This window comes from Cajanus cajan, chromosome 1, assembly GCF_000230855.2.
Source record: "Cajanus cajan strain Asha chromosome 1, NIPB_CcT2T_4, whole genome shotgun sequence".
Classification (NCBI taxonomy): Eukaryota; Viridiplantae; Streptophyta; class Magnoliopsida; order Fabales; family Fabaceae; genus Cajanus; species Cajanus cajan.
Genome location: NC_138517.1, coordinates 37518062 through 37590150, shown reverse-complemented (window position 1 = coordinate 37590150; position 72089 = coordinate 37518062). Strand labels below are relative to the sequence as shown.

General features: G+C 31.5%; 2 protein-coding genes, 1 long non-coding RNA gene and 1 pseudogene across 4 annotated transcripts; 3 read left to right on the top strand and 1 right to left on the bottom strand.

The window, feature by feature from the left end:
- Positions 1-18112: 18112 nt before the first annotated feature.
- On the bottom strand, positions 18113-20989 carry LOC109819230 (pectinesterase/pectinesterase inhibitor PPE8B). The gene is made up of 3 exons (XM_020384874.3): positions 20348-20989; positions 19120-19647; positions 18113-19043 (listed from the first exon to the last, which is right to left on the bottom strand). Exons 1-3 carry the CDS (start codon positions 20703-20705, stop codon positions 18346-18348), a joined length of 1584 nt encoding a protein of 527 aa, XP_020240463.1. The 5' UTR covers positions 20706-20989; the 3' UTR covers positions 18113-18345.
- Positions 20990-23052: 2063 nt separating this feature from the next.
- Positions 23053-39076, top strand: LOC109819234 (uncharacterized). Of its 2 annotated transcripts, XR_002241507.3 has the most exons (4): positions 23053-23730; positions 23894-24024; positions 24638-24691; positions 36310-39076. It is a non-coding gene; the product is annotated as an uncharacterized LOC109819234 (long non-coding RNA). The 2 variants fall into 2 exon arrangements; XR_002241508.3 differs by lacking the exon at positions 24638-24691 and having other exon boundaries at positions 23066-23730.
- A 440-nt stretch (positions 39077-39516) lies between these two features.
- Positions 39517-40841, top strand: LOC145954459 (protein FAR1-RELATED SEQUENCE 6 pseudogene; annotated as a pseudogene).
- Positions 40842-43785: 2944 nt separating this feature from the next.
- On the top strand, positions 43786-44722 carry LOC145954458 (pectinesterase/pectinesterase inhibitor PPE8B-like). The gene is made up of 2 exons (XM_083068676.1): positions 43786-44041; positions 44529-44722. The coding sequence occupies exons 1-2, from the start codon at positions 43786-43788 to the stop codon at positions 44720-44722; spliced, it is 450 nt and encodes a 149-aa protein (XP_082924802.1).
- Positions 44723-72089: the final 27367 nt, after the last annotated feature.

Below are 72089 nucleotides of genomic sequence, written 5' to 3'. Positions count from 1 at the left end.
GTTATGAGTTGTCTTGGCTACGATCACTATTGAAGGATTTGGAGATATTGCACTCAAAGGCAACATTGTTGTATTGTGACAATAAAGCAGTTATTCACATTGTGTCTAATCCAATATTTCATGAAAGAACTCGACACATAGAGATAGATTGCCATTTTATTCGTGACAAAATTCAAGATGGTTCAATTGCAACGGAGTATGTTCCTTCAACAGAACAAATTGCCGACGTGTTCACTAAACCATTAGGAAAAGAAACTTTTCTTACAATGAAGAGCAAGTTGGGAGTTCATGACATTCTGATGTGTGGAAAACTGCAAGTGTACGGTTGTCGTCAAGTAATAAATATCGAATCACAGGGACTACGTGTTTGACCTAGAATTACTAGTATTTTAATTTGAATTTTAAAACAGATTGAATTTTTGTTTTGAGATGATAAGATCAGATTTGATGGTAAAAGAGATAGTAATGCAATTAATGAATAAGATAAAACTTTAAGATAAGATAAGGAGATTTCCGGGAATCTAGGGTTCGCACAAAGAGTTCCAACAATATTGAATTATTATTTTCATTAATTAATTCTATTCCATCTTGAAGGTAATCTTAACCTAATTTAATCCTTGCACCTTCTCAGGCTACGAGGACGTGTTTAATTAAAATTAATCTCTACTCTCGTAGTAATTACGTTCAATTAAACCCATTAAGATCTTTGTTAATCTATTGCTCCTCGAAAGCTTAAATCAACTCTCGTGATTTAACACTCAAGTTTGTTCCTTTAGGTTCCGATAATTAGGTTCTCCTCTCAGTTCATCCCTAATTATCTATGATTATGAAAATTAAGATTAATTGTTTATCATAATTATAATCAAGTTCTCCTCTCAGTTCATCCTTAATTAATGTTATTATGAAAACAATAATATTAAAGTTCATATATAAAATATAAAAGAACAGATCAAGAATTGGAATAAAATTAAGAAACTGAATAATGCATTAATAAAGAGGTTCTCAGAGGCTAAGCCCTGATCCCAGAAAAAGGGAAACTACTCACAGGAGTTCATAGTAGTTCTCCAAGAAAAGAAGAATAAAAGAAAAGCAAACCTTAGAGTCGATGGCACAGGCGCCCAACCTTCTCCAAGTGTCAAAAACTAAATAAAACTGTCTCCGAAACAAAAGTCCGCGTTCTAGGCTAACCTCATCTAATTTATAACCTAAAAGGGTAAAAAGGTAAAACTACCAAGATAAAAATTACAAAGATAAAATAAAAATAAAACATAAAACTTAAAAAGCTGGGACGCGAAGTGAATCACGGCTGTGACTGAGAATCACGACCGTGATCTTCTCTGGAGCACATCTATGAAGGGTCAGTGGCGTTCACGGGTGTGATTGGGAGTCACGGCCGTGATTTTCTCTGGTGAATCACGGGCGTGATTTAGAATCACGGCCATGATTTTCCCTGTAGCTCAGCATTTCCTCTTTAATTCTTAAATCTTGATCCTGCTCAGAGAAAACACAACACATACCAAGAAAAGCATAAAATAGGAAAATGATATAAAAATTTATTAAAAACATGAAAGATATGCATGATTATGCTATGAATTCTTGTGAATTAAAGTGCTAAAATACGAGTAAAATACACAACATCAAATAACCCCAAACTTGAACTTTTGTTTGTCCTCAAACAATAATTTTATTCCAAAAAAAAATCATCAAGAATTAACTGAGCATTTAAAATCTTCACTCTTAGTCTCACAAGGTCCAATTAGAATCTTAATCTTTCATTACTAGCGCCAACTCTTAGTTTCTAAGAGTTTCATGATGTCAAATCTTGTAAAGCTCATTAGTCAAACGAAGATAATTTAACAGAAATAATTTTTCAATGCTTGTGACACAAATAGGGGTAATATTTTTATTTTTGTTTTTGTCTCACCTAAAACATTTCCCCAGTAGCCAATCAGTGTAGAGAGGATGATAATTTCAAGAACACGTAGCCTCAAAGGGGGTCTAGCTATTTTACTAAACAATTCCCCAGTAGCTAATTAGTTCCCTTAGTTTTCTAAGGTTAAGAATATTCTCCCTCTAACCTATGACCTCAAAGGGGTGCTAGGTGAATTTTTTTTTTTTTTTTTTTTTTATTACCCCCCAAAAGCTTTTAAGCACGAATTAAAAAGAATTTATCTTCAAGAGACTATTTTTATAATTCTCGATCATTTCAAGCCTCAGTACTAAGAACCAAGTGCTAGCCACAAAACCAGCTAATTTTTCAACCTTTTGTTCTGAGACTTCAAGATTCAATTCATCACATTCAGTGTTTTCAAAGACGAACAATTTCATTAAAAATATTTACTTTTCAAACACAAATTCAAGCTGGGATTAGCTGAATATGTATATATGCATGATTTTTTTTTTTTTTTTTTTTTACTTTGCATGAATGAATGAAATGCGTACATCCTCCTAACCCCAAACTTAAAGATTTGCTTGTCCCGAAGCAAAGTGCTAATGAATGCATGATAGATTATTTTGACAAAATTATAAAATGCATGAATATGCAACCAACCCACAACAGAAAGGAATGCTTGTCCCTAAGCATCAGAGTAAAATAAGGAATAAGAAAGATCTCACTGTGGTGGAAAATCATCTGGATACCGTTGAATGTGCCATTGATACATTTGATCAACCATGTAATTATAATGCTGCTGGCATTCATCCATTTGTTTCAGCCGGTTATCCATTGATTGAATAGCTGCCAGGATAGCAGCATTGTCCACCTCAGGTCCAGGATGTAGAGGGGGTTGTTCAGGAGCTGCTTCCTCATCTGCAGGAGCCGCTTCCTCAGCTGCTGGAGGTAGGTCCTCTAATGGCTCCAGTGGAAACTGCCGTGTAGCCCGGTTCTTCACGGTGTATGTTGGATTTGGTAACTGGTGGTACACTCCCGACTGGGTTACTACAAAGTAGTATTTATCATCTTCATCTTTCGCAATGCAGTTCATAGAAGAGCAGGTAGCAAAATTAATAGTACGGCTTCCAGGGAGTGGTTCTAACTGGTCCAGCCAAGCGTGATAGCCAAGGTGTTTGGCTATAGTGGTAATGAGGCCGCCGTTCACAATCGCACCGTGGCTGGTATTGGAAATACTCTGGAACTGTCGTGCCAAATGACTGCCAGAATCAATAGGCTCCTCTCTGTTTTCCATCATAGCCCATAAAAGTAAAAGGTCGCTCAAACGAACCTTTCCTTCAGAATCACCTCGGGCCAAAACAGTAGAGGCAATAAAGCGGTGCATAATACGGATGGCGGGATGGCGGAAAGCAGAGGAATTACATTTTCCAGCGACCCAATTACTTGTACCTGTCAAACTATACCAAAAAGAACCAGGGTTGAAAGAACTTGGGGTTCTCGTGCTCCCTCCAGTGGGAAATCCAAAAATATTATTGAACTGAGCCAGGGTTAATTCGTGTTCTTGGTTAAACATACGGAAAGAAATCAAACCTTCAGAACAATTTGGCCCAGATAATATTTCCGTGTGGAGAGAGCTCAAGAACTCAAGAACTAGTCGAGGATAAACAACATCATTATGCATGGTAGCAAAGGTTGTCCACCCAATGTTAGTTAACATGAAATTGATATCAGCACGTAAACCCAACTTACGAATAAATGGGAAGTCGAGATACCTGGTAGGATGGATAGTGCGGACGCGTAATACCTCGTTCCGCTCACGCTGTTCATCGTTCCGATAGAACCTCGGAGGAAGGTGCGGAATTTCACTTGCTTCTTCCTCGTAACTGTGGGTATCGGAAGCGGTGGAGGACGAACCAACGGTACGGGTGCGCTTGGGAGCCATGGATGAACGGAAGGAGTGAATGTGGGAGGAAGAGGGAAGAAGAGGAAGAAGAAGTGAGAAGCTAGGGTTTGGGAGAGAAGAAAAGAGAGAATGGGCAGAGTTCGTAAGTTTGAGAGAAGTGAGAATGTAAAAGGAGGGGGAAAAATATATAAGGGAAAGGGGAATTTCAAAAATCACGGGTTGTATCTGTTGAGCATCAGCAGGGAATCACGGGCGTGATTGGAAATCACGGCCGTGATTCTCTTTGTGAGTTTTCAAAAATTCAAACAGAGGAGATCACGCCCGTGATTTATAATCACGGTCGTGATTCTCTCTGGGGTTTTCCAAAAATTTTCCAGAGAAGATCACGCCCGTGATTTATAATCACGGTCGTGATTCTCTCTGGGGTTTTCCAAAAAATTTTCCAGAGAAGATCACGCCCGTGATTTAGAATCACGGTCGTGATTCTCTCTGGAACTCTGAAATTTTATTTTATTATATTTTTTTTTTTTTCATTTTTTTTTTTTTAAGAAACTTGAGTAGGTTCCTGAAGAACCATAGAGTATAATTTTTCTAAGTGTTCCCCATGGAAATATAACTTCAATCTCTGTGCATTGACCTTGAATATGTCGCCTTTATCGTTTCTGATTTCTACAGCTCCATAGGGATATACTTTTTGAACTGTAAAAGGCCCTGACCATCTTGACTTCAATTTTCCAGGAAACAATCTGAGTCTGGAATTAAATAATAGCACCGAGTCCCCTTGCTTGAATTCTCTTCTATGTATATGCTTGTCATGCCACCTCTTTGTTCTTTCTTTGTAAATCTTAGCATTTTCATATGAGTCTAATCTGATTTCATCAAGCTCATTGAGTTCCAATTTCCTTTTTTCTCCAGCATCCTTTAGGTCATAGTTGAAGTATTTTATTGCCCACAAAGCCTTGTGTTCTAGCTCTACAGGAAGATGGCAAGATTTGCCATAAATCAGCCTAAATGGAGACATGCCAATAGGTGTTTTGTAAGCAGTCCTGTAGGCCCAAAGAGCTTCATCTAATCTTAAAGACCAGTCCTTTCTTGTTGTAGATACAGTCTTCTCAAGGATCTTTTTGATTTCTCTGTTGGATATTTCTACCTGTCCACTTGTTTGAGGGTGATAAGGTGTACCAACCTTGTGAGTGACTCCATACTTTTTTAAGAGAGATTCAAACTTTCTTTCAATAAAATGTGAGCCTCCATCACTGATCACAGCTCTTGGGACCCCAAATCTTGGAAATATAATTCTTTTGAAGAGTTTAATGACAGTATTTGAATCACTCGTTTGAGCGGGAATCGCTTCTACCCACTTGGACACATAATCAACTGCAACTAATATGAACTTGTAACCTTTAGAACTTGGGAATGGTCCCATGTAATCTACTCCCCATACATCAAAAATTTCTACTTCTAAAATCCCATTTAATGGCATTTCATGTTTCCTGGATATATTCCCTGATCTTTGGCATTGGTCACAAGAATTTACCATCTTCCAGGTATCCTTAAATAAGTTTGGCCAGTAAAAACCAGATTGTAGAATTTTAGCTGCAGTTTTTGACGTACTAGCATGCCCTCCATATGCGGAAGAATGACATGAGTGAATGATGTGAGGAGCTGCTTCTTCTGAGATACACCTTCTGTAGATACCATCTCTACACCTCTTATATAGGTAAGGTTCATCCCAAATAAAGCTGTTAAGGTCACTAAAGAATTTCTTCTTTTGTTGATAATTAAAGTCTTCAGGAAGGACTCCACATGCTAAGTAATTCGCATAATCTGCATACCAGGGACTGTTTTTCACAACAACTGCTAAAAGCTTTTCGTCTGGGAAGCTGTCATTAATAGGGAGTTCCTCCTTTGTTGCTTGGTCTTGTGGAAGTCGAGAGAGATGATCAGCTACTACATTTTCTACTCCCTTTCTGTCCACAATCTCTAAATCAAATTCTTGTAAAAGGAGAATCCATCTGAGGAGCCTAGGTTTAGCATCCTTTTTATTAAAAAGATACTTTAGGGCAGAGTGATCTGTGTAAACAATAACCTTAGACCCCACAAGATAAGATCTGAACTTTTCAAAAGCATAGACGACTGCTAACAATTCTTTTTCTGTTGTTGCATAATTGGCTTGGGCTTCATCAAGAGTCTTGCTGGCATAGTATATAGCATGAACCTTCTTGTCCTTTCTTTGTCCCAATACAGCTCCTATAGCATAGTCACTTGCATCACACATGATTTCAAAAGGAAGGCTCCAGTCAGGAGTTTGCAGAATAGGAGCTGTAGTGAGAGCTTCTTTCAACCTGTAGAATGCATTCTTACAAAAAACATCAAAGTTAAAAGGTACCTCTTTCACAAGTAGATTAGATAATGGTTTAGAGATTTTTGAAAAATCTTTAATAAACCTTCGGTAGAAACCGGCATGCCCTAAGAAACTTCTAACACCTTTAACATCAATTGGAAGAGGCAATTTATCAATTACTTCTATTTTTGCTCTATCTACCTCAATTCCTCTCCCAGATATTAGGTGTCCTAAGACAATTCCTTCTTGTACCATAAAATGACATTTTTCCCAATTTAAGACTAAATTCACTTCAGAGCAACGCTGCAATACTTTAGTTAGATTTAATAGACAGTCATCAAAGGAAATACCATAAACTGAAAAGTCATCCATGAAAACTTCCATCTCTTTTTCTAATAAATCACTAAAGATTGCAGTCATACATCTTTGAAAGGTAGCAGGTGCATTACATAGGCCAAAAGGCATTCTCCTATAAGCAAAAGTACCATAGGGACATGTAAAAGTAGTTTTCTCTTGGTCTAATGGATGAATAGGGATTTGATGAAAACCGGAGTATCCGTCCAAATAACAAAAGTATGAATGCATTGCTAACCTTTCAAGCATTTGATCAATAAAAGGTAAGGGAAAGTGATCCTTTCTAGTGGCATTATTTAATTTTCTATAATCAACACACATACGCCACCCAGTCACAGTTCTTGTGGGAATTAATTCATTATTATCATTTTTAACTACTGTCATCCCACCTTTCTTAGGAACCACATGAACTGGACTTACCCAAGGACTATCAGATATAGCATAAATTACCTTAGCATCCAGTAATTTCAAAATTTCTTTCTTTACCTCTTCTTTCATCTTGGGATTTAGTCTTCTTTGAGCTTCAACAGAAGGTTTGGATCCTTCCTCCAAGAAGATGCGATGCATACAAAATGAAGAACTAATTCCCTTTATATCAGCCATAGTATATCCAATAACTTTTCTAAATTTTCTCAACTCATTGAGAAGTTTTTCAGTTTCTTTTTCATTTAAAGCTGAATTTACTATGACTGGATAAGTGGAATTAGCCCCCAAAAACTCATACCTTAAAGATGAAGGAAGTGGTTTAAGTTCTAACTTTGGAGAGTTTTCTTCTTGCCAATCTGTTGAAGACTCAAGAAGACTTTCTACTAGAGGATCTTTTTCTTTACACGGGGGACTTGAATCGATCAAGCAAGCATAATTAGGTTGAATCCCCTCAAGATCTATGTGCTTTCCTCCAACTAGAAAATTCTCCAAGGGATCCCTCAAAATAGATCTCATGACTTCTTCCTCCATGTCTTTAGGCAATATATCAACCCTGCAGCAAATATTTTCAAGAGAAGGTTGTCTAACAGATTTAGCAATATTAAATTCCATTGTTTCATCATTAATGGATAAGGACAATTTTCCATGTTTGACATCTACTATCACGCCTGCTGTAGCCAAAAATGGTCTACCTAGTATGATTGGTATTTGTTTGTCCTCTTCCATTTCTAAAACAACAAAATCTCCCGGAATTAAAAATTTACCTATCTTAACTGGAACATCTTCTAAAATTCCTATGGGATATTTTATAGATCTATCTGCTAACTGGATTGACATTGCTGTAGGCTTTAATTCTCCCATATCTAATTTCTTGCAAATTGATAAAGGCATTAAACTGATACTTGCCCCAAGGTCACATAAGGCTTTTTCAAACCTTAGATTTCCAATGAGACAAGGTATAGAGAAACTACCAGGATCCTTAAGTTTTTTGGGCAAATTATGATGGATCAATGTAACAGTCTCTCTATCATCCAATTTCCTTCGGTTAGCTAAAAGATCCTTAAGAAATTTAGCATATGTAGGCATCTGTTGTAGAGCTTCTACAAATGGAATGTTTACATACACTTGTTTGATCATATTTAAAAATTTTTCAAATTGTCTATCAAGTTTAGTCCTTGCTAACCTTTGAGGAAAAGGAATTGGAGGGTGATAAACAGTTTGAGGCTTTGATGAAGATACTTTTTCTTTTTCTAATCTCTCTTTTTCAGGTTTTTCAACAATAGGAGAAGCGTCTTCATCAATCTCAATATTATCATTTTGATTAGACACAGGTCTGTCTAATTTCTTCCCACTCCTTAAAGTAACAGCATTAACATTTTCAGCTGGGTTTGCAACTGTTTTACCTGGGAACTTACCTGGAGAATTGTTTGAACTAGGCATCAACTGTGCAATTTGATTTTCCAGCATCTTGTTGTGGAGAGTAATATTCTCAACCTTGACAGCAAGGTTTTGAATAGAATTTGCCATTGAATCATTGGTCTGTTTTTGATTAGTGACAAAATTCTCCATAAGGTTTTCTAATCTTGAAACACTTTGTTGAATTGAGGGTGTCTGTACTGGATTTCCTTCCCCATTAATGAAGTGATTGGACGGACGGAAATTAGGTTGCTGATTGCTAGTTCCTTGAACTAGGTTATTCTTCCAAGAAAAGTTAGGATGATTCTTCCAACCAGGGTTGTACGGTTGTCGTCAAGTAATAAATATCGAATCACAGGGACTACGTGTTTGACCTAGAATTACTAGTATTTTAATTTGAATTTTAAAACAGATTGAATTTTTGTTTTGAGATGATAAGATCAGATTTGATGGTAAAAGAGATAGTAATGCAATTAATGAATAAGATAAAACTTTAAGATAAGATAAGGAGATTTCCGGGAATCTAGGGTTCGCACAAAGAGTTCCAACAATATTGAATTATTATTTTCATTAATTAATTCTATTCCATCTTGAAGGTAGTCTTAACCTAATTTAATCCTTGCACCTTCTCAGGCTACGAGGACGTGTTTAATTAAAATTAATCTCTACTCTCGTAGTAATTACGTTCAATTAAACCCATTAAGATCTTTGTTAATCTATTGCTCCTCGAAAGCTTAAATCAACTCTCGTGATTTAACACTCAAGTTTGTTCCTTTAGGTTCCGATAATTAGGTTCTCCTCTCAGTTCATCCCTAATTATCTATGATTATGAAAATTAAGATTAATTGTTTATCATAATTATAATCAAGTTCTCCTCTCAGTTCATCCTTAATTAATGTTATTATGAAAACAATAATATTAAAGTTCATATATAAAATATAAAAGAACAGATCAAGAATTGGAATAAAATTAAGAAACTGAATAATGCATTAATAAAGAGGTTCTCAGAGGCTAAGCCCTGATCCTAGAAAAAGGGAAACTACTCACAGGAGTTCATAGTAGTTCTCCAAGAAAAGAAGAATAAAAGAAAAGCAAACCTTAGAGTCGATGGCACAGGCGCCCAACCTTCTCCAAGTGTCAAAAACTAAATAAAACTGTCTCCGAAACAAAAGTCCGCGTTCTAGGCTAACCTCATCTAATTTATAACCTAAAAGGGTAAAAAGGTAAAACTACCAAGATAAAAATTACAAAGATAAAATAAAAATAAAACATAAAACTTAAAAAGCTGGGACGCGAAGTGAATCACGGCCGTGACTGAGAATCACGACCGTGATCTTCTCTGGAGCACATCTATGAAGGGTCAGTGGCGTTCACGGGTGTGATTGGGAGTCACGGCCGTGATTTTCTCTGGTGAATCACGGGCGTGATTTAGAATCACGGCCGTGATTTTCCCTGTAGCTCAGCATTTCCTCTTTAATTCTTAAATCTTGATCCTGCTCAGAGAAAACACAACACATACCAAGAAAAGCATAAAATAGGAAAATGATATAAAAATTTATTAAAAACATGAAAGATATGCATGATTATGCTATGAATTCTTGTGAATTAAAGTGCTAAAATACGAGTAAAATACACAACATCACATTCACTCTCCATCTTGAGGGGGAGTGTTAGGAAAGATAATTGTATCCCATGATTCTTGCTGTAAATATGGAAACTCTTATATCAGAATAACTTAATTATAGGAGCAGAATCATCAAATTAGAGATACATATTTGTGTATATATTGTCTTTGTTTCTGAATAAAACTATAACACAATTATTCCCAATTTCTCTTTTATTTTACAATACTCTACCCCCAATTGAGATTTTCCTATGCCTCTACGAAGTAAACTTATTGCACAATTTCTTAGAACAGGCTCCCACATAGACACATTTTATGTTGACTCCCATAGGCACACCAAGATAGGATAAAGGGATTGATAATAGCCAACAATTTAATATTTTTACATACCTTCTCAATTCCATATCCAAAATATTTAGGAGACATTTGTTTTTTTTTTTTTGAAATAGCAAAATATATTACAGTGGCACTATGGATGCCACAACCCAAGTTTACAAATAGATGGTTACTTATAATTTAGAACATTTGATCCAAATTACCACGTAACCAAAAAAAATGGATGATTACAACCCAAATCATACTGCACCCTTTTTTAACAATGCCTACAAACTTGTTGAAACAAATAGCCCAATCTTAATGCTTTTTTCCTATTTGTTATCCTCCATTTATTCTGACTGCATGTGTTGGTATTCTTGTCCTTCTACCATTGCGAAGTCACTGTTCGATCAATCTTCTAGTGTCACCAAACATTGGCCTGGATTATTAGACTATTGAGCAAAAGGAATTGTGAACTGCTTGTTAAGCAACTTCATCCACTACCACAAAGTACACATAATCTCTCTGACTGTGTTTTCTCGGTTAAAAATCACACCTTCAAACCTACACTTATTCCTATGCATCCACATCGTTTGAATAGTTTCCAACCATAAAGTTCTTTATGATTGTATTTGGTGATTAGATGATAAAGGTGTTGGTATAAAGTTGAAATGTTGTATCACGTCTTATGGGAGCGGAGATGGACATTTTATCCCTTTCAACCATCCTTTCCAAATACTATTTACCTCTTGGCATGTGAAGAATAAATGTGAAATTGTTTCCACCACCTTGTTACATAACACGCAAAGCGATTGTTGTTCATCAAAGTTTAAATTCATTCTTTTTAGGATGTCAACTGAAGGAATGCCTCTATTAACTACCCTCCAAAGGAAGATAAGTTCCTTCGGTGGAGTTTTTATCGACCATAGTTGTTTAAAAAACACCACTTCTTCCTTGAGTCTTGTCTCTATTTCAATCACCTTGTATGCTTCTTTCATCGAAAACACACCATCTACCTTGGACTTCCAAAACCACCAATCTGATTGGTTGCTTGCGGGTCGCCATCCTCGTGTCAACTGATCAAGTTTCTGTTCCATCTCTATATGCCTTACACTTCTTTAATTGCTCCAACTGAACCTCCAGGTCCATTCACCCTCCACCCACCCCCCATTTTGCTAATCAAATGGTGTTTCTACTTAGAGCTTACAAAAAGTGCTAGGAATTTTACTATGCTAAGGTAACATTATCAGCCTAATTATCCAACAAGAATCTTACCGCACTACCTCCCTTAACTTTCCACTCCAACTGTCTATCGAACCACCCCTCTGATTCCAACCCTCAACACAACTTTATCAAGTCCTTCCACCAAATTGAATCATTTTGTAACAAATTCTATGCACATAAATTTTGAAAATCTGCCATATTTAGAGCATAATAGTTTTATCCACAGAGATTCCGGATTGTGAAATAAACACCACCTCCATTTGGCAAGGAATGCCCTGTTAAACGAATTAATGTCTTTTATACCCAGGCCCCCTCTTTTCTTTTGAATTCGTAACTTTCTCCCATTTGATCCATGCCATCTTTTTGGTCCCCTGATTAGACCCCCATAAGAATTGTCTTTGCAATCTTGAAATCTCGGAACTCACGACTTTTGGTATCTTATAAAAAGATAGATAATATAAAGGTAGCGAAGTAAGTACCGAATTAATCAATTGCGCTCTGCCAGCTATAGACAACACTTTCCCTTTCCAACTAGATAGTCTCTTTTTGACTTTATCCACTATTAGATTCCAGGTTTCCTTCCTTCTTGGGTTTGCCCCAATTGGAAACCCTAAATAAATAAAAGGTATTTTCAATAATTTACAATTCAACAATTGTGCATATCTTTCCAGCACCTGATCATCCAACCCAATCGTCCCGAACTTGCTTTTTCTTGAAGTTAACCTTTAGGCCTGAAATCATCTCAAAATATCTCATAATTGCTTTAATAACCACCACATTCTAAATGGAACCCTCCCCAAAAATCATTTGGTAGGAGATAAGTTTTTTTATACCTAAGAATCATTATTCCTTGAAATGACTAAAATCCATTTGATTATTCAAAAAAGAATCATGAGACTATTAATATAAGTTTCCTAGGAAATAATGATTCTCATGTTTGGTTACGATATTACTTTCTTAACTATATAAATATTTTTTTACAAAAATATTCTTTACAAAAAATTGAGATTCTTTTTCTTTACAGGATGTAACTATGTCATAATCTAACACAAAATTAGCATACATAGCTTAAAATAACAAATAAAAAATATGATTAAACTATACAAAAAAAATCATAGTATATCAAAGTGTAAAATACAATTTTCATGGTTTACCATAATAAGAAAAAAAAAGTTAAATTAAAAATCAAAATAACAATTAAAATAAGTAAACTAGAAAACAATAAAATAAACACACATATATATAGCGTTATTTTGCTTAAATAATTTGTTAAATTTAGAGTCTAAAAATTATGATAAGAAATTAGCAATGTAATTTTATAATTTATAAATTTTAAATAATTATAAATATCATATTTAATGAAAATTATATAATTATATAAATTTTAATGTTAAATTAATGAGTAAAGTGATAAAAAAATAATTCCTACCTCATAATAAAAAAATATTTTGTAATTAAAATACAATAAAATAATTTATTAAAAGTTCATATATGAAACATTACACTGATTTTATTTTTCTCTTAAAAAACTAATTAAAAGTGATAAAAAAAATATGTCTAATGAATTATCTAATTTATATTTATATTTTAATTAATTAATAAAATTAATGTGTTTTGGTGTTTGTTGTTCAAGTGAAAATAGATAAAAAAAAAATATTAATTATGTTTTATATTTTAAAAAGGGATATTATGAACTTTTTATATACTTAAAAATTTTCTCCTGACTCGATAAAGTTGGATTCCTGAGAATGCTTTTGTAGAAAAGTGAGATAATAAATGATTTTTAAAAAAATATATTTTCTAAGAATCTTTTATTTTTAAATAGTTATCAAACATGAAAAATCAAGCTTCATGGTATTCTCATAAAAGTAAAAAGATTTTACGTACCAAATACCTTTTTTAGAACACCAATTCAGCTTTTGTAAAAATTCACTCTAAGGTTAGAAGAGATCACAAAGCATCTCCCCAGTGACAACATATTCCTCCTTAAGTTCTAAGAATAATAAGGTGTCTTCCACAAATTACTGAATTTTTATATCTGATAAAAATTAGTATATTCTAAATAATTGACTCATATTTTAACAACTAAAATAGTTATGATAACAATTTATAAACTAAAAAATACTTATTGTACACTCATGTACAAACTCGTAAATGTATCCTTCTTTGCAAATAATTCTTAGTATGTCATTTTAGATGACTAGTGCTAGCCCCTATCCGACCAGTTGCAAATCTATCTTAGGAGCATTTGCAAACAACTTTTTTTACACCTTTACTAATTTCAAAATCATTCCAAACAAATTTTTTTTGTCTTTTCCTTTTAATCACAACAATATCACTTTCTCAATCTTTCTCACTTTGTTATGCATTGTTTTCTAGTTGACTTGAATTTGTTAACCAATTTTTTCTTCCTTTATTTCTTTTTAGAAATGCTTTCTCATAAATTCAAATTCTTAGACAAATTGTATGTAATTAATGATGCAAATTAAACTACTCAAAACACAAGTAAGTAACAAGTAATTAAAAGTGTAGGGAAAGAAGAAATGCAAACTCAATTTATATTGGTTCGGCCAATCCTGCCTACATCCTGTCCTCAAGTCTCCAACTTGAGATTTCCACTATTCTTGTAACTCTTACAAGACTTGAATCCTCCAACACCTTGGAACTCCCTTTCCTTATGTTGAGATTCAAAAACCAAATAGGAGAAAAATCTTTTCTCCTTTACAGATCAACTGATCAAGTGGGTATTACAGAATGACTCTCTTTGAAGAGTAGATATTACACTTTTTAAGATCTTGATGAACTCTTTAGAGATTTTTGCAAATGACTTTGGCCAAGTAGTTTTTGTAAATTGATTTTCAAATAGAGTTCGTAACCTTCTTCTGAAAAATTATAGGTATTTATAGACAATTATTTCTTAGGTTGTGTCTTTTCATGAAGAGTTGCAACTCTTTATAATTTTTCAGAAAATATACTCTGATAATCGATTACAAGACTTGGTAATCGATTACAACGGTTTTAAGTTCAAAAAATTTGAAACGTTGTATCTTTTAAATTCAAATTTTTGAAGTTTTCTCTTCTGGTAATCGATTACAAGGTCTGGTAATCGATTACCAAAACACATTTTGTATTCAAAATTTGAACTTTGAAGTTTTCTTGCTCTGGTAATCGATTACATAAGCTGGTAATTGATTACCAGAAAAAATATTCTTATATTTGTTACACAAACTTTTAATTATAGGAAACTTCTAATTTTCAGTCAAAAATATTTTTGTAAAATCTTTTTGACACTCTTTTTACCTTATTTTTCAAAAAACTTATTCTTAAAAAAAATACTAAATTTAGATTTTCTTGAAATCCTTATTTTAAAAGCCAAGTGAAATTTTTAATTTCTAAAAGTTCATTTTACATATCGAGCTAAGTAGTCAAGACTTATCTAGTTATTTCTTGAGATCTTGCTTCTTGATCAACTTGCTTTAACTTGACCTTTTATTTTCTTCAAAGCTTTGACATCATCAAAACTTTATGCATATGTTCTTCCACAATTGGTATTGATTTATGTGCACTTAACCCATTGACAGTTGGAAGGATAGATGCAACCCTTTCGTTGTTCTCAAATAGTGAAGTCATTCCTTGACACTAAAAAATAATATAATCATGACTATGAACATGATTTAATTAAAGTCTTTAATATAAAAAAGAAACATTCAATCTTTCTCAATCCAAAATTGTGAAACTTAAGAAAATTATATCAATGGAAAACATCTAATTACAAAAAATATAGAAAACATACAAAAAGAAAAAGATGGACAAAATTACCTATGAGAGAAAGAATGCAAAGTTGTAGACTTGTAGTTGATTGCTTTTGTATGAGTTGAGTGATGACTATCAAATATAAAGGTCGAACATGGAAGATGATGTCGATGAAGGATTGGAGGTAAATTACGAAGCCACAAAATGAATAAAGGATTAAAGGTTAAAGTTGAAGTCACAATTCACAAATAAAAGATAGAGGCACTTAATCAACTAATAACCATGAAGATGAAGGAAGAAAGCATATAAAAATGCAATTAGGGCTCCTATTTACGATTTTTTGATTTTCTATGAATAGGGTACGTAAAATATTTAAGTAGAGTGATAAAAAATATTGATAATTTATTTTTTATTTTATAAATTTATTTGTTTATTTATAAAATCATATTGTTAATAATATATGTATATTAATTTTTTATCAATTATATAGATAAATAGGCTAGTCTATAAAGTCTTGCAAATATTTTTATAAGTCTATGCCCAACCTTTTCAAATAAATCAATTTTCTTAAAAGTTTAAACCTGACACTTTTATTAAATAAGTCAGATCAGATCAAACTTTAAAGAAATCAGGTCATAGATCTCTACTTAAGACCTCATCTATCACATCCTTAAATATCAATAACAAACAACTCTTTGAAATGAACTCTTTATATTAATAGGCTTACATTAAGTGTATCTTGCGACAAACACTTTCATTATTAAGAGCTTGAGTAACAATACTCGGTATCTACACCAAACTTATTTTATTTTCAATTTTATACAGAAACTACTCAATTTTCATGTTAATTCTAAGTTACAAATCACCTACACTTTTTAAATAACTACTTCACTTCACTATTATTTTTTTACTTTTTAAATGAGAGAAACTTACATTTCAAATAATTACTCATGCACTACAACAAAAATTATTTTTAACAACAATTGTTTAATGACAATAATTTAATTGCCGCTATTTAATTATATAATAAAAATATTAATGGCTAATATATAATAGCCACTAAAAGTGTATTTATATTACATTAAAGTTTACTATTAGCGACAATTATTTATTGAAAAAAACTAGTCCCACATCGATTAGAGATAAGATAATTAAATAGTATATAAGTGAGTAATAACTATCACCTTGTAAGTTGATTTATAGGGTTGAGTTAGACTCTTAATTCACTATAATAAATTAATATCAAATCACCCACTATTACCAAGTTCAATAGTGCTATAAAACAATTAGAGAGCAACTTTCACCTTATAAATCTCACATCTCTTAAGAGATAAGACAATTAAAAAAATATATATATAGAAGACAACCCTCATCTTACAAATCTCACATCGACTAGAGATAAAAAAAATATATAAGTTATGAATTTAGAAAAGAAAATTATAGGAATAAATTATTTAAAGTTTTACTAGCAAAAGATAAAAGTCACTAAATGGATGGAAAGGAGACAATTGAAAAAATAACTTTTAATAGCCTTTAAAATGGCTACTATAATTGCCACTAAAAAAAATAAGTTTTCCCGACAATTTAGTAGGTCTTTACCAGCATTTTATATAAATGCCGGTAATAGTATTAGCGACACTGGATACACCAGCCATTATCTAAATGCTGGTAAAAAAAATAATGACCATTTATATGATCGCTAAAGAATAAATTAATTGCCACAAAAACCTAATTTTAGTGTAGTGATGTCTTTATTTTATTTATGTTTTTAAAATGAGTGGGATTGGAATGTCTTTTTCCATTTCTACAAACATAATAACAACTTCCACATAAAAAAGACAACTGATTATGAAATATCCAAAACCAAGCTCTATGATTGTGATTGTTTCTGGGATTAAATATTTATTTCCAAAAATTTGAACTTAAGAATGTTATTATGTTTAGAGTTTTGAAAAAATATTTCAAAGTATTATTTTATTCAAAAAGTGGTGATGACATCATTTCTTTCATTTCTATTCTCGAGGTAATAAAGGATGTAAAAGTTGTACTGTCACGAGAATGCGAGAAGTTATATCTTAATTTACTCATTCAACTCAATTTTTTATTTTTAAATTTTAATTAATTTAAATTTTAAAATTATTCAAAAAAATATTAAAATCCTACAAAACACATTTATAAATACCTCTAAAAGTAACATTTAAAAAAAATGATATTCTTAAAAATATAATTCTTAAAAATATGATATCATACCTTAAAACAAATTTATCATGTATCATATATAACAAAATGCTTATCAACGCTTTATAAACTTAATAATACTCAAACCTTACACGTAGCTTATAAACGAAGTAACAAAATACTCAATTTTTAAAACAAAAATGGATTATAAAGTGACTTACATTGACTTGGAGCCCGTGGGTCCTCTGTGCCTAATAGGTCCATCAATGTAAGATTTCCTCCAAGTATTGCAACGTATAAAAGTTTTTTCCACTCATGATTCCCATGCACAAAAGCTTTTTCGTTAAGCTCTTTGTGGAAAGATTTGAAAACCCCAACACCTCTGAAGTCTAATTGAAAGACTCCTTAACCTAGCTTCATTAACATAGTCAAAGAACCCTATTATCTTTCTCCAAACCCACTAACACAATTTTGCTTCATAAAAATGTTCACATCCTTTCATATTTCAATTAAATTTTAAAATCTACTAAAAATAATTTTTTTATTATTATTATTATTATTATTTTCTTACGTGGATCAATTAGTGTCAGCTCTTCTAAATCATAGACATTCTGTTAGATTTTGAATGATAGAATAATAGTAAATCAACATTCCTGAATTTAAAATTGTAGAACCAAATATAATAACAACAATTTGTTTTAGTTAGTAGATATCATCACACAGTATTCTAAAACTGATAATCAAATATTAATTTAAATTAACATGACACAGTTTTTTTGCTGATTAAACAATACTTAAACACCTAAATTATATCATGTCTAAAACTATAGACTAAAAATAGGTTTAAGTGTAATTATTATTCTCTGCTTTGATCTAAATGATCAGTTGCAGAGTATAAGCACAATGGTGGCATTGGGTCAATCCTCAAATCCTGGAGCGAAAGTTATACCTGTTGAAGGTAACCATAAATGCCCCAAAATGAGATGTGCCACGGTGAAATTATAAGCCTGGGTAGAATCATTAATGACATGGTACCCTGGCCATTTGACTCTGTTATCAAGTTTAGCCCCTGGTCCATAATTATTGTACTCAGCATAGTACAATGTATCCAAATACAATGATCCATTCCACTCTAGCCACCCTTCTGGCCTTAACACCTCACTAATGTAGGACTGCATCACAATTGTTCTAGAATATGCCTTCCAGGGTCTTCCAAGGTATGTTGAGGTTGTGTTAAGTAAGGGTACAAGGTCATAATCTGCTGAAATGTTGCAGAATTGGATGGAGAAACCAGATGATTGAGTTGGGTCTGTTTCCGATTGAGCCGTGATTGTGTTTTTCTGCAGTGGTAAGCCTTTCTTGACCAATAGTGTGCAGTTTTGGAACACTACATTGGCATGCCCACATATGAAATCAACGGTGCCACTAATTTTGCACTCTCTGTAGAATTGGCGCAAGGAGTGGGCGTAGAGGGTGTCTTGGTAGCCAGAAACCCCACATCGGTAGAACACAGAAAGGTCTGAATCTGATCTTAGTGCCACTGCTTGGTGCTTCTCTGGGCCTGCAGTGTTCCTAAAGGAAATGTCTCGTGCTATGAATCCTCTTCCATTCACAGCTTCACAATAAGAGTATAAAGAATAAGAATTGAGTCACATATATTTACTAATTATGTTAAAGTTAAGTTTTCTTACCAAAGGTAGCTGTCCTGAACGTGGTGACATTTTGACTATAACTCACGTTACCAGTGATAACAGTTGAATCCATACCATCTCCAATCATGAAGAGGTTCCACTTTTTCTTACTAATCTCAACCCTCTCGTCGTAAACACCCTTCTTAATGTGTATCACAAAGCGCTTGATGCTATACTCTGGTGCTGCATTCACAGCATCCATCACCTTAGTAAAATTTTCACTCCCATCAGCAGCAACTACAGCATCCGCACGCACCCCATTACTTTGCATCATCATCTTGTCCTCTACTTCAACCCATGAGGGAAATTTGGCACTACTAATTGCACTGAAATCATCCCAAACAGGCTTCACCTGGGTCACCAGCTTTTGGAGCAAAACCTTTGCTTGGTCGATTTGAGAGGATATTAAACCCTTCATATTCCCACTCGTACCTTCAAAACCATCCATGCATGTGTCTGTATTCGCAAGTGCAGCGCTCAACCATGTCCTCAAATCGGAGCTCAGATTCCCAGTACTGTTATGCTTCCCTGCCATAAATATTAATATATATTCGTATGTACTTTATCATTATAATAAATCGGATAGTTTAAGATTATGTTTTAATAATGTTGCATTTTGTGTTTGTGATTAGTTTTTGGACAATCACTCGGTGCCTCTCAATTTGGAGGATTTTGATGTCTTTAATTATTTTAGATTTGTTTAAATAAATTTCTCTAAAAGTATTTTTATAAAATAAAAAATAAATTAAAATAAATTTTTCTATATCTTAAGAAATATTTCATGCATTATTTAAAAATAAAATTTTGAAAAGTCTAATAAAAAAACTTTTATCAATTAGTTCATACATTAACTAATTTTATGTAATAAAAAAATTTATTTTATTTTTCTCACGCAAAAGTGTTTCTGAAATATTTTTATGCAAATCGACCTTAATCAAGATGAGATTTAATTAAAGTGCTTCCTCTTTATGTTTTTTGTGAAGTCATATTCTTAAAATATCATAGGACAACAACTTTAATTAATTAAAGTGTATGACATAGGAATTTTACACTATAATTGTATTTGAACACTAAGAGACACAAAAATCATAATTTCATTAGTTAAGCAAAAAGGGTTAAAAATTATGCGAAAGTACGAGGAAACACATGAAAAAAAAAAAATAATAAATGATTTTATAAAATGGGAATGAACTTAAGATATAAATTAAGATGATACATACATACATACCTTGGGGACTTTGAACTGCGGAAATGGACCAGCTGAGTTCATCAGCTGACAAATCAAACAACTCGAGACACGCGGCAATTGCGTCAGAAAGACGAAAGTGACTATCGACATTAATGCTGAACACAGATTTGAGAGTGGAAGTCATGTTTTGAAAAACATCACCAACTATTCTCACGGATCCTATGAATTCATGAGGAGCCACATTCAGGCTCCCAAGTCCCGCAAAATCAGAGCGAACAAAAGGGACACGTGGAGACACCACCAACAACACGAACAAGATGAATGTGGTGGTGGGAGTTGGAGTCATTGGGGGAATGAATGAATCAAGTCTTTGAAGGAAAAGGGAAGGAAAGTTCATGAGTCTAGGGGAAGAGAATGATGAAACAATTGTTTCATGAAGATATATATTATGTGAAGGGAAATTGAAACAATTTCATGGTAAAGAGAGTGGTAAGAAAGAAAGAAAGAAAAAATAAAAATAAAAAAACTCTACAGTGTCATCATTGAAGAAGAATATGAATTTTGAAGTCATGTACGAAAAGTTGTTTAAGGGAACTGATTGAGAAGGTAGAGAGACAGAGACTGAGGTCATTTGAGGAATGGAATGAACTGGTGAGCACTAGAATTGGCGGATAGCGGAATTGAAATAAGAGGGTTCTTTTTCTTTTGAAGTAGGCTGTGTGATCAACGGCTGTGATACACTCCGAGTCCGAATATAGTTCATAAAAGAAAACGGGTTAAAATCAAACACAGTTAGGCACATGGAGAAGCAATTTGTATCATTAAGTATGTTATGTTATCTACGGTTCAAACTAATATTGAATATTAAGTAATATTGAATATAGAATAGGCTATATTGAATAAAAGATAGATTATATATTGTGAGTTTATAAGATTAATCATTATTTTTAACGATGATAATTTATCAATAAAATATAATTCATGGAGACGCTTACAAAAGTAAAGTTATTCAAGTGTTGAAAAAAATTAAAAGAAACGTTATTGTCATTTAATTTTTACCAGTAATATACCATGTGTTGTATAAGGATATATTGACTTTACAATATATTTGTATTTGTATATAATTTATATGTATACATAATTTTAATAAGAAATAATAATAGTTTATATTATATTTAATAATTATTAATTTTTCCTTTTAAAATATGTTTTCCCAATAAAAGAAACGATAATCAACATTACTTATATACATACATATATATATATATATATATATATATATATATATATATATATATAAAAGACATATTTACGAGTATTTGAATTTATAGATTATAATAAAAAAAAGTTAATGAATACATTGAAAAGATAATGCTTATATAACAATATTTTTTAATCTATTTGTGCGACATTATTTCAGTTTTATTAAATTCTGAATATGTAATTTCATGGGGATTAAAAATAATATTATTGATCGATCTTATTCTTTTTGTCTAATAACTAAGAGATTTGTCAAAATCGATAATTATTAACTCAATTCGGTAATTTACATGCAATTTATTTGTTGTTTTCAATTTATTACTTTATTTGTGTCAACTTTATAATTTAATCGTGATATGTAAGGCAAAAACCATTCTAATTAGAATTTGATTTGATGTTAGTTAAAATAAAGTTTATTTAGAGCTGATATTTAATATTAAAATTTTAATTAAGGGAGAAAGACATTAATTTAAAAGTATATTTTGGGTTAAGAATAAAAATAAAATCGTATCAATATATGACATGATTCATACTAAAGAATAACCCCAGTATCTAAGAAAATTACATCTAACTTTGTCAATAATAATAATAATAATAATAATAATAATAATAATATAACTTAATGATTATGTTCTCCAGTAAGTATTTTTTATATATTATCATTCAGTCACTTAATTTAATTTTTATTTGATTTATTTAAATAATAGTAACATATAAAACTGTTCAGAAATTGATATTCGACTTCATATTGATTTCATATATTTATTGAAATACATAAAATTAAATTTGTTAAAAATATATATGGGGTGAAAATATTTTAAAGAGAAATGGATGAATTGGTGTTTGTCACATTGTTGATTGAATAATTTTGTAACTTTGTAGTACTGGATTTCATAGATACGTTTGTAACCAATTATTGATTGAATAAGAAAAGATACAATCCCTCTACTATTGAAGACGTAGACACATCGTCGAACTTTGTTAACTTCCTATGTTTCTCTGTTTAATTTTCATAAATTGCTGTTTTCTTCTCAACTACTCTACTAGACAGGATACCACCTATATATTGAATATGACAAAGTTTATGCAAAAGAAAGAACAAAAATATATGGATATGGTTGTGAGGAATTTAACATTTATTCATTAAGCACTAACTCTTTTAAATTGGCGTTCAAAAACCACTACTTTAGAAATGGTAATCGATAGAAACATACAATTTTATTCAATATATTCTAATTTCTAAGATATATATCTAGATTCTGGTTGGCTTGGACATGCATTTATCACTTTCTAGCTTTTAATTAGTAACTAATAATTAATCTGTGTATGTACAAATGTTTTCCTTTTCTGATTACTTGCAAATATACGTTTTATTTGAATAATTATATATTAAAATAAAATAAAATAATAAGATAAAAATATGTATAATAAAAAAATATGATGCAAATTTTATATTAAACACAAATGAAATTCATTTAATCATATGATTAATATTTCCATCGATCGTGGTTATAATTCCATTTAAAAATACATCCACCAACCAACTAACCGTAGACGTGGACATTACTCAAATTTAACTACAGTAGTGTTTAATTTGAAAATCAACATATGATTAGTTCTCTCCTGATAATCATACAATATTATCTTTTTATCTACCATTTTGAACAATAATAAATGAATAAAAAGTGTTTGCAAGTTAGAGTATTCACTACAATAAAAAAATATTATTAACGATAATTATTTAGTGACAATAAGATAATTGCTTACATATTATTATTAGCTAAAGTTTTTAGTGGTCAATAAAAATTAACCGGTAAAACTTTATTTATAGTGATAATTTTTAAAAATTAATGTTAATATTAAATTTTATTTAGGTCTTTTGTTTACAAAATTCCTCACACTCTCCGTGCATAACAGTTTTCATTTTTTCTTTGCCTCACTGATCTCACTGTCTCATCTCACTCTCGCTTCTCACTGTCTCATCCCACTCTCACTCTCACTCTCGCGTTATCACTATTATCACCGTCTCATCTCACTCTCTCTTCTCATTGTCTCATCCCACTCTCAGTCTCACTCTTGCGCTATTTCAAGCTATAGTCATGGCTTCTCCTATCTCTCGCACATAGCTTCAATGGTTGCGTCTCTTCAATTTCAATTTTAAGGTTTGTTTTTTTCATTCATACTTCACAGATTCATATTGGTATTGGTTAGACTTTGGGGGCATTGGTTGGATTTGTGTTCCTTTACAACTTGATGTTTGCTTTGCTCTCGAATTAGTTGGCTGTAAGTATTTTTCACATCATTTGTACTTTAAAATTGTTTCAGAAATGATCCGGAAGGTTTTATTAATAAGTATGCATTTAAGTGTACAACATTTGATAAGTCACAAGCAACAATAACTAAAGAAGAACCTGAAGCAAATACACAAAATGAAGGAATTGAATTACCACGCATAGGTGAGCTATGTTGCTTATGATGTGAAATTATTTTTGTAATTTTCAGTGTCAGGGGAGAGCATGAGGTTCATTTATTTCTTCATTTCTTAAGCATATGGTAAAGTCATTTTTATGTCAATTGAGACTGAAGTACTTCTTGAACGATCTTGAATTCAATTAGTTATACAAACTTTGGAATTCATTTTGGCCATGCTTCCATGCATGGATTGTGAAGATCGATTTTATTCATACATCCAATAATTCTTTGTGTGCTATATTCATGTGATTGTGATTTGTAAAGGAAATCAACATGAACTTAAACAATTATTTTTGTCATAATTCAATTAACATTTAACAGAATTAATCTAGGAAGTAGAGATGACTTCCATAGTGTACATATTGAAATTTCCATTGAATCTGAATATCTGATAATCCCTCATAAGTTTTTAGTACTATAAATATGCTTAAGCCAAAATTGAATCTTTTCGCACCATTCTATAGGACAAAACTATATTGCAAGGAATAACTTTCTTACATCTTAAAGATTTTAATGCTAACAGAACTCACCATCGTTCATTATCTTTGTAATTCCTTTTTCCTTGACTTGGACAATGTCTGATTTGCTTATGATCAGACTCTGATATTAGAGGTATGCGATGAGACTCAAATTGCTGAACTGAGATTAAAGGTGACCTTCTAGTCTCTAATTTTCTGCTTTTGTAAAATTTTGAATACACTTCAATTCAAAGGATGAAAAGAACCTTTAGCATATGTTTTAAGCTATATGGTTTCCCATTTCCTTGTTATTTGTAAATTACTATATTTGGTTAGTTCAATGGAACATGTAATCTAATGATTAAAAAATATCGTTAGCCAGATGTCAGTAGTGAATACAATAAATATGATTTTCTCATGTGCCATAGCAAATGTTCATTAATGACTTAATGTTAATGGTGCTTTTGTCTGTTTTAGCACATTGTAATTCAAGCTTGAGAGAGTGGTTCTTTTCGGCTTCATACCATATCTGAATATCATATTTTCCATTACTATATTTGGTTAGTTCAATTAACATTTAACAGAATTAATCTAGGAAGTAGAGATGACTTCCATAGTGTACATATTGAAATTTCCAACCTTTACTCAATTGTGTCTGTTCCCATACTCCATCAGAATCATTGCTATGCGGGTTGCTTGGTTTCTTGTGTTTTAATATTCACTGTTTGCTCCTTGCATGTGCCTGTTAGGAAACCAGAAAATTACACCTACAATTATCTGAACACTATTGATATATGATAGGTAGTAAAAACTGCATACAATGCCAAATGCCTATGGCTCCTCAGAGAAATTGTCCACCACCAGAAAATAATAACAACCAAAGAACCCAACTATTAATAAGTTGGTTACTGTAGCAATTTATAAAATAAACATATAATCTACGAATTGACTATATATGATTTATAAAAGACATGTAGTTGTCATGTCAAAACAGGGGTGTACGTAGAGTTTATTCAAAACATGCCTTTTACATTTTATGAAATAATAAAAGTAGGTCATATTAGATTAGTATTATAATTTGATAAGTCCATTCACGTTTTCTTTATTATTTGTGTGAGGAAATTACTATCTTTTTCCCCGACCCTTACGTGCTATAAACAAATTATTTAGACATTTTTGTTGTCCTATTTTTCTGGCAATAGCCTTCAAACTTGGAAACTAATTAGATATCGGGTATTATTCTTAAAAATAAATAAATAAATAAGCTACTTATATATAAACATACAAACATTGAAAAAAAGGTAACAAAAAAATTGCTACTTATTTTCAATGTTTTTATTTATACTTTAGCACATGCCTTGCCTTTTCTTTTTACATACAAAGCTTCAATTATCACAATACTCATATAAATGCATAATTTTTGAATAGTCATGGATAACCCTCATAACAAAGTATATATTAGGCCTGTTTAAAAAAAGTTATCCAATAACTTATTTAAATTTATCTTGTATTAGAAGTATTTATGGAAGTGTTGAGTTTATGAAAATATTTTATGATTATTAATCAAATGTTTTTAATTTCTTTATATAATTTCTCCAACATAGCTTATATAAATCTTATAAAAAGATCCATATCCAAATACTGCCAAGATATAGAATAAATATGTTTTATTTTTACTTTTTTTTTCTTTTTCTAGTTTTTAATTTTTTTTTACTACAATTGATATAAATATTAACTTCTATGAAAAAAGTTAAAATTATTCATTTTTAGTATTCTTTTTAATATTTTTGTCTTTTTTTTACTAAAAGAACTTTTTTTTTTCAAAGTACCTCATACATTAATTATTTTTACTATTCTTAATCTTTTTTTAAAAGACCCAAATTAAAAGTATTGTATGGTACATTTTGTAAGATTCAATCTAAAATATTTCGTTAGAGTGATTATGGGTGAGGTCATATCAAGTTGTTTCGTTTGAGATGGGTTTAAGGTCATTTCAATTTGTTTGAGTTGGGCAATACAAAACCCCCTCGACCTCCAAGTCCTTCAAGGTGAAAGAGCTAGGACTACTTGTCTTGCCTTTTCTATTTACTATGTTGGTGGTTTATGGGTAATTAATGTTTTCTTATTGATGGTTTCCCTCACACTTTAATGGGTAACAAATGTTTTATTATGCTAGAAAATTTGGGACGTTGACTAGGAATTGGTTATGAGTGTCAACCATTGATTTGTAGGAGGCAAGTGATGGTTATTTGTTTTCCTATTAATAAGGATGATTGTTATTCTTCCTCTTTTGCTACTTCTTCCAGTATTTGATTTCTTCTTGTCTTGCCTACTATGTTGCCTTCAAGACGGGGAAGATTTCAGGTATTTCTCTTCTGCTTTGTTGCTCTTATTGAAAATAAAATAAGGTAGAATGCCTTATCATTTTTCGTTTTGACTTTGTCTATGTAGAGTGACCATGTCAAGAATGTTTTGAACTTTTTGTAGAGGGTGCTTTCAAGGGTATGGTGGTCGTGTGTATTTATATCTTTATATCTTGATAATATAATTCATAGTTTGTGTAGTTTAGTTGGGGAAACAAGATGTGGAAATAGAGAGTCTCAACCCAAGGTTGATGATGACGAGAAGGGACCAATTGTCTTGTCGCATACAACAAAGTTGAGTGATGGCAGTTTAGCTTAAGGGGAGGAAAATGTGTTGATGGGGAAAATTAGGATGTTGCAGGCTGGCTTGGATGTTAGCCAGTTAGAAAGGGTGGCATTAACAGTTATGTGCGTTCATCTTAATGATGAAAATGAGAGGTTGGTTAGTGAGAGGTGGTCCTTAAGGAGAAGGGCATACACCCTTAATGCTAAGGTGTCTAAGCTTACCACCCAGAAGGATGCGATGCTACAAAATTGTGACAAGTTTGTTAATGAGATGGGTAATCTATCTTTGAGCAAGCTTTGCTTCTAGCACTACGGAGGGACTATGAGGCAAACTTAATGGCATGAGAAAAGGTTGTGTCTACGGAGCATTGTCAATAGAATTGATAGATTATTTGATATTATTTTCGTTGATTTATTGACCTTTTAAAACAACATATCTTACATGATTGTATAGTTGTAATTATGTAATTATATTCTTAATTAGCCCAACTGTAGGTTAGCATTTTTTAACAAACTTCAAGGCTAGAAATCAGTTTGGAATCTTATTATTTAATAGAGAATTATCCAGAGGAGAACACATAATTTTCACCTCAATTTCTCTGAGTTTTACATGGTATTAGTCTTGGTTCTGATTCAAACCTAGTTGTTTTCTGTTGTGCTCCTAGTCTCTATGTTCTTAGTTCCAATCTCTTGCATGGTACTATTCACAATGTACATTGTTCACATCGTGACATAATGTCTACTGACAAGTATGATGTCCTTTTTGTTCACCTTAATGGAAAGAACTACTCAACCTGGGCATTCCAGTTCTAGATTTTTGTCAAAGGAAAGGAGCTTTGGGGTCATGTTGATGGAACTAATTCTACTCCTAACAAATCAACGCACATAGAGGCACATGCCAAATGGGAGGTTAGAGACGCACTAATTATGACCTAGATCATTGGCTTAGTTGAGCCAAATATCGACCTCAATCTCAAACCCTTTAACACGACAGCAAAGATGTGGAAATATTTAAAAAAAAAATTATAACCAGAACAACATTGCTCCCAGGTTCTAGCTTGAACATGAAATTGCCATTTTTCATCAGGATAGTCTCTCAATTTCTAAATTTTATTCACATTTCATGAATCTTTGGGCTCAATATATTGACATTTCTTTTATAAATATTTGTCAATTGAAGGACAAATTGCAATCCAAAATGTTTATGACACCACCAAACGAGATCAATTTCTTATGAAATCGAGATATGATTTTGAGGGAATTTGTACCAACCTAATGAACAAGGCTACTATCCTTTCCTTAGATGACTGCCTAAATGAAATGCTTCATGAATAACAACGTCTCCTCACTCAGATGAATCTGGAACAACAAAAATCTGCCTCTCTTCTTGTGGCATATGCAATACAAAGCAAACCTCGAGGACGAGACATGAGTATTGTCCAATGTTTTTGCTACAAAGGCTTTGGCCATTTTTCTTCTCATTGTCCTAAAATTTTTTGTAATTATTGCAAAAAAAAAGTCACATCATCAAAGAATGTCAAATACGACCACCACGGAGAAATGCAACAACCTTTACTGCTTCTATTGGTTCTTCTACTACTCTTGTTTCTATGGATTTGAATACACCTACTTTTGTGCCTACTTTAACTCCTGAAATGGTTCAATAAATGATTGTTTCAGCATTTTCTACTTTAGGTCTTTCATGTAATGCTTCTTTACCCAACTTTCCTTGGTATTTTGACTCTGGGGCATGCAATCATATAACCAACAATGTTGTTGCCCTTTCCAATGTTACCAATTAATTTGGTAATTTGCAAATACACACCGCTGATGGAAATAATTTACCTATCACAACAATTTGGTGATATCTCCTCATCTCTTACCAATGTTTATGTTTCCCCTGATCTCACCACTAACCTTATTTCAGTTTGCCAATTAGTTGACAATAATTGTAAAGTTGAATTCTCAAAATCTAGTTGTCTTGTGAAGGATCAACACTTAGGGACAATGATCACGAAGGGGCCTAAATTTGGATGTCTTTTTTCCTCTTTATTCATTGTTGTCTCAATGTTCTTTTTTGTCTTCTATTTCTTGTAATTCTACAATTGTTAATTTCTAAACATGGCATAAGCGTCTTGGTCATGCAAACTCCAATGTACTTCATGACTTGATGAAATCTGGCGTTCTTGGCAATAAAAATTTCCCATCTCTTAGTACTATTCAATTTGATTGTCCTTCTTGTAAAGTTGGTAAAAGTAAAATTCTACCATGTCTAATTCATCAATCAAATATCAATCATCTTTTTGAAATGATTCATAGTGATTTATGGGGAATAACACTTGTTATATCTCATGCACATTACAATTACTTAATTACTTTTATTGATGACTATATCGCTTCACATGAGTCTAATTTTTGCGCTCTATATATAGATGATGCATTCTCTGCATTCAATTTTTTTCATGCCTATGTTAACGCTCAATTTTTTATTATCAAAAATTAAAATTCTGCATTCTGATAATGGGGGGGATACACATCTCATATATTTCAAGAGTTCTTCCAAGCAAATGGCATATTATCCCAATGGTCATGTCTTTCCATACCCTAATAAAATGGGGGTAGTTGAACGAAAAAATCGTCATCTTCTTGATGTCGTTGTTCGTACCTTAATGTTGGACTCATTTGTGCCCTCCCATTTTTGGTGTGAAGCTTTTTCAACTACTGTCAATCTTATTAATCAATTGTCTTCTCCAATCTTAAACAATGATTCATTTTTCTTAAGATTGTTTAGTCAGCCACCCACTTATTCCACTCTTCGCACCTTTGGTTGTGTCTGTTATGTTCATCTTCAGCCACAAGAATGCACCAAGCTCATAACTTAATCTGTTAAATGTTCTTTTCTTGGTTACTCAGCCGATCAAAAAGGTTTTATATGCTATGATCCTCATACACATAGGATTCAGGTTTCTAGAAATATCATCTTTCAAGAAGATACATATTTTTTTTTTTCTACCAACCAAGACACTCACTCTTCTACATCCAAATCTTTTTTGCCATTGTTTTCTAACAGTTTTGCGAGAGAACGACCTTTCTTGGTCTACCAAAGATGTCCAACTGTTCCACAAATTCAACCTTCCATCACTCCAAGGCCCCTTCTCAATCATACTCTGACTGCTAATCCAATGAATCAACTAGACTCAATCCCTTTACGTCGTAGTACTCGCATTCATAAACCACCATAAATGTATGATTTTTTTGAACCTTTATCTTTGACAATGACTTTATCATATATTCTTATTCCTTCTTCATATAACTAGGCTATGAAGTATAAATGTTAGTAGATGCTATAGAACCTGAACTTTTGACACTAGAGGAAAATCCGACATGGGACATTGTTCCATGTCTTCCACCTGTTAAACCTCTTGGCAGTAAATTTGTATTCACTATAAAATTGCATTCAGATGGATCAATAGATCGATATAAGGCTATATTGGTTGTTTTTGGAAATAAGCAAAAATTTGGCCTAGACTATGAAGAGACCTTTGCACCTATGGCCAAAATGACTAATGTTAGAATTATTCTTGCCATTACTACCTCTGAATCTTGGAAAATTCACCAGCTAGATGTCAAAAATGTCTTCCTTCATGGTGACCTCAAAGAAGAAGTTTACATCAAACTTCTTAATGGTATGTCTTCACCATTACATGATACTATTTGCAAACTAAAACGTTCTTTATATGGATTAAAACAAGTACCCAGAGTGTGGTTTGAAAAGTTTAGAACAACCCTACTTGGCTTTTCCTTCCTCCAAAGTAGCTATGATCCATCTCTTTTTTTCCAAAGGAATTCAAAAGGAATTGTGATGCTCCTTGTTTATGTCGACGACATTGTCATCACTGGTTCAAATAAAAAAGGCTATCATTATAATCAAAGAATTGTTACATAAAAATTTTCATATGAAAGATCTTGGACATCTCACTTATTTCTTGGGATTAAAAGTACATTTCCAACAAAAAGACATCTTTGTCAGTCAAAATAAATATACTCAGGATCTAATTCAACTAGCTTGTCTCACCAATGCAACTGTAGTTGACACTCCCGTAGAAGTTAATGTCAAGTTAAGATGGGATGAAGGTGAACTCCTACCAGACCCAACATTATACAAGAATTTGGTTGGAAGTCTTACCTATCTCACCATCACAAGACTTGATATCTTCTTTGATGTCCACACAGTTAGCAAATTCATGCAAAACCTTAGACACTTGCATTTTTCAACTATACAATGTATCATTAAATATTTACTGGCCACTCCCAGGCGTGGTCTTTTCTTTCCTACTACAAGTTTAGGAATAAAACTTAAAGCATACAATGATGGTGATTGGACTGGATGTTCTGACACAAGGAAGTCTACTACTTGCTAGTGTATGTTTTTAGGGGATGCCCTTATCTCATAAAAATGCAAGAAACGAGATCTAGTTTCTAAATCCTTCACTGAAGCTGAATATTGGTCCATGTCTACAACATGCTCTGAGATTATTTGGTTACGGGACCTTCTTTCTAAACTTAGTTATTCACAAAAACAACCTACTCCATTACATGTTGATAATACCAATGCCATACAGATTACAACAAATCCTGTATACCATGAAAGAACGAAGCACATAGAGGCTAATTGTCATTCAATTAGGGAACCCTGTGACCTAAGAATTATCACTCTACCTCATGTCTCAACATCTGTTCAAATAGTTGACGTTCTCACCAAATCCTTGACACGCTAGTGGCATAATTTCCTAATCAACAAATTGATGCTTCTAGATTTACCCACATCAATTTGAGGGGGGTTGTCAATAGAATTGATGACAAATTATTTGACATTATTTTTGCTGATTTGTTGACCCTTTAAAACAACATATTGTACATGATTGTACGTATTAATGTAATTATGTAATTATATTCTTAATTAGCCTAATCGCAGGTTACCATTTTTTTAACAAACTTCAAGGCTAGAAATCAGTTTAGAATCTTGTTATTTCATAGAGAATTCTCCACAGGAGAACACATAATTTTCACATCAATTTCTCTGAGTTTTACAAGCATGTGAGTAATATTTAGAGGGTTGTTAGTCAGGTGACGTTTCTTGCCCTAGATTTCCCCTATATGGGAAGCTTGTGAATGAAGTTGACCTCCCTTATAAGGGCAATACATAAGATTCATCTGATGCATGGGAAAACGTGTTTATGGCTTCTGAGGATGATGGAGTTGTTGAGGGGTCAATTGGAAAGGCTTTTGGGGTTTTTTTGTTATTGTTGTTGTTGTTGAGGAAGGTGCTACTACCATCAGGGTTGCTTCCAAAGTGATAATAGACTTTGGTAATGTTGTCACTAAGGGTACCTAGGGAGTTTAAGGGTAGATGACAAGCTCTTTGCTTTAAGGATGTCATTTCATATTTTTTTTTTGTTTTTTTAGTTGGATAAATATGTCATCTTTTTAAATGCTTTGAAGATAGTTTGTTTTCTTGATATCCATTGTTGTGTGATGTTTTAACAACGTCGTGTAGTTTGTATGTTCGTTATGTTGCATGCATACAAGATGGGGGACTTGTAGTTGTGAGGTGTAAGAGATTGTGTTGCAAAATCATCACTCGAGATAAGAGAAGAGTGAGATTGTGGCATCCTTGGATATATATGAGAGAAGGTTAAAGAGACAATACTTAAGCCTCTTTAAGATTTTTAAAGGAATGTGTTTGATGAAATTAATTAAGATTGTGTGATTCATGCAGTCATATGATTATTAATTAAATTTTATTAAAATGTTGAATATCTTAGAGCTAGGACTATGTGAAAATTGGGGAGGTTTGTATATATGAATTGGGAGTTTTGTATGAATTGGATGATTTAACGTTAATTGATGTTAAGTAAACATACATTAGTAATTTCACTACAAGAAAAACTGTTATTATCTATGAAATATTACATACGAAATTTTTTTCTGTAGATAATTTTTAGTTATTTACAGAATATTACTTACGGAATTTTTTCTATAGATAATGTTTACTTATCTATGGAATATTACCTACAGATTTTTTTCTGTAGACAATGCTTAGTTAACTACGGAATATTACCTATGAAATTTTTTCTGTAGATAATTTTTAGTTATCTACGAAAATTTTCAATAAATAACATCTGGTGGGTGGGTAATGAAAAAGTTCAGATTACCTACGGAATTTTTTTTGTAGATAATTTTTAGTTATTTACAAAATATTACTTACGAAACTTTTTCTGTAGATAATGTTTAGTTATTTACGGAATATTATTTACGAAATTTTTTCTGTAGACAATTTTTAGTTATCTAAGGAATATTACCTATGAAATTTTTTCTGTAGATAACTTTTAGTTATCTACGGAAATTTTTAGTAAATAACATATGGTGGGTGGGTAATAAAAAATTCATATTACCTACAGATTTTCTGTAGATAACCTTGGCGGGATGCAGGACAAATTTTTTTATGCTCTAAGTGATATAAAGAAAAGTTATATTACTGATGGAATATTTCTGACAAATTTATATTTGTCGAAAATGTAAGAATTTTTGACAAAAATTGACAATCATATATTAAAAAAGATCATCAATAAAATTTTAAATATATATATATATATATATATAGAGAGAGAGAGAGAGAGAGAGAGAGAGAGGGAGAGAGAGGGAGAGAGAGAGAGAGAAGGAGGAGGAGGAGGAATCAAATGACTCACAAAGTAACTCTTTGTAAAGTTACTCCACTCAATAACTCATGGTATATGTTGAATTTCATCGATCCAATTATTAAATTAAAAGTTATTAAATTTTACTAATAATTAATATATAAAAAATTGATTAGCTTTGGAATAAATTATTTGCAAAAAATATAGTTAAAAAATTAATTATTTTAAATTATTTAACTAGAATCTTATTGATAATTTACTATATGATCTTGATATTTTTGTATAACTAATATCTGGTTTTAAATTTGATATGTAAATATTATGATATAATTAGATAATATTTTAAATTATTATTTTATTAATGGTTGATAATTAGAAAATAAAACAAGAATAAATACATTTTTTGAATTTTATATCTTAGATTTAAGATGAATAAATATATTAAGTTAATTGATAATTTATTTAAAATGTTAAAATTTAATTTATAAAAATAATATTTTAAAAGAGAAGGGTTATAATAACACCGATGTAACTTTTACTAAGTATTACACCGCTCAATAACTTTATATTAAATGTGAATTTTATAAATTCAACTGTTAGATTGAAAGTTTTTTACTTTTAGCTCATATATACAAAATTTAGTATTAATTCAAGATGATTTGATACTTCATATTCTTATATAACAAAATTGACGTAATATATACATTTCAAAATATATTAAAATATAAACACTTTGATTACTTTCAAGTTGTTGTTCAATTTTAACAAAATTTGATATAAATATATAAAGTGAGTATATATATGAATAAAGATTAGTTAAATATAATATAATTATTATAAATATTTTTATATTTTTATAACGGTCTGGACACACCGAAATGAGAGAGGTCCAAAGATAATATAAGTATGAGATTGTATAGTTGAGAATGACTTAAATGAATTAATTTATAGTACTTATACTAACAACATGCATCTACTTTTCGGTAGCTTATCTCATCAGAACTCCACAGTTAAGTGTGCTTGACTTGGAGTAATATAGGGATGGGTGACCTTATGAGAAGTTTCTCAAAAATTGTGCAGTAAGGACAAAACATGTTGAAAAGTAAATGTCATGAAATAACATCTTAGAGAGGTCAAATATGAGGGTTGTTATATTAATAAACTTATTAAAATTAAACAAAAGTTTTCCTATGGAAATATCCGTAGATAATTCCGTAGGTAAGTCTTTCAAATCTTATCAGTAGACATAATCTGTAGGTAACAACTTTCGTGCATAATCTGTAAATATGTCCTTATATAAGGTTATCTACGGATAAACTCTCCGTAGATAACATTATCTACGACCTTATTACCTATAAATTTTTGGATATACATAATTCGTAGATAATTAAGACTTATCTACAGATTTTCATGCTTATCTACGGATTTTTTCCGTAGATAATCCTGATTTTTCTTGTTGTGTTTTGTGGTTTCTCCTTGTATGATTAACCAAATAGAGTTCTGTTTGTTGGTTTTAAAACTAGACAATTGAGGTTACAATTTAGATTTAATAATTACATAAAAATGTTAAAAAAACGACCGAGTTATGTGAGTCACAAAATAAGCCTCGCATTTTGTGTGTAAAAGTTTATGTTTACAAATTGTAATCCTTTCAAAGACCCTTAGATGATTGAGTTAGGTTTGTGTCATTCATATTTGTTGTAGTTTTTTTATGTGAGCTTTCCAATGGTGCTGAAATCACTAAAAAAAAGAGGTCAAGAACTCAAGTTATGATCAAATTAGAGAGCAAAGGTCAAGTTGTCAATATTTTTATACTTAAATACTACAATTTTGTAATTTTTTAAAATAATAGATAGTAAAATCAACTGTTTAGATCAACATGAAACTTGTAGATAATTATATTAGCTTTCTAATAAAATTAATATCAACTTGATAACATAGATATAACTCTTGATATTGCAGTTAGATCACATAATGTCATAACAACTCAAGATAAGAAGAGATAACTTGTGAGTTGTTATTCTTGAAGTGTCTATATTTAATGAGTAACGATAATCTATAATATTATGATGTATGATGATGTTTGATGATGATGATGATGTTTGAGGTTTGATAATAGTTATGAATGTTATAATATGTGATGACTGAATGATGAGAATTTATAGTAATGATGATTTGTATATGAGATGATATTAATATATCCTTGTGAGTATAAACAATGAGTATGTATAAGTCTTGTTATATGAGTAATGATATAAACACATGATGTATTGAGTTACTATGAGTGATGCGATGAGACGTGGAAATTAAGTACAATGTTATAGACTGACAAATGAGGAAGTGAATTATTACATATTTGTAATGTCGTGATATGATTGTTGAGTTCATGCATTCATGTTTTATTCTCAAGATAGTGTAAGTTTCTACAAGTGTGATATTATAGGTCATCTACTTATGTCTCACAGGTATTATGGTGAGGAAACTTCTAACAAGAATGGGAGGCTACCATGGCCAAGTCTAACACTTCAATAGGACCTTGTTAGACATCTCCAAGTTAAGGGTGGTTTGGGGGATCACTATTGATAGTTGGTCCTATTTCATGGCTCCTAAGCTATTTTGTATTAATGATGATAAGAAGGAGATTTGGTACCACATGTATGTAGAGTTAAGGGAATGCATCTCCTTGAGCCATTATAACTATAATTATGAATGTTTAAATTACATAATTGTCGATGATGATTGAATGTGTTTTTGAGTGATGTCATTAAGTTGAATGTGAATATGAGGATAAATGTTTTGTATATGCCTATTTTTATGTTTTATATATATTGTACATGGATGAGATGCATTCTCACTCCTTGTGTATTTTTTTTATGTGTTTAAGTTGATCGTCATTTACAAACTTAAACCAAGTAGAAGATGAAGAGTTTATAATTTATTAGTCATAATTCAAGTTAATTTTTATATGATGATTTATGTCTTATGTTGCAAGTTGTGTAAAAAACCAATTTGTGTCTTATTTTAAACTTATGCAGTTGTGATATATATTCAAACTTATGCAATTATTTAATTACCTTTTTATTTAAGAAATTTTACTTCAAGAATTATGATCTATTTTACTATAAAGTGAAAAATGAATATTTTTATTACATCTTTTAAGATTTAATTTCATTTTATTGATAATATTTATTCAATTAAATTTGGAGTAGAAGGGAGTCACGTAAATAAAAAAAAATGTGGAGAAAATTAAGAAGTATATACAAAAAAAAAAATATTTTTTAATTAATTCTTTACTATTATAATAGATTATTCAACTTTCAAAACCAAATTTATTATATCTTTTAAGAGTTAATTTCATTTTATTAATAATATTTATTTAATTAAATTTGGAGTAGAAGGGAGTCACATAAATAAAATAAAAATGTGGGGAAAATTAAGAAGTAGAGAAATAAAAAGAATAGTTTTTTTTTAATTAATTCTTTATTATTATAATAGATTTCAACTTTCAAAACCAAATATATACATTGTTTTTATATGTTCCAACAATTTTTAATCGATTATTACTCTATGTTAGTTTTTTTACACCACTCTCTATGGCAGTTCTTAAAGCTCTAGTATTTTTTTTTTTTTAAATTGCGGTGGTTTTTAATAAAAAAAAATGTAATTAGTGAAAATTTTAAACGGGAAGAGAAAAAAAAACGCCACAAAGTATGTGACAAAGTGCTTCTCCTCGCCATTTATGTGCACTTCAATTCAATGGCCTCTTTCATATCTTTGCAACAATACAATACCCAATTTTATTATACTTTTTTATCTATTTTTTTTTCTCTCTTCTTTATTTTCTATTACTTTCTTACATACTACTAAACATATCACAAAAAAAATTGAATGAAAACATTTCATATATGTTTTTAACTTAAATTTATTTTTAATCTCTATAATTTTATGATCATATAATTTTAGTATTCAAAATTTTTTATCACAAATTTAGTCTTTCTAAATTTTAAAATTTAGTGTTGAACCACTCATTAACATATCATCTAAAATTAAACAGAAAATATTAAAATACTCATAAATAACATGTTTAGTAATTTTTTAGTGACGTTAATTTTTATATAAAGAAAAATATTACTTTTTACTAAATATATATAAAGTTTTTTTTATTTCGATTAAAATTTATAATTCGGGAAATCAGGAAAGAAATTTTAGCTTGTAATCAGGGAAATCTGGAAACAAATCATTACTTGTAAATACTATATAAAGTTGTACATATCACCAGAATAAGATAGTTGAAGTTATTTTCACAAAAACTCCTTAATATCGTTTTCCACAGTATAGATATACGTTGTTTCGATTTCCCTTCAAACATCGAGCAATATACATCTCTTCATGAAACAACATGTTACTTCATCATTCTCTTCCCCAAGACCGGGGAACTTTCCTTCAAATATTAAACAACAGAAATGTTTGAGCACCCGAATACACCTTCTGAAATATCATTCGACCTTTAAAATGATAATAAAATATTATTTGATTTTAACTTTTTAGAATTTTTACTTCTTCCAAATTTACCCTTCACCCTTTCTTATATCAGATATTTTTTATACCTCTTTTTGTTCTTTCCCACTACAACAAAATTTAGTATTATCGACAATTATTTAATGACAATAAGTTAATTGCCTCTATTTTATTATTTGATAAAAATATTAATGACTATTATATAATGGCCACTAAAAATGTATTTACATCACATCAAAATTTACTATTAGCGATAATTATTTGTTAAAAAAAACTTAAGTCCCACATCGATTAGAAATAAAATAATTGAAGAGTATATAAGTGAATGATAACTCTCACCTTACAAGTATATTTTATAAGGTTGAGTTAGGCCTATAACTTACTATTCTAAGCTAGTATTTAGGAGATAAGATAATTAAAAAAATTAAAGAATATATACTTAGAAGATAACCTTCATCTTCTAAATCTCACATCAATTAGAAATAAGGTAATTAAAGAGTATTTATACTCATCTTACAAGTCCTACATCGACTAGAAATAAGATAATTAAAGAATATTATAAATCTTTTCTTAAACTTTTAGCGACAATTTTAAATGCCAGTAACAAATGACACAAAAAGTTATACATTTTTCCTGACCATTATGAGGGTTTTTACTAGCATATAGAATAATTGTCGCTAAATGTTTTAGCGACACTGCATACAATGACTAGTGTGTGAAATGCCGGTAAAAGATTTTGTAGCGATTTTTATTACCACTAAAAGTCATATTAAATGCCACTAAAAGTCTATTTTATTGTAGTGTCCGTCCACTACTTCATGCGAGAAACTTGCAGAGGAAGACTTTGACAAAAGATTCAAAAGTACAAAAAAAAATTGGAAGCTAAAGATTCATGCCATTTTACCGAGTCTTTAATGGCATCAAGTAAGTTTTCTACTTTTTACTCTTTCTTTTTTAATTTTTTTTTGTTAGATATTATTATTTACTTATCATTTTATTGGATCTTTATTGATGTCAAGTAAGTTCTTTGATGTTTACTTTTTTTTTTTTGGTTGTTAAGTTTTTCGTTTTATTTTTCTAAGATATTATTGTTTACTTTCTTTATATATTATTGTTTGCTATCTTGTTATGTTTTTCATGGTCAAGGTATGGAGATGGTGAATCCTGTAATTGTGGAAGAAAGTGAAGAATTTGAAAGATGTTCAACTAGCATTAGAGAAGAAATTCCAAAAGTTGGAATGATATTAAATTCTGAAGAGGAACTTTATGCTTTTTATAAGAAATATGCTTATGAAGTTGGATTTGGGATTCGAAAAATTAGCACAAAAACAAAGGGTGAAGTTACATATTACTCACTTGCATGTTCCAAGGGAGGTAAATATGTATGTAAGACAAGTTCTTCTAAGTAAAGTTTGTCAAGCAAAATTGGTTGTCAAGAAATTTTTTTTGTGATCATTGCAAGTGGAAAATGTACCATTTCTTCAATTAATCTAGAGCATAGTCATGCTTTAAGTCCAAAAAAGTCACGATTTCAAATGTCTCATAAGAAGATGGATAGTTATTCAAAAAGAAGACTTGAGTTAAATGATTTTGCAGGAATTTCACCAAACAAAATTTTTTATTTATTGGTTATATAGGCTAAAGGGTATGAGAACCTACAATTTGGGGAAAAAGATTGTAGAAATTATATTGCAAAGGTGAGACAATTAAGGCTGGAGTTGGAGATGCTAAAGCACTTTGTAACTACTTCATTCGTATGCAAAAAAAAAATTCAAATTTTTTCTATGTCATTGATATGGACGATGAAGGTCATTTACGAAATGTTTTTTGGGTGGATGCAATATCTAGAGAAGCTTATGACTCATTTGGGGATGTTGTATCATTTGATAGTACATATTTGACTAATAGATACAATATGCCTTTTTCCCCTTTTGTTGGAGTGAACCACCATGGACAATCAATCTTGTTTGGGTGTGGTTTACTATCGAGGGAAGACATAGATACATACGTATGGTTGTTTAAATCATGGTTGGAATGCATGCGTGGACGAACTCCAAAAGCAATAATTACATATCAATGTCGATCTATTCAAGCAGCAGTGGCAGAAGTATTTCCTCAATCTCATCATCGTTTTTGCCTTTGGCATATTATGAAGAAGGTACCTGAGAAATTAGGTGGGTTGGCTCAATACAAAGAAAAAAAGAAAACCTTAAAAGCCATTTTGTATGATTTTGTGGAGTTAAATGACTTTATTGTTGGTTGGCAAAGAATGATTGACGATTTTGGTCTTCAAGAAAATGAATGGTTAAGCTCCTTATTTTTTGATCGTGGTCGTTGGGTGCCAGTATATGTTAAATCAATATTTTGGGCAGGAATGTCTACAACTCAAAGAAGTGAAAGTATGAATGCATTTTTTGATGGATATGTTAACTCAAAAACCTCACTCGCACAATTTGTTGAGCAATATGATAGTGCATAAAAAGCAAGGTGGAAAAGGAAAATAAAGATGATTTTGATTCACTTAATTCATCTTTTCAATTGATGAAAAGTTGCTACTTTGAAAAACAACTTCAAGAGGCTTATACCAATGCAATTTTTAAGTTGTTTCAAGATGAATTGCGCGGTATGCTTTTTTGCAATCTCACATTGTTAAGAGTTAATGGTCCAATATATATATTTAGTGTCATTGATATTAAAGAAGTGAAGGACGGATACCACAGAAAAAGATTTGCATACATAGTGCAATATAATGATGTGGAGTGTGATCTTCAATGTTCTTGTCATTTGTTTGAATTTAGGGGAATACTTTGTAGGCATATAACAGAGATCTTAATTGAAAAAAAATGTGAAAGAAATCCCTTCTCGTTACATTCTAACTCGGTGGAGAAAAGATGTAAAGCATAGCCATTATTATGTGCTAATTTGTTATGATGAGATAAGTGATCAAGGTGTGGAATTTGATAAGTTGTGTGCCAACTTTTATGAAGCTGGACATTTAGCCAATTCAAGAAGAAAGTATGATTTTTTGATGGAATGGATAGATAAATCAAAGGAAAAGCTTAAGGATGATATGGGTTGGGATAGAAGTAAACAAATTACTCTACCAAGTATTGATCATGTAATAAAATCAAATGAAAAACTATTATCTCCTTTACAAGTGCGTAGCAAAGGTCGTCCACCATCCAAGAGAAAGGAATCCAAAATGGAGAAAATAATAAAGAAAAAAAAGAAGAAAGAGGTAAATATTAAATATGTTTTTTTATGAGATATTTCAATACGATAATTTATTTATATCATATAAAATTATAGTTCCAAGGAGCAAAAAAAGACATTGGACAAGATCACACAAGTCTACCATATTCAAACATGACTAGTGAAATGGTAATATATATCATGCAATTTATTTATTTTGATATGAATTGAGAGATTTGTTTTCTTGCTCATAACATCTTATTTCTTTAATAGGCTACCCCTACTCACCACATGGAAACTCAACATGACACTTGGGAAAATTACATATTATATGAACCATCACAGGTTTATCATATGAGTATTCTTATATTTTATTTATATAATTGCTTACTAAGTGGATGCTTAACTAACTTTTAATGTTACAATGAAGTATCAAGAATTTGGGATAATGCCCTCTGGTGATAAAAGCTTTGATCTCAATCACTAAAAATATAGTAACAGGTAAAACTAATTTATATTAACCACATTTGTTATAAGACGCATGTTTGTTGTTTCAAAGAATTACAATGAAGGTTTGTTGTTTCAGAGAACTTTGTTGTGAAGGGTATAATGTGAGGAGCTACACATGTGCATAGGAGCCATGTTCAAAAGTCATCTTGGATTGCTTTTTTGTTGTAACTAACTTTTGTTTTCAGAAGGCTTAATCCAATTTAGATTTTGGAGAACTATCATTTGATTTTGTCCTTTTAGATATTTGTTCCTCTTCTTTTGATTTGTATATAAAACTCTGATGTATGCCTCCAATATAGTATGCATAATGGATGTTTTGAGAAGGCTTAATCCACTCTATTACATAAAACTATGTTGTATGCCTCCAAATTCTGTTAGATGCCAATTTTAACTCTTTAGTTTTCAAGTTTTATTTGTAATTCCTATGCTAAAATGTTTTCTTTTTCTCAAATAAAACTATTACTTTATATTGGTACTATTTTGTCTTTACTAACTCTTTAAGAAACTTGTCTTGGTTGATGGGAAAATATCAAGTTATTTATTAGTGTATATGGGGTCAATGATTGCAATGGTAGTTTATGGTTATACCCTCTAGTATTTTTGCTTTAATTTTTCTGGTTAACACCAAAGACCAGTTTGAGACATATTATAGATGAGTCCAACAAAAAGTTGTAGAAAAAAGTCTAAAATGTGTATTCGCAATAAATAAAATCATCTAGTTAAAGCCATCAAAGCTAAAATCAACTAAGAATAATCATACTCAATCTTAATAGACCCCTATCACAACAAAATTAGTTAATTCACTTCTTAGTCGACAACCCAAATCTACCAGATGCTGCTTGAACTTAAACTCATTGCACTCTCCAATTTTAAACAAATACAAGTAGAAATTGTGTAATTATACCACTAAAACTCAACTTCTTAATATTAGTCCTTTTCAAATCTTCCACTAACACAACAATTATCCCTCTCAATTCATGAATATTATTTCAGAAATTGCCCACCCACCCTCCTCTTTGTTTTCTCAACCTGCAACACAAACGCGAGTAACTCCACCTAATGCAGGATAAAACTTCATTTGAAGTACAATGTGAGATCAATGTCAATACGGAAGGATAGCGAAGGGCACCCGCAAGGAGAAGTTCACACAAGTGTTTTTTTTATCACAAATGGTCATAAGATTAACAACTTCATTATCGACATCAGCTTTTAAACTTTGAAGGTCTTCATCATATTAAAAAATTTGTATAATTACAATCAAGCCCATCAAACAGAAAGGAGGCAAAAAGATTTTCATCGCCAAATCAGCAATGCTCGTCCCGCTATTGGAGGATGAACGTTTTGTTGCCAAATCAGCGATGCTCGTCCTGCTATTGGAGGATGAACGTTTTGTTTATCGACGAAAGGAAGCCAAAGTCTCGTGTCCTACATAGGAAGAAGATGTAAAATTATTGACAAACAAAGTCTATCTATCTATTTAAAATTGATTTTTTGTACTTTTAAATCTTTTGTCAAAGTTTTACTCTGTAAGTTTCTCGCATGAAGTAGTGGATGGAAGGAAGAAAAAACAAAAAAAGTGTATGATATAAGAAAGTGTAAAAAATAAATTTAAAAGGAAAATTTTTAAAAAGTTAAAATTAAATAATATTTTATTATTATTTTAAAGTCAGACGATATTTCAGAAAGGAGAATTGGGAAGTTCAAGCATTTCTCCTTAAACAATGGGTCTTTTCTCAACCAAAAAGATGACACAAATTCCCACCATCACATTCATCTTCTTGTGGTTGGTGGTGTTCCCGTGTGTCCCTTTAGTTCACTCTGATTTTGTGCCACTCGTGAAAGTTTCTCCTTCTCAATTCATACGCTCCATGAGAGCTGTAGGTGATATTTTGCAAAACGTGATCTCCACTCTCAAATCTGGATTCAACATTAATATTGTCAATAATGATTTTTGTCTTTTTGATGCCATTTCCGCATGTACATGTCTTGAATTGTTAAATTTTTCAGCTTATGAACTCAGCTGGTCCATTTCCGCTCTTCAAAATCCCCATCGTATCACACTTATCTTAGGTTCCTTCCCATTTTATAAAACTTAAGCAGTTTTTCTTAAAATGTGTATCCTCGTACTTTCGGATAACTCTGGTCCCTTTTTACTTTCAAATAAAATTATAATGTCCGTCCAGCGCAGATCTATCAATGCTATAGAAATAAAACCTAGGTTAAAGTATTTGTTAAGATAGAAATGTTTCATGACCGTTATATTTAAGTAACGTACGTGGATAATTTCATTTTGGTTAAGGTAAAAAGGGTTTCAACTATCAAAATCTTGTGAAATTGAGAGACACCAAATAATTACCCTAAAATTAATCACCCACAATATATAACATTAACACATAATTGTAACTATTTGAACGATTATAGTAGTAATAAAGTACATACGTGTATGTATTATTATTTATGGTAGGGAAGCATAACAGTACTGGGAATTTGAGCTCTGATTTGACGACATGGTTGAGTGCTACACTTGCGAATACAGACACATGCATGGATGGCTTTGAAGGTACGAGTGGGAATATGGAACGTTTAATATCCACCGAATTTGACCAAGCAAAGGTTTTGCTCCAACAGTTGTTGAGCCAGCAGGTGAAGCTTGTTTGAGATGATTCACTACTAGATTTTAATTCTTTAACAACATTTTCTTGTTTATATTTGTTAAAATGTTACTAAATATTAAACAAATAGGTTATTTTGTAACACTTTTTTAAAAAATGTCATTATAGATAGAGTAACATTTTTATTTTAATATTATTTTTTCTAATTATTTTCAAAATCAAAGTCCCATATCGAGTAAAAAAATTTCACATAGGTTATTTTGCAACATTTTTTTTGAAAAATGTTACTATAATTGCTTCTAAAATCAAAGTCCCACATCAAGTAGAAAAAAATATATTTCTCTTATCTCTAATTATTATCCATAATTAAAGTCCCACATCGAATAGATTAATGACTCATAAAGAGTATATATAACCATATAGTTATACTTAAGATAAATGAAATTTGATATTTTATATATAATTATTGGTAACTAATTAAGAATGTCTTCTCCTAAAAAGTAACTAAGAATTCCTAGGAGTTTAAGAGGCATAAAAGTATAATAATTGATAGTAATATATCTAAATTAAAATTAATTATTATTTTATAAATTAACAAAATATTAGCAACATCATTAAAATGTTACAAAAATACTACTTTGCTAACATTTGAAAAATGTTACCTAATTATATAAAAATGTTATTAAAATTCTTTAGCAACATGGACTATATACAACATTTGATAATATGTTGCTAAAACAAATTAGTAACATTTATACATAATTAAGTAACATTTTTCAAATGTTGCTAAAAGTTATTTGTGTTATAGTGATTTGAGTGAAATTAGTAGTGCCAAATTTCCCTCATGGGTTGAAGCAGAGGACAAGATGATGATGCAAAGTAATGCATGGGGTGCGTGCAGATGCTGTAGTTGCTGCTGATGGGAGTGCAAGTTTTACTAAGGTGATGGATGTTGTGAATGCAGCACCAGAGTATAGCATCAAACGCTTTGTGATACACATTAAGAAGGGTGTTTACACCGAGAGGGTTGAGATTAGTAAGAAAAAGTGAAACCTCTTCATGATTTGTGTAACGTTCAATCCTAGACTCGGGAATTGATACAATGCCACACTTTGCCATTCTTCATACTTTTACACATTTGGATCAGAGAAGAGGAAATTAATTATGAAATAATTGTGGGGATTATAGTTTGGTGTGCACTTCGTTAATTAGTATTTGATTGTTCAATGCCTGTTTGGTTCGGCTTAGAGATTTGTCGAATTCTTGTTCAGCTCAATGCTATTCAATGTAGCTTATTAACATCTTTAGTTTGACGTGAAAATTGGACAATACGCATATTCTAAATGGTGAGTCTAACTCACCTTCTCTATTTGTTTCAAGCAATGATGCAGGTTGCAAATTTAATTTGCAAGGACAATATTGAGAAATTTTACGGCACCTCTATAACTTTTGAGTTTTGGAATAGTCAATTTTTAGATTAATTGTATTTAAATTTCGCTCATGCTCCAAACATCAAACTCAATTCTTCGTATCCCACATATATTTCTAACATCAATTTTTATACTTAACTGATCTTGATATTCTCTTGTTCTTTGTTTGTGCTCCCAAACAAGTACTCACCATGACTAATGGCTTTTGTGCCTACTTAGAGATACAATTAATTATCTTTACATATTTGTATTTTTCTTCACTCAGTATTTTGATTGTGTCAAAGGAGAGATATTTGGAAAAGGTATTCCAACGTTTAAAACACTCACTGATAATAATAAATGCTAGCAATAAATGAACAATAGTCTTTTACCTCGATATGCATTACTATTTATACTAATTGTATTGGATCATGGTCTCGTAGGCTTTTACCTAGAATTAACAATTAGGTAATGTGCCCCTTCACTTAAGCTTTATCAAATCAAATTAATCTTAGTCATCTACTCATGCTTTGTTATTTATATAAGATGGTTGTTCGGCCTCTTACTCTTGATCATCAAGGACATTGAAAAGTCCATCCCATCACTCATCCATTCGGGAAATGATGGTGCTGCGAGACGTGTTCCTTTGCTTTTGATTGTTGAGGGTACTGGAGGGACTCCCCCTTGTTCTTGGTCACCGAGGACGTTAAAAGGTCTATCCCCTGCTCTCGATTGTCGAAAGGTATGAGTTATTGCTCACATCTACCTGTCTTCTATTCGAAATGGGTTAAGTTGTGGTCCCAAATGATCACTACAACACAAATAGTATTTAGCAGCATTTAAAAAATGTTACTTAATTATGTATAAATGTCGCTAATTTGTTTTAGCAACATATTATCAAATGTTGTATATAATTCATGTTGCTAAAGACTTTTAATAACATTTTTGCATAATTAGGTAACATTTTTTAAATGTTACTAAAGTAGGATTTTTGTAACATTTTAATAATTTTTTGTAACATTTTAATGATGTTGCCAATATTTTGTTAAAATTATAAAATAATAATTAATTTTAATTTAAATATTACTATCAGTTATTATATTTTTATGTCTCCTAAACTTCTAAGAGTTCCTTAAGTTTTTAGGGAAAGACATTTTTAGTTAGTCACCACTAACTATATATAGAATATCAAATTTCATTTATCTTAAATATAACTATATGAGTATATATACTCTTTATAAGTCATTAATCTATTCGATGTGAGACTTTAATTATGAGTTACAATTAGATATAAGAGAAATATATTTTTTTTACTTGATGTGGGACTTTGATTTTAGAAGCAATTATAGTAACATTTTTCAAAAAAATGTTGCAAAATAACTTATGTAAAAAAATTTTACTCGATATAGGACTTTGATTTTAAAAATAATTAGAAAGAATAATATTAAAATAAAAAATGTTACTCTATCTATAATAACATTTTTCAAAAAAGTGTTACAAAATAATATTTATTTAATATATAGTAACATTTTAACAAATGTAAACACGAAAATGTTGCTAAAAGATTAAAATCTAGTAGTGGATGTGGCTTCATATGCCTTTTTACTTGTTGACTCGATTTTTGATTGTCTGAGGAACCATCCTATATACATGTCCCCAAGGCTTGAGGATATTGAGATGAAAAGGCTTCACCAAATGTCCCTAATACTTAGCTGAGATACGCCTCAAAGTTTTTTTAGAGTGCATTATGGGTTGATTGTGCCTTTTTCATTTTCCCAGGTGTTTCCATAATGTTTCTAGGGAGATGAATAGGAACTATGTGCGGGCCATTAGATGGTTTTGATCTAACAATTAAGAGGGATTGTGTCATTTCATCTTCGCTTCTTAGGTCCTTATAAATAAGAGAAAGTGGAGTCCACTCTATCCAACTAAACATTCCTTTTTGAGGCCGAGTGTCAAAGTTTGCATTCAAGTCTTCTATTCAAGATTATAGGTATCTTGGCTTTCATTTCTTATTTGAAATCGTCGAGGGAGCAGTTTCAAGATGTTCGACGGGTTAGATCAGCCATCTATGGCACACTCTAAGAGCGGGTCTTCGTGCACCATGTCATCATCCACTAAATCACCCTCTTTTGCTTTGAGTTCTGATGAATCAACTTTCTATCTTATCGAAAACACCAATGTCTATGGGGCTGAGAGGCCATTGATAAAGAGGAAGGTGATCAACATCGTTGAGAGTTGAAAGGATTCACAAGAGGGCCTACGTTCAAATGGTTCCATCGGTCCCGTCTTGATGACTAAGAAGGTTATTTGATAGAGGGTATATGACCTTGTCACAAATCCATGGCTATGAGTGGGTGCATGGTGAAGTGGTCACTTACTAGTCTCGCTACAATAAGTTTAGGACAATTTTTAGCCTCTTGTCATATGCCAAATTTCTCTCTTTTGATGAAGTGGAGGATTCATTTCTAGTTTTTCTCAAACTGTGTCAGAATGATAGGGAGTCGAACCCTTAGTTTGTTTTCTTCAACAAGGATTTGACCAAGATTGATTCATTTTAGGCTATTACTACGGTGCCTTTTCATGTGAGGGGGTTCCAATGCCCCTTATTTTAGGACCAACCATAGATTGACATGTGGATTTTATAAGTTGACTCATTGTGAACTGGTCAAGAGGTAATTTGGAATTTTGACATATGGTTAAGGGACAATTAGGTAATTTGCACCAAGGGCGTTATCATAATTTTAGTCATTAATGAAACCATAAAGCCATTCTTGAAACCCGTTCTTGAATCGTGAAACCTCCTTTTCTTCGATGACAAAGCAAGGTCGTTTGTGGATCCAAAAAATCCGTCTTCTTGTTCGACGAAGCAAGTTGGTTTGTGAGCCTTAAACCCTGATTATATACGATGAAGCAAGTGACGTAAGTAGTTTATTCTGAAAGATCCTTCATCTTCTTCGATGAGACAACTGATTGGATTGGCTAGCTATGGGTGGCTTGTTATCGGTGAAACATGTAAGTCACATCTTCCATAAACCTTTACCCTAGTTCTTTTCCCAAAACAGTGTTTGCTATATGGTTGGGTTTGTTTGCTCGGTATTTTGAATTTATGGTTTAGGGTATTTCATTGTGTTTTTTTAGTAATATTTGGGTTTGATTTTGACATACAATATAGATGGCAAATTTGAATGATGAAGCATGTGTTAATTTAAGTGATGACAAAGAGTTTAGTTATAATGAGACTGATATTTCTAAAGATAGTGAAAGTGAAAGTTATAAAGAAGAAAATTAGATATTTCTGAAGATAGTGAAAGTGAAACTAATAAAGCAGAAAATGTAGGTTTGAGTGGATTTGCATACAAAAGTTAGGTTGATTTAAGAGTAGATGACATTTGGGAGATGGAGTTCTGTAGTGAACATGATGCTTATAAATTCTATTTTCATTATGCAAAATATCATGGTTTTGGTGTTAGAAAAGAAGAAGTCGACTATGAAAAAAATGACAATATTGTAATGCGTCAATTTTAATTTTATGCAACAAGGCGAGTTTGAGGGATAAGAAACACTTCATTAGAGATGATCGGAAAAAGTAGCATAGCCCTCTGACACGAACCAATTGCAAAGCAAAGTCTCGTGTTCGTTTAAATGAAAGTAATAATAAATGGAAAGTGATATCATTTGAGGCAATTCATAATCATGTTAGTTGTGAAGATAAATTTGTGCCATTAATCCCTACATATCATGGGCTGTCTAGTGTAGACAAAGCACATGTTGATTCCTTGCATGCTCAAGGTGTGAGAACATGTCACATCATGGGTTTCATAATGGAGTAAAAGGGGGGTTGTGTTGGTTTAGGATTCAACAAGAAATATGTTTACAATCATATTTCGCAACATAAACAATTTAAAGTTGAAGAGGGAGATTTAATGGCTTCCTTAAGCTATTTACAAGGAAATGCATATCATGATCCAATGTTTTGGAGACGTTATTACTTTTGATAGCACGTACAAGAAAAATAAGTATAATAGGCCTTTAGCAATATTTTCTGGAAAAAATCATCATTCTCAAATTGTGATATTTGGTTGTGTTGTTGTTTCAGATGAAACAATTGAAACATACAAGTGGGTGTTACAAACATTTTTGGATGCAATGTGCAACAAACAACCAAAGTCCATAGTCACAAATGGTGACAGGGCAATGAGTACTAGTACAAAAATCACTTTTAAAATCGGGATTTTAAAATTGGTTAAAAAGTAGCCAATGTTAAAAATGACGCGGTGACAATTTTGTAAATAATGACACTATTTTTTAAATCGGTTAACTTTTAACCGATTTTAAAATGTCTCTGATGCTACTTTTAAGATTGATTATTTTAGAACCAATTTTATATGTAGTATAAAAAATCAGTTCCTAAGTGAACGATTTTAAAAAAGCTACTTTTAAAATTGGCTATTTAAGAACCGATTTTGTATACTACAAACAAAATCGGTTCTTAAATAACCGATTTTAAAAATTATGTACTCAAGGAATAAACTCGATCACTCTTTTCACTCTTGTGCATGCTCTGTCGCCTCCGATCTCTCATCTTTCTATCTAGGCCCATCTCTCATTTCTGTCAAGCCTTCCATTCCTTCCTTTACTCTATCGCGCTCTCATCGACTCTGTTGTGGCCATAAGAGTCAAGTTTCTTCATATAGAAGACCTAATAGTCTCTAGCATCACATTCTCTTTGCAAGACTACTATATCAAGGTAACAACCATGTTTCTTTGTTGCTTTATTCTCTATGCAGACCAACATTCTCTATTGTTATGCTTTTAAATCTTCATCTTTAGGTTATGCCATTGTGTTGTTAGCTATTTTTTTCTTCTCTTTTTCTTATATTCCTCTTGTTGCTCGCCTTTGCATCTTGTTATAAGAAAGAGACTTTTGGAAAAAATGAATTTTTGCTCCATCCATGGAGCGTATGAATTTTCTGACCAAAAGAGGGAATGAAGGGATAAGAATAGGAACTATAGTCCCATTGGAAAAAAGGGCACGTGTGGGAACATCTCTACTGACGAACAATTTCAATAGTAAGGGTGCCACCGTGCTACGAGGCACGACCATAGAAGTAATGAAAAATAAAAAGTTATGTAGTTGGACCATCTACTCTATCCGTTATAGTTTCGCTTCTCTAGAGAAGATGAGACGCTAAAAATGAAAGATCGAGAGGCAATACCCTTAATCTCTATAAAGATCAGGAAGAAGGATATGAAGAAGTTCATGTGCCCCAAAAGTGATCGCAAGATCTCTGCCAAGCCAAGTTTGGTGTGGACCAAAGTGTATTGACTCTTCTGTCAGGAGAAAGTTGAAGGGATGCAGTTTGATGCCCAACATTTTCTTAACCTTGCTGTTTTAAAAATTTTCACCCAATTTTGAGATTAAAAAATAGTTGAATTAGAAAGAGTAGTGATATTATGTAGATACTTTTTTTAAGTAGTTGTACTTATAGATAATTTTTTATGTAGATAATTTATAATATATTTTTTATGTTGCTTATTGCCTTGTTGTTGCATATAAGTAGGTAACTATACTAACTAGCATTTAACTACTCTGTTCAGATTTAGAAGCATAACTAAACATGATTACTCTATTATGGTTCAAAATATGATTACTCTTCCAATATATAGGAAACATATTACTCTAATGTGTACTATAACCTTTATGTTTTACATGCCTTTATGTTTTACATTACTATTACCTTGGGAAACATCTTGTGCAACATATATTTCTACTGGTTACAGAATCACATAAGCCATTTTACATGGTTTTTCTGCTGGTTACAAAATCCTATGCTATTATTAATATTGGAACAAATATACATGATAAGAATCCATGTTTGAAAAATATATTGCTACAGGAGAGAGTGCACTCATATTTATTATGTTTGGTTGCATGTAACGAGGTGTATGTGTAAGGGAAGTGGGTGTGTGCATTGTCTAGGTGTCTACATTTGCTTTATTTTTTCTTAAGTTGCTTCCACGTAACATTGTCATGCATTAATAATATATTACCCCACATGTAAGGGAAGAATAGAGATTGATTGAAATGTGAAACCGCAAATGCATATGAGTAACTAGTTTTGAGACATTTTGAAATTCTTGGTTAAATAATCTTGAAGCACTAAATTGTAAATGGACTTATTTTTTGCCCAATTTCATTTTTACTTTTCTTTTGCTTAAAAGGAGAACTGTTGCCAAATATTATTGATAAAAATTCTTATTTTTTGTTGAGTTCTTTTTACTTCAAATAATTAATATATAATGTCTTGCATGTAGAAGTTTTAAGTTTGATTTAAAGGAGCCGATACATAAGAAATTAATAAACAAAATTTAAATTTCTACGTATATAAACATATGCAAGAGAAAAAAAGGATACTTTTTTAATTCTTATATTGATTTTTGCTTACTTATGTTGAGCTTTTTTCCTTTTGATACCTCATTGCTTTATATTTAATTATGTATCTTTTATATAGACAAATTAAGTACATATTTGACTCACCATTGCTTTATATAGACAAATTAGGTACCCAACTTAGAAAATTAGATACCTTGTATGTATGTGTTATATATTTGTGTTTTATTAATAATTTGTGATATAATTAATGTCTTAGTAATTTAGTGTTTAAAAAAATTAGGTACTTTATTTGATTTTTATAAATTAATAAGATGTTAAATTTATGCACGCATTGAGTGAACCTTAGTTTCCCATTTGAAATTTAATGCAAATGATTAAAATAGTGAGATTAACATTCATGGTCTATGTTTTCTTTTATGAAGAACAAAATTTATGGATAAAAGTTGGTTATGAAATCGAAGTTGGATACATGCATCACGTATGAGTGATCAGTATTAGACTAGAGTAGAATATTTTATTGAATATGTAATACGAAATGCTAATGATGCTAATGATGATAGTCTCTCCAAGCTCAAATCCAAGTATTATTTCAACAAGTCTCTCTAGGATCAAACCCAAGTATTCTTTCAATAGGCCTCTCTAGGCTCAACCTAAGTATTCTTTTGCAAAAGTCTCTCCAGGCTCAACACCAAGTATTTTTTTGCATAAGCCTCTCCAGGCTCAACCCTTACAAATAAGATTTGACAAGACTTAAAAGGATAGCTTTGTCTCTTCTAGATGTGATGCTATGAAAATACATCACAAATAAACTACAAAGAACTATATATAAAATTTACAACGAAGATCTTCTTTGTAGTGTTTTCGCTTTGTAAGTTTTGTATGCTTCGTAGTAAGGATTTTTCTATATACATCGCTTTACTCTTTTCTTTGTAATGCCTCTTTCTCTACATGTCTCTTCCTTCTTTCTCTATTTTTTTTTTATGTTTGAAGGCTTGACCATTATATAGTATCTTTAGAGAAGATGTCCGTTACAGAAACATTGGATTTAAACATTCAAATTTCTTCAGAAGTTGTTTCGTCTGTCTTTCTTGTTGATCCTAAATATTATTGTTGATCCATTAAATGTGAGTATTAAATGCTTATCAATGATATGTGTATCTCTTATCTAATTCAGGCAGCTATGTATCATCATTTCCTTATATTTTGAGTAGTGTTTGGGCAAAGTAGTTGGAATTGGTGCAGAGCAGTCTTTGCAATGTCTTTTCCATGAAATTAAGGATTTTCTCTTTCTTTCCTGATGCAATGATTTGACATTTCCTTTTGAAAAGCTTTTGTTATCTTCAAGGAAGCTTTTTTAATTTGATCTGTGAAGGAATAAAGAGTTAATGCTCCTTAAAGATTATTTTTTTATTCTAACAAGAAATAAATTAGCATTGACCCAGATGATACACTTCGTCTGGTATATGTCGTCTTACAGACAAAGTATGACATTTGCTTTATCTGAGATAGTCTCTTGAGAAAAATTTGTTTGTTATCAAAAAAACTCATAGCTACACTAGGGATTCAAGATCGTCTTTTAATTCTACATACTTCCTTTTTGATCTTACATACTTTGTTGACCTCAAGAGTTGATTTTACTACCTGATTTTAAAAAATATGAAATCGCAACATTTCAAGCTAAATTTGACAAATTGATCTTCGCTCACTATTTTGATCATAACTTGAGTTCTAGAATTTTTTTGTGATTCCAACACCATTGGAAATTTAACATTCAAGGCTACATACAATGCTTATCAAGATCACAAAATCTAATTTTGATGTTATCATTCCCAATGATACATTTTTCATGCCTAACATTGAGAGGTCCAAGCCCTCCCTTCAACACCTATGTCTATCGTGGCTACAGTCACGCCCGACAAGAAAGTTACATAGAAATTGTCTTAATTAGTGCTTAATGATCCTAATAGTGCTCGACATCAATTGAATAGAGGGCACTATATAACATCTTGCCTAGTGCCTTCAATTTGCACTCGACGGGACACCATTTCATGAAAACCCAACAAAATGTGTGAATATTGTACATGTTTGACACTTTTCACTTTTCACTCACTTGAATAGGTGAAAAAATCTAGAACACCCTATGTTTTCTAAAATTATTGATTATTTTGTTCCTTATTAATTAAATGATTTTAGAAAATAATTCAAAAGCTTTTGAAATAATTTAGAAGTTTTTAAAATAATTCTCAGTGTTTTAAATCAATAAAGAAATGTTTGTGAAAGTATATTGTTATATTAAGTATTTGGAAAAAAAATGTATTTTAATTAATTATTAAATTAAGAGTATTTTGTAAAATAGGTGTTTTATGTTATGATTTTATTTTATTAATGTTTTGTTTCAAAAGATAAAGATCTAGAGACGTTTACTTTTACTCTTTGTATGCTTATGCTTTCTCGTAGTGCCTGGAGAGACGACTAGAGATCATTTTAGACTTTTGCAACCTCTATCTAGCACTAATTAAGGTAAGAGGGACTGAGTATCCTTCCTTATGGTTCGTATCTGCTTTGCAAATGTCAATTTTGTTATATGCTTAATGAATTTTATGTGAATTGAAGTATGTGTGAATTTATGAGTGCTTGTAGAATCTTGTGTAGAATCCTTTGATTTGTAGAGTAGAATCAAGATTGATGATAGTTTCATAAAATTATCAAACATCATCATATATCATAACATTATACATTACCATAACTCATATTGCATATAGACACTTAAAGAATAAACCAACATACTATTACAAGTCACAAAATTATCTCTTCTTATCTTGAGCTTCTATGACGTTGTGTGGCATAATTTTTATATCTAGATTTATACCTATCCTTCAAAAGTGTCCACATAGTGAGATAATTTCACTCTCTTGTCACCTCGAGTGACAATTCCACAGTACAACGCACTCCATGTAGCCTCGACTACTATACTTCGTACCCTCTCCAGTAGCCTCCTCTAGGTTATCCTCTATAAGTTCTCTTAAGGTTTCAAAAAATTGACGCGTTATATGACCTAACCCCTCATTTACTTATTTTTTTTTATAAGACTCTCGGTTGGCCTTAGGAATCCAAACTCAATAACTCTTCTCTGATTCACCTCTCAAACTCTATTTTATTTTATTTATTAAAAGTACTCTTATTCATATTTTAAGTTCAATCAAACAAATTAATTAAGCCTAAATTATAAATATTATTTAAAATCCCTACTTTATTTTTATTTTCAAGAAACAGGATGTTATAGACATGCTCAAGTTTTTCGTTTTCACAAATTGTGACTATATTGCCAAATGGCACAATATAAATATATAGATACCACACTTCATGAAGTTGCCTTTTTCCATTTGAATTTTAAATTTAAAATAGTTATTTATTATAAATTATAAAGCTTAAATTTATATAATAATATATAATTCAATAAAAAAATTGCTTAGATGTGTATTATGGAGTGGGTTGCAAACCTCGTACACATCAAAATTTCTCAAGCATTTGATGTATTATTAATTCATAATATTTTTATATATACATTATTTATTTGACTCATTTAGTTACATAATGCCATCATTTATTTGATTTGTAAGTATACAAGTATTTTTACTATCATAAGAATGGAACATATGAAAAAAGGGAAATAATTTCAAAATATTGCGAAAATAAATAATAGACATTACTTATTAATTAAAATTTGTTTATTACGATGATTCGTGGTATCATTTCTGTAGAGAAAACTTTTCTTTATGATTCTTGTAACATATTATTACTTTTTCTTGGATGCTCGTAAGCAAGAATCCACCACATAGGTCACTCCAAGGCTTTAAGCATCTGACATATAAAATCAATTGTTAAAAACTTGTAAAAAAAAATGGTTAACTCATTTATAAATAATAAGAATGCAACTTAATTAAAAGAGCATTGAAAGTAAATAAATTAATACTAATATTGATGTTAATGGAGGTGTTCATGTCACAACTACTAATACAATCCAATGCAACATTAATGGACATTTTATGACATCTTGCAATACAAGTAAAAAATACATACTTGATGAAAAATTTTGATTTTCACAACAACACATTTTAACACACATTTGTCTAGACACTTTGTTACTCCAAAGAAATTGTTTGGTTCAATTAGTGAAGATGGTGGGTTTACATCAATTTGTGCAAATACTAGCATAATCATGACTATAATCATAACTCGAATAGTTTGAATCTCATTTTTTTGCCACTTGTCTTTAGTAAACTTTTACAATCTAATTCAATGTTACATGTTTTGTTGTTATGATGTTTCAAGTAAAAGAAAGGTCAATTTATAGGCATAGAAGAATGCATGTAAAATAGTTTAAACTTTTCGACATTATTGAGTGTTAGGATTTTAGGAGATTTTGTGGCACATGAAGATTTTATTTTTATAATTAGTAAAATAGATGTGTGCATTAAATATTATAGAAAAATTGTTTAATTAACTAAAAGTGTAATTTTGTTTTTGTTAGTTATCACATTATAGATTTGGAGTAGTTAGACTTTTTTAGTGGAGTTTTTTATCCCAACCTTATTTTTGTCATTTATAACAATTGAATTTAAAATATTATTTAAGGAATTTGAGCACATTTTTAGTCTATCCAGTGTTTAACATCCCATTTTTCCATAATAAATTAATATAAAAGTTTTAATTAATTAATTTGGGGTAATATAGTATTATGAGAGATATTTTGAAATAATAATAGTTATTTTATATTTTTTAATTTTCAAAATAGTGAGAAGTAAATAAATGGGCTTTTACCAACAAGTTACACAAGAGATGGTGTTAACATTTTATTTAAATACATTAATAAGGATAAGGTTGCCTCACTTTATCATATTGACTCATCCAACTTGTGATCTAAAGAAGGAAGAGAGCTAGAAGCTACGGGAGAAGAGCTTAGAAACTCAAACCTAGATTTTAGCATCCATAAAAGGAAGGGTGGAGTGAGAACCTTGCTCTAAATGTGAGTTATTTGTTAAGTAGCGAGATTTGCCCCCCACCCAATCTCGTTGTTTGTGTATGTTGTATGTGTGAGAGATTAAACCTAATTTCTTGTTGTTGATTGCAATGTGTATATGATGCCTCTTTGTTTTCTAAACATGTTATTGTTATATAATAGTGCTTTTGATCTAAGAAATTGTCCCTATTTGTGAATTTGTGAGTGCTTGCAAGTTTCCCAGGAGGAAACCCTAAGGACAAAATACAAAACAAATTATTGGAGAAACAATTGTATATAGTAATTACTTGTAAAATAATGAACTAATTATATTATACATATCCCTTAAATACATGAATCCATAATAGTAGTGGAACCCAAACTTGTAGTGAGTAAAATGTGAATTATGCATAATGTAACCTTACTAATATTATTTTTCATGTGATAGATACAATGTGAAATACGTTGCTAGGGAAGGTCTTCCTTGTGTAAAAGCTTTGGGATTTCATGACCTTGGGGATAGTTAGGTTTGGAAGCACTAATCCTATCACGTTCTGTGTATGGGTGAAATTTTGCCAACATAGCTATCCTGACACGCCACCAATGTATTTTCTTCTAATGAGAGTGTTGTGATGGTTTGACCCAACATCTACTCCTAGACTACTCAGCCTTTTGGTGGTGATAAAGTGATTTACTAACGCCATATGCCTATACTTAGGAGAGTCTTATCCTTGCATAAGCATAGTATGTCTTATACATTGAACTGTGATATAATGACACGTGGAGTGTTAGAATGCAAATAAATGCTTATTAATTTATTGTTGTTAATTGTTGATACATGGATTATATGATTATGCTATGTATTTTTGTATGTGTATGGCTACTGGACCATTTCCTACACTGGTAGCTAGACTGAGATAGGTTCTCACTCCCCTATTTCATTTTTGGATTGTTTATGCAGGTAACTTTGATTTTTGAGGAGTTTTAAATTATTGATGGGCTTGCTCTTATAGGATATGACATTGAGGATTTTAGTATAGGAATTATTTTTCTGTTTTATTGAAATATAAATTTTAGGTTATTTGATTTCAAAACATTTCTACAAAGTCTTATGAATTTCTTGAAATTATTTATTCTGGCTTTATGATGTTAGTCATTGATTCCAAAAGCAGTACGACATCTTAGAAAGGAAGGATTCTGACTTGTGAAAGGTTCTGACTGTGACACCCTCTACTCTGTATGCCATAACATATGAACAATATAGAACCTAATAACCTCAACATAATAAATGAACCTAATATCCATACAGGTAGAAAGCGTCAAGTTATTAACGCAAACTAAACATGTGGAAAACAATAAAATTATAAAGGAATTAAAATGGAACTACCCAAATTAAATAACATAAATCAAATACTAGTTAGTCCTAACTAATCCCTGGTGTCACATATTTTATCAAAGCAAACCCCAACGTTGAGGTCTAGGCCTCATCACCAACATCCTCAACACCATGCTGATGATCACCTGTAGAAATCACAAGGAAACAACACAAAAGGACAGGGAGTGAAAAATATCTCACTCTGACTCACAATGTAGTAATGTAAACCGGTTAGTCAAACACAAACAACACATATAATAAGATATAAAATACATAGTCATCATTATATTTAACTCATTCATAGCATAGTAAGCCACAATCACTACAAGAAAAATGTAAATTTCCGATGGAAAATTTCTGACAGATATGAATTCGTCATAAATTTTTGACAGAATTTTTTGACGGATATTTCTGTCAGAAATTTCTGACGGATTTATATTTCTGTCAGAAAATTTCGGTCAAAATTTTTTTACGAAAATATAAATCTGTCAGAAATTTCTGACAGGAATATTCCGACGGAAAATTCTGTCAAAAATTTCTGACAGAAAAATGAATCCGTCAGAAATTTTTGACGACAGATTTATGACGAAATATTCCGTCAGAAATTTCTGACGGATTTATATATCCGTCAAAAAATTTCCGACGGAAATATAAATCCTTTAGAAATTTCTTATTTTTAATTTCTTATTTTTAATTTCTTATATATATTTGTAGTATTAAAAATTGTATATATCTTTTAAAGGTATAAATATATATTATAATTATTTATTACAAGTTTTTTATATCTACGATTAGTATTAAAGATAAAAATAAATTAGGTCATACTATATTTTATTATAATTTAGTTGGTTTGAACCTAACTTTCTTCTGATTTTTCTTATTTTGATTTTTTTTAATCAATGTATATAATTTTACTATTTTGATTTTTTCAATCAACGTATACAATATATAAAAAATACAAAAGATAAACATGCATGCTACAAATTTTATTTTATCAAAAAATTATTTATTTTAATATATTACATTATATATGTGAATATTAAGACATATATATATATACATATATATATTATAATTAAACTTTTTTAAAAAATTAATTCATTATTAAGAAATTTTTTTTATCACATGAGAATTAATTTCCTTCAAACATTTGACAGATATCAAATAAATAAACATTTTTTCTAAATCTATATTTATTTTATTATAATATAATTTTTATTTTTTAAAATATATTATTTTTTTAGATAAAAAATTATGTATATGTCAACTAGTAGTGGGGGCAAGTGCCCCACTATTCCAAACGTGCATCCGTCCCTGTATATATATGTGTGTGTGTGTGTATATATATATATATATATATATAAGATAAGTGGTTATAATTATACCAGTGTAACTTTTACTAAGTATTATGCCGCTCAATAACTTTATATTAAATGTGAATTTTGTAAATCCAACCGTTAAATTGAAAGTTCATATCACTTTATACGTGTATATCAAATTTTGTTAAAATTGAACAATAACTGGAAGGTAATCAAAGTGTTACACCGTTCAATAACTTTATATTAAATGTGAATTTTGTAGATTGAACCGTTAAATTGAAAATCTTTTACTCTTAAATCATATATACAAAATGTTATATTAATCGAAGATGATTTCTTATAAAACAAAATTAAATCTGTCAGAAAATTTATATTTTCGATGAGAAAATTTTTGTAGGAAAAGCTATATTATTAATAGAATATTTCAGACAAATTTATATTTGTCAAAAATGTAAGAACTGGTTTTAAATTTGATATGAAAATATTATGATATAATTAGATAAGATTTTAAGTTAGTATTTTATTAATGGTTGATAATTAAAAAATAAAACAAGGATAAATACATTTTTTGAATTTTATAAGTTTGATTTAAGATAACTTATAAAATAACTCTTGGTAAAGTTATTCCGCTCAATAATTCATAGTGTGCGTTGAATTTCATCGATCCAATTAATTGTTAAATTAAAAGTTATTAAATTTTACTAATAATTAATATAAAAAATTAATTAGTTTTTGAATAAATTATTTGCTAATTAACAATATAATTGAAACATTAATTATTTTAAATTATTTAACTAAAATTTTATTGACAATTTACTATATGATCTTAATATTTTTGTATAACTAATATCTGGTTTTAAATTTGATATGAGAATATTATATATAATTAGATAAGATTTTAAGTTAGTATTTTATTAATAGTTGATAATTAGAAAAAAAAAACAAGGATAAATACATTTTTTTAATTTTATATGTTTGATTTAAGGTAAATAAATATATTACATTAATTAATAATTTATTTCAAATATTAAAATTTAATTTATAAGTATGTAATAAATAAATTTATAATTTTATAAATTATATTATCATTATAAATTATAAAATTAAATAATTTAAATTGTAATTTTAAATAGAAATAAGTAGATGTTAATTATAAAAGTAAGTACATATAAATAAAGAATAATTAAATATATTATTATTATTATTATTATTATTATTATTATTATTCGTAATATAAAATTATTATATATTATTATTATAGTACAAATATGAGATTGTATATTTGAGGATGACTTAAATGAATTAATTTGTACAAGTTATACTGACAACATACATATACATTTCGGTAGCTTACTCATCAGAACTTCACAGTTAAGCTTGCTTGACCTGGAGTAGTACATGGATGGGTGACCTTCTGGGAAGTTTCCCAGAAATTGCACAAGTAAGGATAAAACACGCTAAACAGTGAAATATTGTGAAATAGAACCCTTGAGAGACTAAATATGAGTGTTTTTACATTAATAAATTTATTAAAATTTTAAAAAAATTATAATTTCTGACAGAAAATTTTGTCGGAAAGATGGATTTTTCTGTCAGAAATTTTTGACAAAATTTTTCGACGGATATTTCTGTCAGAAATTTCTGACATAATTTTTCGTCGGAAAAAATTATTTTCGACGGATTTTTTTTTCCGATGCCACTTTTTCCAACGGATTGAAATCCATCAAAAATCTGTCGAAAAAAGAAATCCGTCGGAAATTTACCTGTTTCCGTCAGAAATCAACATTTTTCTTGTAGTGAATAGATAAGATTATAATGCACATGCAATGGACACAGACTACATGTTATCATGCATGTGACACCAATAAAAACATTACAAATTACATGATGGAAATCTAATCCCCAAGGATCCCTTTGGAAGAGGTAAGAGCAAGAAAGGTAAAGGTTGATCCAAGAAGGCTCACACTTGAAGACCATTGGGCCTTTAACTAGGTCCATGGTTAGGAGGCTAGAGGAGGCTTCTACAGAAGAGATGCTTATTAGATCTATGCTCTTCACGAGCATTGAGTAAGATTCCTCTTATTAGTCTCTTAGTCTCCATTGTATATACATTGTATGATACTTGTACATAGTAGTTGCTTGTATAGGTGTATTTTGTCTTTGTATTTGTGAGGCATTTTCTTTATTTTCTTATAGGTTATCCTTTAGGATTTTAGGGTATGTTACTTGGGGATTCTTTCTCCATTTGACCTTGTATTAAGGGTCATCCATTTTTATGTTTTTAGTAGTAGAAGTGGGTAACAAATAGTAAGGTGTGTAGGTGCAACTAGTAATTGGGTTAGGATTAGACCTAGGCTAAATTTTACATATTGGGCTTGTTTTCCTTCATATTTTCCAAGGAATTGATTTAACTAGGTCTCACCATCATTTGGTGAACCTAACTAAACCAAATCCAATATTTTTGGATTGGATCACATGTTGGAACAAGCCTTGGCCACCTAGCCTTTTCTCCATGGCCGAATTGCTTGGCTTGCTTTGCACACTTGGGAAGGTTGTGCTACAAGCTTCTAACTTAGCTTGCTTCCCAAGCTTTTAAGTTAGAAGCTTGCTCCACAAGCTTCCTAAACCAACTAGGTCGGTCAAGCTAAGCTAACCATGGTTCCCTTGAACCATATTTAGCCTAGCTTGCACCACAAGTTTCCCTAATCCATATAAGCTTTTTTCTTACTTTTGTAATCACTTTTTGATCATATATTGAGTGAATTCCAAAATTATTCAGAACTTAACCTCTTTGATATTCATCCAACTCTCTTATCCTCTCAAACAAGAGTGTGGTGAGGATTGAAGTGACTTATCTCTTCCAAGGAGTGGCGTCTCTTGAAGAGTGTTCTTCACCAAACCTTGGTGAAATTCAAAGCTTCTCCTTCATTGGAAGCTTTGGAAAAGCTTGAGAAGAACCAAGGAGCCAAAGGTCTAGGGACAAACTTGAAGAGGAATCAACATTAATCCGATTCCAAAACAAGTTTCCATCATTTGGTATCAAGAGCTAGGTCTCCTTGATAAATTCGTTCTTAAGCTTCTTGTCTTATTTTAGTGGGGTCATATTGTATAATATTGTGACTAAAATTTTTCCTAATTGTGTTTTCTTTTATTGTCTTGTGTATTTGTGCCTTGAATTGTTCTTGTGTCACATTAACAAATTTATAGAACAATTCACCTTATCTTGCTTGTTTTGATTCATGCACTACTTCTTGTGAATCAATCTTTGTGTGTGCTTTTAGGTATTCTTTGTATGTGCTTTTTAATATTTTAGAATTTCTTTTATCTTCCATTGGGCTCCTAATAAATTTGGTCAAAAGAAACTCCTAAAAAGAAACAAGAATACAAGCATTTTTCATTTCTTAATCTCCTAGTTTTGTCTTAGAATCATATGTAGTTGCTTTTCTTGTCATTAAATATCTTGTGTGCCTTTTTATTTTTGAATCTAAAATACATTAACCTCTGTTTTGTGTGGTGTTATTTCTGGCTGGACATATATGAAATCTTAGAAGTGCTCATTGAATGATTCCAATGCATGTTATTAGTCCTAACATGTTCTAGAGTCAATTTTTGTGAACATCAATTGCTATTTGTTTCTTAGCAATTTATGCCAGAAATTCCTTGTGTCTTTTTATGCTTATTTTGAAAAACAAAACAGAGTAATAAGTGTATTAAAAATGAAAATCAAAGGTGTACAAAAAGAAGAACAAACTAGTACCAAAACTAGTAACTATTGTGATTGATTTTTGACTTGTACACTTACACTTTTTACTCCTCTTTTCTCCACCACTTGGAAACCACTTTATAATTGTTTGACCTCTATTTTTAAGTGCTCATATTCATTATTAAAAAGAAAAAGAAAATAAAGAGTCAAGAAGACAAAAAAAAAACAAAAAAAAAACAAAAGAAAGCAAGAAAAAGAAAGGTGAAAAACAAAGAAGTATTAAGAGCACTTGGTCTCGAAATTTTTGTGTGATTTTTCTTGAGGTTTACTTCCTGTCCAGTGGTTGGAAAAACATTTCTAATTACTCAAAATAATAGTACAATTTTTTTTTGATTTTATAATCAACTCTAGAGCCATTCCTAGGAATATTCTTTTGAGTGCTAGTGTTGAAATTAGCCTTTAATTGTTGTTTTGGGTCTTTCTTAGCTCTCTTTGAGTTTGTCACAATAATTCCTACTTGAGTTTAGCCTCTTCTAATTGTGCTTTTTTAGTTTTTATTTTATTGGACTCCACATTCTCTTAATGGTTGTTAAGCCTTGGTGAAGCTAATCGATTTTCAAGCCATCTCACTTGGAAAGGAAGGATAATTGAGACATATTGGATTCATCTCAAAGAGGCCACCACTTGAGGAAGATTGAGGTAATAAAATCCTTGAGTGAAACACATTGGAAAGACTCACTTGTTTGCTCATTTTTCAGCCAAGAAAATTTTTTGTTTAGGTGGCAAATTTTGAGACAGACTTAGAGACGGAATTAGAGACGGATTCCAATAACACTAAATCTGGTACCAGTTGAGACGAATTTAGCGACTAGTGATTTAGAGACAAAATTCTGAGCAAACTATTCTAGTAAGGAAAAACTACACCTTAGACACAAATTTTAAAGACAGAATTGCGTGAACAGTACCAAGGACTCCAAATCAGTCACAAAGCTGTCTCCAAATTTGGTCACCAATTTTTTGGTGAAAATTTTCAATTTCTTGAATTGCATTCCATTTTTTTTCTTGTAAATCTTTAACCTTACCCTTGGGTTAATTTCTTACTTTTCTTTTTTTAATCAAACTTACATTTAGGAATGGTTGTTTGGGAAAATTTTTGCTTAAATCCCACCACTTCCTAAATAGTTCTAAATAAAGATTCCTAAACCGGTTAGCACTTGCGGAAGTGTCCCCAAAAGGCTTCATGTGTCATTTGGGCTTCCACTAGAATTCTACTAGTTTTATTGCTTTCATAGAACATTTGAAGTTAGAGGAAAAACACATAGAAGGGGGGGTTGAATATGTGTGTGAAGGTTTAAGGAAATCTTTTCGCATAAAAGGCTTTTTCATGTTTCATACTTACGTTTTCAAATTTAAGATGCATCTCTCGTTTACTTTTAGTAAATCATTTAAAAGTATTTTGCGTCTGCAAGTTTTATCGTCTGCACGAAAGTGTTTCTTGCAGTAATAAGTTAAACAAGAGATGGTTTTTGTCTAAAAGCTGTTGTAGTGTGAACTAAGCAGTGAATAAGATTTTCAGTATCAAATATCAAATAAATAAATTTGCGTCTGAGATAAATGAAATAGTGCAAAGATTTTTATACTGGTTCGCTCAGACTGAGCTACGTCCAATCTCCTTCAATTGAAGGGTTCCACTATATTTTCAATTAAGTACAAGTATTATCACCACTTTTAGTTTGCCAAGTATTGTTGACCACTTCTGGCCCTCTAACTTCACTCGTCAACGCTAGTATTCTTTATTCAGCCTCTTCAGGCTCTTAGTGAGTATTCTCAACCACTCCTGGTTCTCGAGTATTATCAATCACTCTTGGATCGTCAACTTCACTCATTGGCGCTAGTATTCTTTGTTCAACCTCTTCAAGATCTTAGTGAGGATTATCGACCACTCTTGGCTTGCTAACTTCACTCATTAGCGCTAGTATTCTTTGTTCATCCTCTTCAGGCTCTTAGTGAGGATTCTTTGACAAGCCTCTCTAGGCTTATGCAAGTATTCTTTCCCTAGCCTCTTCAGGCTTTACAAATGATAGATAATTTGTTTTGAGTGCGTGGCTTACTCTCATAGAGAGGATACAAAGATTCGCTACACTCACTAAGGTTTATGTTCCTAAGTTACACTCAAAACTCCTTAGTCTATAGAGACAAATACAATATTGTACATTTGACTATATATGCTCTATCTCTGATTTCATTGCTTCTTGGTCTTGGAATCACTCTTCACCAATCTTTCTAGGTTTGAAGTCATGACATATTTATAGCCTCTATAAAATCTGGCCGTTGCAAGTGTCCGTTGAAGTAAAATGTAGTCGTTCATGACTAGTTCGATTTCTCATTTAATGCACTAGATCTTGCATTAAATGTTTCTTCCTATTTATAGACATTGCGTGAAGTCTTCTATCTTTTCGTTAGCTGTAGTGTCTGACTTTAACTGTGACCTAGGAACTTCTTGTCCTTTTTCGATCATCGTAGCTGCAAAGGCGTTGTCTTTATCTAAAAAAGTAATGTACTTTTTCTGACACATGCATGTTTCGACTTTAGGGCTTTCATTTCTCTTTCTTCTTCTTTTCCTTTTAGCACGCAATCATTTTGAGAGCTCCTTGTATGATTTTAGACGATGCCTGAATTGTCCCTTGAGACTTGATTTTTCAAATGCTTACATGATAGTCTTCGTCTGTGTCTGATAGTCCATGTGCATCTCAAGACTTGGTCTTCGTTTGAGCATTTGTCATTAATGCTTTGACTTCCTTTGGTCTGGTCAATATTGTAGATGGACAGACTTCATTTTTATCTGGAATGCTTTTCAGTTTGTGTTGTCCTTTGTCTGATATGTAGTTGACTTTTGTTTGATTCTTGACTAGCCTTCGTCTGAATTCTTATGTTGCGCTTTACGTTGTGCTCGACACACCTATATTTGGTATTTGATCCAACATCATCTGGTGCTCATGTCTTGTTTCATCTTGCATTTGACTTTGCTTTGTCTGATTTTCATGTTGTGCTTTGCCTTGACTCATCTTCGCCTGGTACTTGAAGAAGTTTCATCTGTGGTCTGTATGAACTTCTTCTCGTTCTTGAATGTGCTTCGTTTCAAGCTTGATCATTTTCCTTCTTGTGCTAGACTTGGCTTCGTTTGACCTTTCCGTTTTATGCTTGAAGCTTTCCTTCCTTTATCTTGGTTCTAGTACAAAAAGTGACACATGCTATGTTCTTTAACTTGCTTGTACTTATGTTTTTCTGAAACACTAACACACATGTTAGAAATAACAATACGTATTATATTTGTCTCATTCAAAACTTTACTGGGAATTACTTTGTCTAATTTAACAAAGTTTAATACTCGTGGAAGTGGTCCAAAGGATTCTAAGTATCACTTAGACTTCCACCCTAGGAAATTCAACTAGTATATGCTTTACTTGCTTTCTTTACTTGTTTAACTCCAAAGTTCGTTTAGAAGGCTTCCTTGCCTACTAGGGGTTTCGTGCACACACACTATTATTTGACTTGCTTCTGTGAAAAATTGATTTGTGAGACAAGTATAAAGGGGTTTAGTAATTTCCACTTGAAAAGGCTTGGTTATTAAATGGCCCCTTGTAGCTCACCTCCCTTGATAGTGCAACTTGTATACTTAGACCTCCAAGTACTTAGTCTTGTACCAAAAAGAGAAAACTTTTTGTGAAAGCCTTTATCACTCAATTTTTCAATTCTTTTGACAATTTGTGAAAACCTTTCCTTTGGAAAAATGGGTGATCATTCTCACGATAGTAGTGTGCATGGTCATCATACTCCTAGAAGTCATAGGAGTACTGAAAATGAACTTAGGGAACTTAGGGACTATATTAGAAAAAAAGAAATAGAAAATGAAAAAAACAATGAAACAATTAGAGATTTGTTAAGCAAACTTGTAGTAAATGGTGAGACTAGTAAACCCAAAGTCCATGAGGACGATGGGCCTTCAACCCCAAAAGGCATGATGGTGAAGGGCCTTCTAAGCCTCCTAGAGGCAAACATGTTGAAGAGCATTAATTCACGGCTCAAAAGCCATCATTCACACACTCACTCATCTTCAAGTGAAGGGTTTTATAGTAGTCACCATGATGATGGCTACTATCAAAGACCCCTTAGGCAATAGGCATGAATCACACTCTCCAAAGGAACATAGGTTTGACCTTCCTCCCTTTCATGGAAAGGATAATGTTGATGATTACTTAGATTAGGAGATGAAGGTTGAACAACTCTTCACTTGCCACAATGTGAGTGAAGAAAGAGGAGTTCCAATGGCTACCATAAGCTTTCAAGGGTATGCCATGTGTTGGTGGACTTCCCTTGAAAGGGAAAGAAGAACTCATCATGAGCCTCCAATTCAATATTGGAATGAGCTTAGAAGTGCCTTAAGGAGAAGGCACATTCCTCTTTATTTTGAGAGGGAGTTAATGGACAAGCTCCAAAGACTCCAACAAAGAAACCTTAGTGTGGAGGAATATAGGCAACAAATGGAGTTGCTTATGATGAGGGCCGGTATTAGGGAAGAGGTTAGAACCACCATTGCTAGGTTTCAAAGTGGTCTAAACTTAGAAATTAGGGACAAGGTTGAACTACTACCTTATAGAGACCTAAATGAACTAGTTCAACTTTTTGTGAGGGTAGAATAACAACTTAGGAGAAATCCTAGCTTTAGGAAGGAATCTACCTTATACCCTAGGAAGGACTTCAAGACTTCAAGAAAGAAAGTCATTCCTCCTATTCAAAAGATAGACCACTAAAAAACAAAAAGAAAAACCTTCCAATGAAACTAGAACTAGTTCCATTAAGTGCTTTAAATGCTTAAGGAGGGGACACATAGCTTCCCAATGCCCCCACAAAGAAAACAATGATCATTAGGGGCAATGAAATCCTAAGTGAGGAAAACACTTCATCTTCTTCATCCTTCTCAAGTGAAGAAGATGAAAGCCTTAGTTCTAGTGAGGTAGCGCCATGTGAAGGTGACGTATTGATTGCTCAAAGGTTACTTACCAACCAACCAAAAGAACAAGATCAATCACAAAGAGAAAACCTTTTCCATTATAGATGTAAAATTTTTAAGAAAACATGTTCTCTCATTGTTGATAGTGGATCTTGCAATAATTTTGTAAGTCAAAGGTTGGTTGATAAGCTTAAATTAACTAATATAGCCCATCCTAAATCTTATAAACTTCAATGGCTTAATGAGGATGGACCTATAGAAGTTAAGGACCAAGTAAATGTTCCTTTCTCCATTGGAAAATATAAAGATGAAATTTTATGTGATATGATTCCAATGGATGCAAGCCACATTTTACTTGGAAGGCCTTGGCAACATGATAGAAAGGCCATTCATGATGGTGTTACCAATAAGATTCGCCTAGTCCACCTAGGCAAGAAACATACCTTGAATCTTGTTTCACCTTCCCAAGTGTTGGAGGATCAAGTATTTATGAAATAAAAAAAAATAAAAAAAATAAAAAAAAGGAGAAAGAGAAGGTTATAGAGTTGGAGGGTAGTGTCTCCTCCAAGAAAGTTTTTCCTAGAAGTCAATTTTCAATAAAAAAATTCTATTAAAAAATGTCTTCTAGTTGAACAACCTTCTTACCTTCTTGATACTAAAAAGACACTGCTCTTGGAAAAGAGTAAGGAGGATAATGTCTCCTCCAAAAATCTTGTGAAAAAGGAAAGTCACTTTTTAATTCCAAATGATTGTAACAAGACTTTTCTTCTTCACAAAGATTTTAGCTCTTTTTCTACTACTGCCACAGACTTAGAGCTTAAGATCCACAACCAAAATATTTTTGAAAAGAAAGGATCTTAAGTTCTTAGTCTAGTGAAGAAGAAGTGGACTTCACCTAATTATACTTCTTATGCTACTACTTTGGTGGTGCCCAAAGTAGACAGACTTTGTCTATTTAGGACTTCTTTTACTTTAGTTGTTCTAATAAAGCACCCAACTTTTAGTTTATATTGTTTATTAGATACATATCATGGTGTCTTATTTTCTATTTTTGATCTTAAGGGAAGTTCAAACTTCTTTGAACTTAACTTTACTACTTCCCTTCAAGACTAAATTAGATTATATGACCCTTCTAAACTCTTTACACCTTCTTCCATATTGTATCTATCAAGTAATATGATCAAGGGTTGTCTAGGTAGTTTCCTTATTATTATATTCACTTTTTTTTCTTGTAGGCTCCTAGGTTACTATATAGGGTACTTTAGGCAAGATACCTTAGTATATAGGAGTACTTCATTAGTTTCTTATAGTTTTAGTACTTTCACATTTATAGGATTTAGTTTTACACTTAGACTAGACTATAGTAAGGATCTTATTCTTATGCTTAGAGAACCCATCCTTCCTAGTCTAAGGACCCTTGTTAGGACTATAGACGGAATTCCTCATAGGGTGCACTTTCCATATGTATTATATGAATATATCATTCCTAATGCTTTGTTTCTTGTTTTTGTAGGTGATGTTATCCTTGTGGAAGGACCACTGGATTTGAGGACAAATCCTTTCGAAGAGGGCGGGTATGATGTAAATCTAATCCCCAAGGATCCCTTTGGAAGAGGTAAGAGCAAGAAGAATGAAGGTTGATCCAAGAAGGCTCACACTTGAAGACCATTGGGCCTTTAACTAGGTTCATGGTTAGGAGGCTAGAGGAGGCTTCTACAAAGGAGGTGCTTATTAGACCTATGCTCTTCATGAGCATAGAATATGATTCCTCTTATTAGTCTCTTAGTCTCCATTGTATATACATTGTATGATACTTGTACATAATAGTTCCTTGTATAGGTGTATTTTATCTTTGTATTTGTGATACACTTTCTTTCTTTTCTTATAGGTTATCCTTTAGGATTTTAGGGTATGTTTCTTGGAGACTTTTACTTCATTTGACCTTGTATTAAGGGTCATTCATTTTTATATTTTCAGTAGTAGAAGTGAGGTGACAAATAGTAAGGTGTGTAGGTGCAACTAGTAATTGGGCCAGGATTGGGCCTAGGCTAAATTTTACATATTGGACTTGTTTTCCTCCATATTTTTCAAGGAATTGATTTAGCTAGGTCTCACCATCATTTGGTAAACCTAACTAAACCAAATCCAAGATTTTTAGATTGGATCACATGTTGGAACAAGCCTTGGCCACCTAGCCTTTTCTCCTTGGCTGAATTGCTTGGCTTGCTTTGCAAACTTGGGAAGTTTGTGCTACAAGCTTCTAACTTAGCTTGCTTCCCAAGCTTCTAAGTTAGAAGCTTGCTCCACAAGCTTCCTAAACCAACTAGACCGGTCAAGCTAAGCTAACCATGGTTCTCTTGAACCATATTTAGCCTAGCTTGCACCACAAGTTTCCGTACTCCATTTAAGTTTTTTTCTTACCTTTGTAATCACTTTTTGATCATATATTGAGTGAATTCTGAAATTGTTCAGAAATTCTCTTTTCTAAAAGTCTCCAACCTCTTTGATATTCATCTAATTCTCTTATCCTCTCAAACAAGAGTGTGGTGAGGATTGAAGTCGTTTATCTCCTACAAGAGTGCCACCTCTTGAAGAGTGTTCTTCACCAAACCTTGGTGAAATCCAAAGCTTCTCCTCCATTGGAAGCTTTGGAAAAGCTTGAGAAGAATCAAGGAGCCAAAGGTTTAGGGAGAAACTTGAAGAGGAATCAATATCAATCCGATTCCAAAGCAAGTTTCCATCATTACACTTGTGCATTGCTGCTAGCAACACACTAAAGTGGTATAGGTGTGCATGTAATAGCCCATTTTTCGTGGGCCAAAGGCCCAATTCGTGGCCCAGAACGGGCCGTTTTAAAATTGGAACGGGCCATTCTAGAATAGTGAGTATGGCCAAAATTGTAGAAGCAGAACGGGCCGTTCTGATGGGAGAACGGGCCGTTCTGGTTTGGAGAACGGGCCGTTCTGGAATTAGAACGGGCCGTTCTGCTGGGTTTGAGAACGGGCCGTTCTGGTTTGGGAACGGGCCGTTCCAGTTGAAAAATTTACGTAGGTTTGAAGGGCCCAGAACGGGCTGTTTCGATTTTGGAACGGGCCGTAGTGGTAGGTGGGCGAAAAATCCTATAAATAGGCCTCAAATCCTCTCATTTCTACACACCTCTCATTCTCACTCTCTCTTCTCTTTTGTTCTCTCTTTCGTTC

Coding starts and splice junctions, on each gene's coding strand:
- LOC109819230 (XM_020384874.3), bottom strand. CDS start 20,705: ATGAACTTTCCTTCCCTTTTCCTTCAAAGACTTGATTCATTCATTCCC. Junction 19,648..20,347: donor CGCAGTTCAAAGTCCCCAAG/GTATGTATGTAT, acceptor TATTTATGGCAG/GGAAGCATAACAGTACTGGG. Junction 19,044..19,119: donor GTTCAGGACAGCTACCTTTG/GTAAGAAAACTT, acceptor CTTATTGTGAAG/CTGTGAATGGAAGAGGATTC.
- LOC145954458 (XM_083068676.1), top strand. CDS start 43,786: ATGGGTCTTTTCTCAACCAAAAAGATGACACAAATTCCCACCATCACA. Junction 44,042..44,528: donor TTTTGATGCCATTTCCGCAT/GTACATGTCTTG, acceptor TATTTATGGTAG/GGAAGCATAACAGTACTGGG.